At 45.5% G+C, this 72,089-nt stretch overlaps 1 protein-coding gene across 1 annotated transcript; it reads right to left on the reverse strand.

The window, feature by feature from the left end:
* Positions 1-798: 798 nt before the first annotated feature.
* Positions 799-49,353, reverse strand: LOC130294126 (neural cell adhesion molecule 1-like). Its single transcript, XM_056543604.1, has 9 exons — positions 49,275-49,353; positions 40,366-40,449; positions 37,945-38,154; positions 36,233-36,376; positions 36,016-36,153; positions 30,745-30,856; positions 24,097-24,260; positions 23,418-23,601; positions 799-1,089 (listed from the first exon to the last, which is right to left on the reverse strand). Exons 1-9 carry the CDS (start codon positions 49,351-49,353, stop codon positions 1,050-1,052), a joined length of 1,155 nt encoding a protein of 384 aa, XP_056399579.1. The 3' UTR covers positions 799-1,049.
* Positions 49,354-72,089: the final 22,736 nt, after the last annotated feature.

Raw genomic sequence — 72,089 nt, forward strand, 5'->3', positions numbered from 1 at the left:
ATTAGGGTGTTTTTTTTCTTTTATTCAGTATTTCCGGAGACAATAGAATAATCTATATACAGGATAATATAATACACAAGGGAATTCGTTACAATGTATCAGCTCAGGCTGCAGCCACCACCCGTCTCCTGAACTCCGCCTACTCTGATACATTGTAACAGATCATAAGCTGTGAAAAGTTTGGGGTCTCGGGGTCACCAGCAGCAGAGGAAGATTTTCCTTTTTTCCTTTCTTCTCAGATTAATGGGGTCCCCCTCTGTAGAGCAGTGTTCCCAACCAGGGTGCCTCCAGCTGTTGCAAAACGTAAACTCCCAGCATGCCCGGACAGCCTAAAACCTATCTGCCTCCTCCAGAGGATCCACACTGTCCCTGAAAGGTAATTCGAGGCTTCCCTCTCATCTCAGCAGCCCAGACATGCTGGGAGTTGTCTCTAGGTCAGTGTTTCCCAACCAGGGGGCCTCCGGCCATTGCAAAACTATAACTCCCAGCATGCCCAGACAGTATTTTCATAGGTGGGGGGGGGGGGGGGGGAGATCTGGGGGGTGTCAGGGGTATTGTCATAGGTGGGGGGGGGGGGTCAGGGTTATTGTCATAGGTGGGGGGGGGTCAGGGTTATTGTCATAGGTGGGGGGGGGGGGGTCAGGGTTATTGTCATAGGTGGGGGGGGTCAGGGGCATTGTCATAGGTGGGGGGGGTCAGGGGCATTGTCATAGGTGGGGGGGTGTCAGGGGTATTGTCATAGGTGGGGGGGGGTCAGGGGTATTGTCATAGGTGGGGGGGTGATCTGGGTGTCAGGGGTATTGTCATAGTTGGGGGGGGGGGGGTGTGGCCGTAATGCAAGTTCAGGAGCTCCGCAGAGCGTCGCGGCCCCTTGTGTTTTGGAATCAGTAAAGGGTCACATGATCCTAACCAGGGAGGCACCGATGTATCTCCCCCTTTATTACTGATACAGAATGGACGACTGTCGATTGCTGGGACTTGTAGTGCACAGAGCGGCGCCTCGTCCGGCTTCATCCTCATCTGTTCCATCCAGTGTTAGAAGCCGAACGTCAGGCGTCAATCCCGGAAATATTCACCACCGACTCCTTCCTGCAAGAAATGATCATAGAATCATTATATACAGGATATAACTCAGGATCAGTACAGGATCAGTAATGTAATGTATGTACACAGTGACCTCACCAGGAGAATAGTGAGTACAGCTCTGGGGTATAATACAGGATATAACTCAGGATCAGTACAGGATAAGTAATGTAATGTATATACACAGTGACCTCACCAGCAGAATAGTGAGTACAGCTCTGGGTATAATACAGGATATAACTCAGGATCAGTACAGGATAAGTAATGTAATGTATGTACACAGTGACCTCACCAGCAGAATAGTGAGTGCAGCTCTGGAGTATAATACAGGATATAACTCAGGATCAGTACAGGATAAGTAATGTATGTACACAGTGACCTCACCAGCAGAATAGTGAGTACAGCTCTGGAGTATAATACAGGCTATAACTCAGGATCAGTTCAGGATAAATAATGTAATATATGTACACAGTGACCTCACCAGCAGAATAGTGAGTACAGCTCTGGAGTATAATACAGGATATAACTCAGGATCAGTACAGGATAAGTAATGTAATGTATGTACACAGTGACCTCACCAGGAGAATAGTGAGTACAGCTCTGGAGTATAATACAGGATATATCTCAGGATCAGTACAGGATAAGTAATGTAATGTATATACACAGTGACCTCACCAGCAGAATAGTGAGTACAGCTCTGGAGTATAATACAGGATATAACTCAGGATCAGTACAGGATAAGTAATGTAATGTATGTACACAGTGACCTCACCAGCAGAATAGTGAGTACAGCTCTGGAGTATAATACAGGCTATAACTCAGGATCAGTTCAGGATAAATAATGTAATATATGTACACAGTGACCTCACCAGCAGAATAGTGAGTACAGCTCTGGAGTATAATACAGGATATAACTCAGGATCAGTACAGGATAAGTAATGTAATGTATGTACACAGTGACCCCACCAGCAGAATAGTGAGTACAGCTCTGGAGTATAATACAGGATATAACTCAGGATCAGTACAGGATAAGTAATGTAATGTATGTACACAGTGACCTCACCAGGAGAATAGTGAGTACAGCTCTGGAGTATAATACAGGATATATCTCAGGATCAGTACAGGATAAGTAATGTAATGTATGTACACAGTGACCCCACCAGCAGAATAGTGAGTACAGCTCTGGAGGGTGTGGTCGCTAGGTGTGTCTGTTGCTGAGCTCCTGAGACTCCAGACTTCCAGAGGAGAGAGGCTGATTTTTCCACCTGCTTTCCCAGGAAGGTGGCAGATTCCTGGGGGAGCCATCAGCATGAATCCCCTGACCTCCACTCCTCGGTCCAGGCTGGCGAGGGGTGTAGAGGGAAAGCTACCAGCCAGTGCCCCGGCTGGAGGGGTTAGAAGATCTGGCAGGGTCCGCAGCGATGTGGATTCTGTCCCTCCAGCAATGGTTGGAAGCCGCAAGGCTCTCAGCCAGGAAGAAAAGCCTGCAAGCAAGACAGGTTTAAAGAAGGTCTCTGCAGCACAGAAGAGCTCCTCCAAGAGCCAGGTTGTGGAGCAGTGGGGCCAGAGAAGACCCAAGGAGTCTATGGCGACATACAGCTCCAGACTTGCTGCCAAGATTGGTGAGTACGAACTCCTTGGGAAGAAGCTGAGGGAGCTGAGAGAGGAGCTAAAGTTTGCCAAGTATCAGGTGAGCACAACTACCAAGCGCAGGAAACCAGAGTACTCTGCAAGGGTTAAGTCCTTGAGGCTGGAGCTGGAGGAGACTGAGCTGAGGAGAATGGCTGTCCTGGAGGGGAGCGATTTATTTAGGGAGAAACTTCTTAATGAGGATCGCTCCTCCAGGATGAAATCCCCAGTAAAAGAAGAGGAGATTGGGGGTGATTGTTCAGCAGATGAGAGCAGTAGTGAGGATGAGGTCCAAGAAATGGAGGCTGAAGAGGCTAAGGTGCTGGCAAGTGGGGAAGCTGTGGAAGCCAAGCCGCAGCCAATGCAGGGTGTGAACATGTCCCAAGCAAGTCTACCTGCAGGACAAGTGGCATTACCACCTTCATCGGGCGAGAGTGCTGGCGAGGAGGAGGAAGGTTGTGGTGGCGCCCTGCTGGCACAAATTGTAAAGATGGAGTCCCCCATGCATTTGGATAATTTTAGTTTTGGCGACGACCTTGGAGAGGAACAAATAATAAAAAAGAAGAAGAAAAGGCAGAAAAAAACATCTGAGCAAGTAAGCTTGATTTATGTTCCTTTTGTGCACCCTGGGCCGGCTGCAAAGTCAGTTCAGGGTGCAGACCCTGGTAATCTGCCTGTCCCCCCTTCTGCAAATGTGGAGCGGGGCCAGAACACCTGGGATAATAAAGTAAAGATGGGGGAAAGCGCTGACCTCGCTTGTCATAGTAGCGGGGCCAGCACCTGCAAAGATACGGCCAAGGGGACGGACAGTGTTGCGGACAAGGTAGCATGTCCCCAGTTAGGGGATATTGGCGTTGCGGGGCACTCCTCTGCAGGTGAGGGGGGGAGTGTCCAGGTGGCAGAGGTTGGTATGGAGCTCGGGCGGCCGGGCAATTATAAAGACAAGGGAGAGGGCAGCTCCCAGAACAGGTCTGGCACTGCAGGGCACTCCTCTGCAGGCAAAGGGGGGAGTGTCCAGGTGTCTGGAACCGGAGCGCCATTCTCGGCGGCCCAGTCAGCGGTGTCTGGCTCTTTTGAGTTGTGGCGCTGTGGTGGGGCTGCTGTGGGTGGAGCTGGCGGTGAAGGACTGGTACCACAGGAACATGGACATGATACAACCCATGCAATGTTAGTAGCAGTTAAAGAAATTGAAGCCGAGGTATTGGCGGAGGCCGAGGGCAAAGTATGCGACAAAGCAGCTTCTTCCGATATTCCTAAAGGGAAGATTGCTGCAAGGTTGAGTGTGCCCAATGAAGCCAATGATGCAAGTGTAAAGCCCGGCATCATAAAGCCAGCAAGATTATATCCCGGCCAGTCCAGTGCAGCTAGGCAGGAGGGGACAGGCACAAGTGTTATGTGTAATGTTACTGCCTCTACTGTTGTTTCTGGGGGGAGTGGTGTCGGTCCGGCTGCCCCCCCGGTAGCGACTGCTCCAATAAGGAGTTATGCTAATGTCGCTGCTGGGGGTCCCAGGGGATCCTCATCTCTTAATCCAGGGGAAGGTAACTTGCAACAGCGCCTCCTGGAGGCTTTAAGGAGAGGGGATAGAACGCTCCAGGTAGAGGACCGGGAGGTCGACTTGTCTTTTTGGATAGAAAGACATGGACTTGGGGCATTCCGAGAGCATAATGGGGAGGTGGTCTGGTCCCTTCCAACAAGCGGGCAGGAGCGTGGCCGGAGGAATGTGGCCCGTCTGGTATGGAGAGGCGGTGATGCATGCCCTTCTAGGGCAAAAGTTGTGGAGCTTCTTTTCCAGATGGGATTCAGGGCTAATGACATCTTTGCTCTGATCCACCCCTTCGGTACCTCTGAGTTCGACATCAGTTTTGTGAAGCCAGAAGGGCTTGAGCTCTTTTGGTCTAATCACGCACTGGTGAAGGACGAGCCTGTCTGGCAGGATTTCGCTGTGAAGGCGGTATCCCGCCAGAGTTTTGTCAAGAAAGTGACCGTTCTGACACGTAACGAGTCTCTTTCTTGCTATGACATAATGACCTGGCTGAGCAGGTATGGGGAGGTGACGGACGTCCCCAAGAAAAATCTGGATGAACATGGCATTTGGTCTGGAGCCTGGACGTTTTCCGTCCGCCTCCGCCGTTCAGGTAACACTGTCGCACACATTCCATCAGCCGCCTTTCTCGGCCGCGATAGGATCCAAGTCTTTTACCAGGGACAGCCGAAGCTGTGCCACAAGTGTGGTGATCCCACACACTTTAGCGCAAACTGCACTAAGCAGATGTGCGCATTGTGCGGTGCGGAGGGTCATCTGGCTGCCACCTGTGGCCGGATTCGCTGTAACCTGTGTGGTGACCTTGGTCACCCATTTAGCCGGTGTCCCCGCTCATTCTCCAATGCTGTGACCACCCGGGATGGGGAGAGCAGTGAGGTTGCCTCATCTGGGGTGGGGACCAGCAGAGGAGAAGGGGCACTAGAGCCAATGAAGAAAGTTAAGAACAAGAGCCCCTCTAAGCTTAGGAGGGAGGAGAGGCGCAGAAGGAGCAGGGATCTTGAAAGTTCCCTGGTAGAAGGTGTAGTCCGGGATCCTGCTCGCGACGCTGGCTCAGAGAAGACAGCTGAGGCTCTTGGGGACGCCGAGTTAGGTGAAGAGATAAGGAAACTTCGTAAAGAGGAGGCAAATAGGGCCATTTCCTCAAGTTCCTCTCAATATGAAAGTTTGGATGAGGAAGATGGGAAAGGGCAAAAGGAAAAACAAAAGTGCGGCAGAAGGAGGCAGGGCCAGAGGGTACTCAGGGCATCATCTTCCTCCTCCGGTGTTGCAGGCCAAGTGCCTGGGAAAAGCCTGACCAACCCCCCTCTGATCGTTCTATCCAATAGGTATCGGGCCCTTGGCAAGGACTCTTCCCTTTCTTTGGAGGGGGAGGCTGAGAGTCTTTGTTCAGAGGCGGAGGAACCTCCGGGAGGTGCTGAGCCTGTTCCTTCTGAGGTAACTTCCTTGGGAGGGCAGGTGGCCCCTGGGTCAGGAGATGAGGATCGTGGGATGGATATGTCAGCATCCCTAAAGAGGTCTAAAAAGAAGGAAAGGGGGTCTTCTTCTGATGGGGAAGGGGGGAAGAAGAAGGGTAAGAGGTAAAGGGGATAGGCCATCCAACTCGATCACTCAGGATGGCGGCACTCACCCCATTGACGCTGGCATCCATTAACTGTGCCAGCATTAAGTCTGATATGGCTAGATTTGCAGCCTTTGATTTTCTCGGCCGAGTTGAAGCCGACATTTTGTATCTGCAAGAGACCAGGTTGTCAGATCTAGCCTCCCTGGTAAAAGCCAGGAGAGAGTGGAGGCGCGGCCCCTCCCACTGGTCTCTTGCGGCTGAGCCATATAGTGGGGTGGCGGTCCTTTTTACCGCTCCTGTTGAATGCAGACGGGTTATCGAGTTGGAAATGGGGAGGTGCCTGATCTTAGATGTCCTCATGAAGGGGCAAGAGCTCCGGCTCATTAACATCTACGCCCCACAAACAAAGTGGGACCGTAAAAGCCTCTTTATGAGGATCAAGCCCTTCCTTTTTACAAGTCGGCAAGTGATCTTTGGAGGGGACTTCAATACTGTCACGAGGTCCCAAGATAGGAGAGGCTCCAATGGTCCGCTGGCTTATGACAGTACAGCCCTCAATAGCATAGTTAGGGAAGCTCGCCTAGAGGACGCCCACATCCGGAGCCCCTCAGGCCACGCGGGTTTCACCTATCATCGAGGTAGCTGCAGGTCTAGGATAGACAGGTTTTATTTAAAGGAGGAAGCCGTCTCTTCCGCAGTGTCCGTGATTGAGGTGGAGTTCTCCGATCACTGTATGATTTTGTTTTCCTTGAATGTTTCAGAGACCCCCCGGATGGGTAAAGGTTATTGGAAGCTGAATTCGTCCCTCCTGGAGGAAGCGGAGATAAGACAGTCCTTTGAGGATTTTCTTCAGAGTCAGGTACCTTTACTGGGCCTTTGTAGTAGTAAGTCAGAGTGGTGGGAGATATTCAAGAAGCGGGTTGCGGGGTTCTTCCGCCAGCTCTCAAGCCTCAGGTCCCTGAACAGGTATCGCCTGTATCAGGGACTGAGGAGGAAACTCGAGCTTCTCGTCTCGACTGGAGGTAGCCGAGAGGATATCTCCAGAGTGAAATCCTTGCTGATGAGGTGTCAGTACGATAGGCACGCATCTTTGGTTTTTGAGAGGGATTTCGGGAAGTACCGCTCGCCCGACCCTTACAGAAACTGTAAGATGTCAGTGAGTAGTAAAGTAATTTCAGGACTGATCGATAGTACGGGATCTCTGAATCGGTCCAGATCAGGGATCCTGGAGGTTGTCAGATCCTTCTACTCACACCTCTTGGGGAGGAAGGATCTAGATCGGGACAAGATGTCGGCTTTCCTGGCTGAAACCATTCCTGAGCCAGGGGTAGACCCCTCTCTTGATGTTTTGGCAGAAGAAATCAGGGAAGAGGAAGTGAGACTGGCGATCGAGGGGCTTGCCCCTAAGAAGTCTCCAGGTCCGGATGGCTTAACATCCGAGTGGTACAGGACCTTTAAGGAGTCTTTAGCTCCCCTCTTGACTGAGGTATTTAATGAGTGTCTCTCCTCGGGCACTCTGCCAAAGTCAATGAGGAGGTCGGCCCTGATTCTTCTCTCAAAGGGTAAAGATCCTAGCCGGATTGAGAATTGGAGACCCATAGCTCTTCTCAATACGGACAGGAAGCTTCTGGCCAAGATACTGTTTAATCGGTTGGTGAAGTTTGCACCCCGGCTCCTTTCGGGGGCCCAGCACTGCTCTGTTCCGGGCCGAAGCACCTTAAGTGCTGTCCTCAGTGTCAGGGAGGCAGTGGAGCGGAGTAGTGCGGGTCTCTGGAAGGGGTACTTGTTGTCCCTGGATCAGGCCAAAGCATTTGATCGGGTGAACCACGAGTACCTCTGGTCCGTCCTCCTGAGATATGGCTTACCGAGTACTTTTGTGAATTGGCTTGTCACCATATATGCAGGGGCAGAGAGTTTCCCACTGGTGAACGGTTGGTCTGGCCGCTCTTTTGAAGTGGGGTCCGGAGTCCGTCAGGGTTGTCCTTTGAGCCCGCTGTTATACGTGTTCGCAATCGATCCCTTCGTCCGGAGGGTAGATTGTGGGCCGTTAGCGGGAGTCGGGATGAGTCTGGCGGAGCTGGATGTCGCCCAGAGAGTGGTGGCGTACGCTGATGATGTCACCATTTTCGTCTCCTCGAGGGTGGAGGTCGAGGTGGTGATGTCGGAGGTGGATCGTTACTCGGAGGCATCCGGGTCCAAGATCAATCGGGATAAGTGTGAAAGTCTCTGGCTGGGAGGGGGGGATCCCACGTTTGATCTCCCGGACACCCTTCCAGGGCTCCAAGAGTCAGCAAAAGTTTTGGGCATCACATTCGGCCAGGATGATTATCCCACCAAAAACTGGAATGGTAAGCTCCAGGATGCCGCTCAGAAGGTGGACCAGTGGAAGGGTTGGTCTATGACCCTCAGGGAAAGGGTACACCTGATCAAATCGTACCTGCTCCCCTTGTTTATCTATCTGGGCAGCGTATGTATCTTGCCAGAGGCTTACTACACTAGGATCTACAGCCTGTTTTTCCAACTGTTATGGGGGAACAGGATGAACCTAGTCAAGAGGGAGGTTACGTACCGCACGAGGAGACTAGGGGGTTTATCTATGGTAAACCCTGTGGTGTTCTTAACGAACACCTTCTTGAAAGCCAACATCGCAAACCTCTGGAAAGAGAGGGCTCCTCCGTGGGTACTCTCCTGCAGGGAGTGGTTTCGGCCTTTCTTCCAGGAATGGGAGACAGGAGGGCAAGTGAAGGACCTCCGTACACCACATGGATATCTTCCGGCTTACGCTACCCCGACTCTGAAGGCGTTACGTCGGTGGGGTCTGGGAGTGTGGGAGATCAGGACCCAGTCTAGGCGTTCCCTTGACAAACGGGTTCTGTTGACCCACTTCCAGAAGCCTCTGGCGCTCAGGGACTGCCCAGGTCGGGATCTGAGGGTTGGTTTAAGTCTTTTGAACTCGAAACGGATCCCCCAGAAGTTTTGGGACTTGGCCTGGCGCTGCTTTCAGGGGAAGCTATGTGTAAGGGACAACCTGAAGTGTAGGAGCTCTGATGACCGGGACTGTCCCCGAGAAGAGTGCGGGAACACGCTGGAAAGCATGGACCACTTCCTGCTTCATTGTCACTTTAATATAGGGGTCTACAACCGGGTGGGCGCTTCCATCGGCTGGAGTCAACTTGCCGGCCTTGCCTATCCGGAGTGGGCTTATGGAGCATTCAAGATCCTGGGTGGCCGAGATCGGTGCACATTATTTTTAGTTAGCTTAGTGGTTAGGTACCACACGTGGAATGCACGGTGTTTAGTATCTACACAGCAAAGAGTCCTCTCCGAGGTGGAGGTCTGTAGGAATATCACTGGTGACCTCGGGAAGATCAGGTCTTTAGAGTATGGCAGATTGGGTACAAGTAGGGCTTCTCTCCTATGGAGAGGGTTTTCATTTGATGTGCCCTAGATGCTGAACCCTTTGGGGGAGGCACCTTAATTCTGGTTAGGGATAGAGTGGTAGGGTCAGTGTAGGGTCAGTGTGTAGGGACAGCTTAAACTTTAGGGGCAGCGATAGTGTGAGTCTAGGGAAAGTAGGTGAGGGATAGGTTTAAAAATGATTTGGTATCTGGTCTGCCATACCCTGATCCCGGTGGAGGGCTGGCGCATGTCACCTTTAGCTTTTTGTTTTGTTTTAGAGAAATGAGTGTATGAAGGGCTTGCAGGTAACTGAACTTGGGCCTTACAATTGTTATGTTATGTATATAGTAATGTAGTTATATGTATAGTTATGTATATAGTTATGTTTATGTTAATAAGTGTATAGTATGTGTTTAAGTAATTATGTTGTGTGGCAAACCTTTTGGTGGCATGGCTGAATAGGCCTTGCTTTTACTTTCTTGTATATATGTATATAGGGGGCTATAGAATAGGTTGGGTGGGGGAATGGGGGGTAAGAGTTGAGCTGGGTGGAGCCATTGATGAACAATATTGGACTCCATGATGCCCGGCTCCTGGTGTGGATTATGGACTGGACTGGACATTTATACCATCTCATGGCCAGAGGGGCTGGAGGGGCTTTGGGATTAGATAGTGAAAGAGTTGTTATTGTTATTCATTTACCTGTATTTCTGTATTACCGTATATTTATGCTTATTAATGCTTAGTTACCTTTCGTTTTAGTTAAGGCAGCCGGATCTATTTGTTTTGAAATTTTTTTTTTTTTTTTTTCTTATATATTAGGAGAGGATGGGTATGAGTGTGATATCCCCTAATGATGGTGGTGAGGATGGGTGTGAGTGAGTGTGGGATCGGAGGGAGGGAGAGAGAGAGGGAGGGAGAGAGGGAGAGAGAGAGAGAGAGAGAGAGAGAGAGAGGAAAAAAAAAAGTCCATGTATGTTTATATGTATGTTTATATGTATGTTTATATGTATGTTTATATGTATGTTTATGTTTATATGTATGTTTATATGTATGTTTATATGTATGTTTATGTTTATATGTATGTTTATATGTATGTTTATATGTATGTTTATATGTATGTTTATATGTATGTTTATATGTATGTTTATGTTTATATGTATGTTTTGTCTGTAATGTATCTGCTGCCTGTTAGTCAATATTTTCATTATGTCCAGGTTTGGACGGCTTTTATTTCCTATTGCCGGACATGGCAGAGTTTTTGTTTGTGTAATTGGTGTGAGTTTGGTGTCATGTATGGTGTGAGTTTGGTGTGAGTTTGGTGTGATGTATGGTGTTGGGGTACGCATAATATTTCATTAGATTATATATACGTGTACGTAACTAGTTTTAGTTGAAACTGGACTGGCTGGTAAAAGTTTAGTTTTTGTTATAATGACAATTTGTCTTATTTTGTTTCATATTTATGGCGCATGTAAGCTGAGTTTATGTTATGTATTATTGATTATGTCTGTTATGTTTTAGATTTTTATAATAAAAAGATTTACAGGATATAACTCAGGATCAGTACAGGATAAGTAATGTAATGTATGTACACAGTGACCCCACCAGCAGAATAGTGAGTACAGCTCTGGAGTATAATACAGGATATAACTCAGGATCAGTACAGGATAAGTAATGTAATGTATGTACACAGTGATCTCACCAGCAGAATAGTGAGTACAGCTCTGGGGTATAATACAGGATATAAGTCAGGATCAGTACAGGATAAGTAATGTAATGTATGTACACAGTGACCTCACCAGCAGAATAGTGAGTACAGCTCTGGAGTATAATACAGGATATAACTCAGGATCAGTACAGGATAAGTAATGTAATGTATGTACACAGTGACCTCACCAGCAGAATAGTGAGTACAGCTCTGGAGTATAATACAGGACATAACTCCGGATCAGTACAGGATAAGTAATGTAATGTATGTACACAGTGACCTCACCAGCAGAATAGTGAGTACAGCTCTGGAGTATAATACAGGATATAACTCAGGATCAGTACAGGATAAGTAATGTATGTACACAGTGACCTCACCAGCAGAATAGTGAGTACAGCTCTGGAGTATAATACAGGATATAACTCAGGATCAGTACAGGATAAGTAATGTAATGTATGTACACAGTGACCTCACCAGCAGAATAGTGAGTACAGCTCTGGAGTATAATACAGGATATAACTCAGGATCAGTACAGGATAAGTAATGTAATGTATGTACACAGTGACCTCACCAGCAGAATAGTGAGTACAGCTCTGGAGTATAATACAGGATATAACTCAGGATCAGTACAGGATCAGTAATGTAATGTATGTACACAGTGACCTCACCAGCAGAATAGTGAGTACAGCTCTGGAGTATAATACAGGATATAACTCAGGATCAGTACAGGATAAGTAATGTAATGTATGTACACAGTGACCTCCCCAGCAGAATAGTGAGTACAGCTCTGGAGAGAGGTTGGGTGTGTCTGAGCTCCTGTTACTTCCAGACTCTTCCAGTGAAGCAGTGATTTCCATCCGCCCCTCCCCAGGTGTGTGGCAGATACCTGGGTAGAGGGTTTTCCTGCTATGGAGCCCCAGGAGGCTTCATCTTGCACTCCCCGTACCCGGCCGGCGGGGGGTGCAAAGGAAAATGCGACGGCCAGCAGCCAGGATGGGGTGAGACGATCCACCAGGGCCCATCGCCATGTGGGGCCCCCTCCCTCATCCCCAGCTGGGAGCTGCAAGGCTTCCAGCAAAAGTTCCTCTGGGAAAAGAAGCTCATCCAGGCAGAGGAGTGGAGTGAAGGCTTCTACCTCAGGCTCCTCAGAACCCCAGCAATGGGGGGTCAAGGAGCCAAGGGAATCCCTGGAGACTTTCGGATCAAGAATCCAGGCAAAGATGGCCCAATATGAACGTCTTGGGAAACAGCTTCGTGGTCTTAGAGAAGACATAAAGTTTGCAACTTACCAGGCGGATACAGCAGCCAAGGGCAAGAGAGCAGCGTTCACTGCAAAGGTGAGAGCACTAAAGAAAGAGGTGGAGGAGATTGTTCAGCTGAGAGCAGACATTGTGGCTGGAGCCGGCTTCTTCAGTGAGAAGATTCTTAATGAAGAGAGGTTCCCCAAAAAGGGGGTCTCCAGAGGTGCAGAAAAAGATTGTCACCAAGATGAGAGTGAGGAGGAGGAGGAGATGGAGGGAGGTGAGGAGGGGGATATGAGTGAGGGGGATATGGACACGGGTTCTGTTTGTACCACCACCACTGTTACCCCAGACCCCCCACTTACCCTCAGTATGGACTACATAAACCCGGCTCAGGTGGCCTTACCTCCCTCCAGTGAGGACGATGAGGATGGCAGTGACTGTAGTGATTGCAGCGGCTCGGCAGATGGGGGTCTCCTGCGTGCGATTGTTATGCAGGAGTCCCCCACCCGTCTGGAGAACTTCACTTTTGGTGATGATTTGGGCCCAGAAGAGAAGGGGAAGAGGAAGAAAGTGAAGGGCAAGAAGAGGAAGAAGGCACAAGGAGTGAAATTTGTATTTTCTTCTTTCCAGCAACCTGGGTCGGCTGAGAAGTCAGCTCAGGGTGCTGGGTCCCCCAATCTGCCAGACCCCGTTTCTGTAGTGGAGCGGGGCCAGCATGGGGGATACAGTAGTGCACCCAAAATGGCCGCGGGTGCTATAGAAAAAAAAGGGCACCCTCCTGTGAGGGGGGAGGGTGTCCAGGCACCAGAAAATGGCGGCAGTTTCTCCCGTTCAGGGGGCGGTCCCCGGGTTGAAGTGAGCGGTACAAGTCCTGGCGCTGCAGGGCACTCCCCTGTGAGGGGGGGGAGTGTCCGGGCACCAGACCTTGGTGGTTCAGGGGGCGGTCCCCTATGTGCGGTTGGTACCGTTTCTGGCGCTGCGGGGCACTCACCTGTAAAGGGGGAGGTTCCCTGCACGTCAGCTGCAGTAGGCGGGGCAGGAGTGCGTCCGGAGGGACAGCTCCTGCCAAAATCCATGACTTCGTGTGAGGGGGCGGTGCCATCCATATCAGAGGCGGAGCCTGTGTCTGCACCCCAGAAGACTGGAAATGCAACCTTAGTCCTGAAACCAGCGACCCTTATACATAATGCAATAGACCCAGCCAGCCCAGCCTGTAATATACAGAGTGTAAGCAAGAGTGAAAGTGAGAGCAAAAATGTGTGGAAAAATGGTAATGTCCAGAGTGTGAGTTATGGTAGTGCGCATGGGAGGAGTTGTAGTAGCAGTGTGGATGAGGGGTGTGCAAGTGGGGTGCAAGAGAGAGGTGCAAGGGGAGTGCAAGAGAGGGGTGCAAGGGGAGTGCAAGAGAGGGGTGCAAGTGGAGTGCAAGAGAGGGGTGCAAGTGGAGTGCAAGAGAGGGGTGCAAGTGGAGTGCAAGAGAGGGGTGCAAGTGGAGTGCAAGAGAGGGGTGCAAGTGGAGTGCAAGAGAGGGGTACAAGTGGAGTGCAAGAGAGGGGTACAAGTGGAGTGCAAGAGAGGGGTGTAAGTGGAGTGCAAGAGAGGGGTGCAAGTGGAATGCAGGTGAGGAGTGGTAGTGGAATGCCAGAGAGAGGTTTGACTGACACCTCAGCTAAGAACAAGGGTCCTGGTTTGGGATCTGGGTCAGGTCCTGGTTCGACTGCCCCCCCGGTAGTGTCTGCTTCTCCCAGAAGCTATGCCAGAGTCACTGCCGGGGGATCAGGGGGATCCCCATCTCCATCTGGCTCTGGGGGTCACTTGCAACAGCGCCTCCTGGAGGCTCTACGTAGGGGAGACAGGTCAATCCATGTAGAGGGGAGGGGTGAGGTTGACCTGTCTTTTTGGATAGAAAGACACGGCTTAGGCGCCTTCCGAGAACAAAACGGGGAGGTGGTCTGGTCCCTCCCGACATCCGGGCAGGAAAGTGGCCGTAGGAATGTGGTCCGTTTAGTGTGGAGGGGCGAAGATGCATGTCCGCCTCGGGGTAAGGTGGTTGAGCTCCTCCTCCGGATGGAATTCAGGGCAAGTGACATCTTTGCCCTGATCCACCCCTACGGTACTTCCGAATTTGACATCAGCTTCGTTCGGCCGGAGGGTTTGGAACTCTTCTGGTCGAACTATGAGGTGGTGAAGAGTGAGCCCGGCTGGCGGGATTTCGCCGTAAAGGCGATATCCCGTCAGAATCTGGCCAAGAAAGTGACCGTATTGACACGTAACGAGTCACTATCTTGCTATGACATCATGACCTGGCTCAGCAGATATGGTAATGTGACGGACATGCCAAAAAAGAACTATGACGAACATGGGATCTGGTCTGGGGCCTGGACGTTTTCCGTCAAACTGAAGCGTTCGGGGAGCACTGTTGCCCACATCCCATCAGCTGCTTTTCTTGGGAGAGACAGAATCCAAGTTTTCTACCAGGGGCAGCCCAAGGTCTGTCACAGATGTGGCAGCCCCACCCACTTTAGCGCAGCTTGTACCGTGCAGGTCTGTGCACTGTGCGGTGGGGTAGGTCATCTTGCCGCATCCTGTAGGCAGATCCGGTGTCATCTGTGTGGTGTCTTAGGACACCCTTTCAGCCGTTGTCCTAGCGCTTTTGCCCGGGCAACTGTCACCTTGGCTGGGGAGAGCAGTAATGTTGCCTCAGCTGGGGAGGGCACGAGTGCGGGTGAAGGTGCAACAGGGTCAGTGAAGAGGAAAAGTCCCGCCAAGCTGAGGCGGGAGGCTAATCGCAGAAGGAGCAGGGAACTGGAGAGTTCCCATGTGGCAGGGGTAGCTTCTGACCCTGCTCCAGAGGTTAGTCCTGAAACTGCTGAGGCCCTGGAGGAAAATGTGCTGGAGGAGGAAGCGAGGAGAATCTGTGGAGAAGAGGGCAGCAAGGCCGATCTTTCCGATTCCTCCCACTTTGAAAGTGTGGATGAGGAGGGTGAAGAGCGGCCAAAAAAGAAGGGCAATAAAAGGGGAAAGAAGAGGTCGGAGCCCTCTAGTCCCCGTGCTACGGACCAGGTCCCAAGCGGAAGCCTACCTGCCCCCCCTCTGATTGATCTGTCTAACCGGTTCTCTGTCCTTGATGACATCTCCTCCCCCTCTTTGGAGGGGGTGGTCGAGGATGGGGTACCTGAAGTGGGGGAGCCTCCGGGGGGAACTGGGCCCTGTCCTGATGGGGCAATTTCCTCAGGGGATGGGGCCAAACCAGAGCCAGACGGAGATGGGGATTCAAAAATGGACCAATCAGAGTCTAAAAAAAGGCTAAAAGAGAAAGAAGCCTCCTCGTCTGGGGATGAGGGGGTAAAGAAAAGACAGAAGTGAGGGGGTTAGGGCCGTCTAACTCAATCACCCATGATGGCGGCACTCACCCCATTGACGCTGGCATCTATTAACTGTGCCAGTATAAAGTCTGATACGGCTAGATTCGCAGCCTTTGATTTTCTCGGCCGTGTTGAAGCCGATATTTTGTATCTGCAGGAGACCAGGTTGTCAGATCTTGCCTCCCTGGTAAAAGCCAGGAGAGAGTGGAGGTGCGGGCCCTCCCACTGGTCTCTTGCGGCTGAGCCGTATAGTGGGGTGGCGGTCCTTTTTACCGCTCCGGTTGAATGCAGACGGGTTATTGAGTTAGAAATGGGGAGGTGCCTGATCTTAGATGTCCTCATGAAGGGACAGGAGCTCCGGCTCATTAACATCTACGCCCCACAAACCAAGTGGGGCCGCAAAGATCTCTTTATGAGGATCAAGCCCTTCCTTTTTACTAGCCGGCAAGTGATCTTTGGAGGGGACTTCAATACTGTCACAAGGTCCCAAGATAGGAGAGGTTCCAATGGTCCGCTGGCTTACGATAGCATAGCTCTCAATAATATAGTTAGGGAAGCTCGCCTAGAGGACACCCACATCCGGAGCCCCTCAGGCCACGCGGGTTTCACCTATCATCGAGGTAGCTGCAGGTCTAGGATAGACAGGTTTTATTTAAAGGAGGAAGCCGTCTCTTCCGCAGTGTCCGTGGTTGAGGTGGAGTTCTCCGATCACTGTATGATTTTGTTTTCCTTGAATGTTTCAGAGACCCCCCGGATGGGTAAAGGTTATTGGAAGCTGAATTCGTCCCTCCTGGAGGAAGCGGAGGTAAGACAGTCCTTTGAGGATTTTCTTCAGAGTCAGGTACCTTTACTGGACCTTTGTAGTAGTAAGTCAGAGTGGTGGGAGATATTCAAGAAGCGGGTTGCGGGGTTCTTCCGCCAGCTCTCGAGCCTCAGGTCCCTGAACAGGTATCGCCTGTATCAGGGACTGAGGAGGAAACTCGAGCTTCTCGTCTCGACTGGAGGTAGTCGTGATGATATCTCCAGAGTGAAGTCCTTGTTGATGAGGTGTCAGTATGATAGGCACGCATCTTTGGTTTTTGAGAGGGATTTTGGGAAGTACCGCTCGCCCGACCCTTACAGAAACTGCAAGATGTCAGTGAGTAGTAAAATCATCTCAGGACTGATTGATAGTACGGGATCTCTGAATCGGTCCAGATCAGGGATCCTGGAGGTCGTCAGATCCTTCTACTTGCACCTCTTGGGGAGGAAGGATCTAGATCGGGACAAGATGTCGGCTTTCCTGGCTGAAACCATTCCTGAGCCAGGGGTAGACCCCTCTCTTGGCGTTTTGGCAGAAGAGATTAAGGAAGAGGAAGTGAGACTGGCGATCGAGGGGCTTGCCCCCAAGAAGTCGCCAGGTCCGGATGGCTTAACATCCGAGTGGTACAAGACCTTTAAGGAGTCTTTAGCTCCCCTCTTGACTGTGGTATTCAATGAGTGTCTCTCCTCGGGCACTCTGCCTAGGTCAATGAGGAGGTCAGCCCTGATTCTTCTCTCAAAGGGTAAAGATCCTAGCCGGATTGAGAATTGGAGGCCCATAGCTCTTCTCAATACGGACAGGAAGCTTCTGGCCAAGATACTGTTTAATCGGTTGGTGGATTTTGCACCCCGACTCCTTTCGGGGGCCCAGCACTGCTCTGTTCCAGGCCGAAGCACGTTAAGTGCTGTCCTCAGTGTCAGGGAGGCAGTGGAGCGGAGCAGTGCAGGTCTCTGGAAGGGGTACTTACTGTCCTTGGATCAGGCAAAAGCATTTGATCGGGTGAACCATGACTACCTCTGGTCCGTCCTTCTAAGATATGGCTTACCGAGTACTTTTGTTAATTGGCTCAAGATCTTGTATGCAGGGGCAGAGAGTTTCCCGCTGGTGAACGGTTGGTCTGGCCGCTCTTTTGAGGTTGGGTCCGGAGTCCGTCAGGGTTGTCCTTTGAGCCCGCTGTTATACGTGTTCGCAATCGATCCCTTCGTCCGGAGGGTAGATTGTGGACCGTTGGCGGGAGTCGGGATGAGTCTGGCGGAGCCGGATGTCGCCCAGAGAGTTGTGGCGTATGCTGATGATGTCACCATTTTCGTCTCCTCGAGGGGGGAGGTCGATGTGGTGATGTCAGAGGTGGACCGCTACTCGGAGGCTTCCGGGTCTAAGATCAACCGGGATAAGTGTGAAAGTCTCTGGCTGGGAGGGGGGGATCCCACATTTGATCTCCCGGACACCCTTCCGGGGCCCCAAGAATCAGCAAAAGTTTTGGGCATCACATTCGGCCAGGATGATTATCCCACCAAAAACTGGGATGGTAAGCTCCAGGATGCCACTCAGAAGGTGAACCAGTGGAAGGGTTGGTCTATGATCCTCAGGGAAAGGGTACACCTGATCAAATCGTACCTGCTCCCCTTGTTTATCTACCTGGGCAGCGTATGTATCTTGCCAGAGGCTTACTATACTAGGGTCTACAGCCTGTTTTTCCAACTGTTATGGGGGAACAGGATGAACCTAGTCAAGAGGGAGGTTACGTACCGCACGAGGAGACTAGGGGGTTTATCTATGGTAAACCCTGTGGTGTTCTTAACAAACACCTTCTTGAAAGCCAACATCTCAAACCTCTGGTCAGAGAGGGCTTTTCCGTGGGTACTCTCCTGCAGGGAATGGTTTCGGCCTTTCTTCCAGGAATGGGAGACAGGAGGGCAAGTGAAGGACCTCCGTACGCCCCATGGATATCTTCCGGCTTATGCTACCCCGACTCTGAAGGCGATACGTCGGTGGGGTCTGGGAGTGTGGGAGGTCAGGACCCAGTCAAGGCAGTTCCTTGACAAACGGGTTCTGTTGACCCACTTCCAGAAGCCTCTGGCGCTCAGGGACTGCCCAGGTCAGGATCTGAGGGTGGGGTTGTTTCTTTTAAACATGAAAAGGATCCCCCAGAAGTTTTGGGACTTGGCCTGGCGCTGCTTTCAGGGGAAGCTATATGTGAGGGACAATTTGAAGTGTAGGAGATCTGATGACCGGGACTGTCCCCGAGAAGAGTGTGTGGACACGCTGGAAAGCATGGACCATTTCCTCCTTCATTGTCCCTTTAATATAGGGGTTTACAACCGGGTGGGCACTTCCATTGGCTGGAGTCAACTAGCTGGCCTTACCTACCCGGAGTGGGCTTATGGGGCATTCAGGAACCTGGGTGGTCGAGACCGGGGCACTTTATTCTTAGTTAGCTTAGTGATTAGGTACCACACGTGGAACGCACGGTGTTTAGTGTCTACGCAGCGTAAAGTCCTCTCCGAGGTGGAGGTCTGTAGGAATATCACAGGTGACCTCGGGAAGATCAGGTCTTTGGAGTATGGCAATCTTGGTACCAGTAGGGCTTCTCTCCTATGGAGAGGGTTTTCTTTTGATGTGCCCTAGGTACTAGACCTTCTGGGTAGAGTACCCTTGTTTTGGTTAGGGACAGTGATGTAAGGGGACAGGGTTAGGGTGATAGTAGGGTCAGTTTCTATTTTAGGGATAATGGTAGGGTGAGAGGTAGGGAGGTGTTAGGGAAAGTATGTAAATTTTTGTATGTATCAGGATTGCCATCCTTCTTCCTGGTGGTGGGCTAATGCATGTGTACCATAGCTTTTTGTTTTGTTTTCCGATGTTTAGGTTGTGAAGGGCTTACAGGCACCGAACTTGGGCCTAGTGTGGGTTATATTGTTTATGTATGTTATAAAGTTGGTTATGGTTAAGTTGGTTGGGAGGAGTTCTAGGTTGGGTGGGTGTATTTGGTGGGTGGTGGGTTTTTTTTTGGTGGACCTGGCATCGGTCAGTCGTGGCTGGACATTGAGAACTGTGGACTCTGACCCATGTACAGAAGGGCGGGTGGTGTGGGTGAAGGGATAGTTTAGAGTAGGATGTTTTATTGTATATTTAGGTGTGTTTCCTGTATAATAATAGGTGTGTATATAGTGTATATAGTTTATATGTATAAATTGTGTACATTACATGTAATTACTATAAAAATATATATATAATTTTTTTTTTTTTTTTTTTTTTTTTTTTTTTTTTTTTTTATCTTGATTTGTGAATTATATATTGTTTATATTGTGTTTATAGTAGAGATAGATATGGCAGTCGAACCAGATGTTATTTTTGTAGTAATTTTTGTATCCAGTTGTGGTTTAGGTCTTGTGGGATAACGTAGAAAACTAATGTATATATGTGTGTGTGGAAGGGGGGAAAAAAAAGTTTGTGTGTGTGTGTGTATATATATATATATAACATTTGGTGTGCAGTGGGAGTGTTTTCGGTTTGTAATATGTGATTTTTCCCAAGTTTGGGTGTTTTTTGAGTTGTAGATTAATTTATCTTTATGCCTTTGTAAAGTTATGGATCTGTGATGCATGTGTGTGGCATAGTATTATTATTATTATTATTATTATTATTATTATTAGTGTTATTATAAAAAAAAAAAAAAAAAAAAAAAATAATAGTTTACAAAAAAAAATAAAATACAAAAAAAAAAAAAAAGGGGTGTGGTGTGTAGTGGGAGTGCTTGTTGTGTTTTCTGTGTGTTTGTGTTTTTCCCAAGTCTGGGTGTTTTTGAGTTACAGCTAAATAGTGCTATTTTTATGTTTCTTTTTGGTTATGTAAGTTGAGTATGCATGTGAGTGTGTTGTTAGATATTAGGTTATGTAAGGTGTGTTTCTTTTTGTTAGGAAAACTGGGCTGGCCGGTTAGGCAGGATTTATGTTCTTTTATTTTAAATGTAAAGTTTTGGTTTATGTTATTTCATGTTGCTGTTTTCAGTTATGGCCAAGTTGTGCTGGTTTTGTGTTTTTGTTATGATTTATATTTTTCTAATAAAAGATCTACAGGATATAACTCAGGATCAGTACAGGATCAGTAATGTAATGTATGTACACAGTGACCTCACCAGCAGAATAGTGAGTACAGCTCTGGAGTATAATACAGGATATAACTCCGGATCAGTACAGGATAAGTAATGTAATGTATGTACACAGTGACCTCACCAGCAGAATAGTGAGTACAGCTCTGGAGTATAATACAGGATATAACTCCGGATCAGTACAGGATAAGTAATGTAATGTATGTACACAGTGACCTCACCAGCAGAATAGTGAGTACAGCTCTGGAGTATAATACAGGATATAACTCAGGATCAGTACAGGATAAGTAATGTATGTACACAGTGACCTCACCAGCAGAATAGTGAGTACAGCTCTGGAGTATAATACAGGATATAACTCAGGATCAGTACAGGATAAGTAATGTAATGTATGTACACAGTGACCTCACCAGCAGAATAGTGAGTACAGCTCTGGAGTATAATACAGGATATAACTCAGGATCAGTACAGGATAAGTAATGTAATGTATGTACACAGTGACCTCACCAGCAGAATAGTGAGTACAGCTCTGGAGTATAATACAGGACATAACTCCGGATCAGTACAGGATAAGTAATGTAATGTATGTACACAGTGACCTCACCAGCAGAATAGTGAGTACAGCTCTGGAGTATAATACAGGATATAACTCAGGATCAGTACAGGATAAGTAATGTATGTACACAGTGACCTCACCAGCAGAATAGTGAGTACAGCTCTGGAGTATAATACAGGATATAACTCAGGATCAGTACAGGATAAGTAATGTAATGTATGTACACAGTGACCTCACCAGCAGAATAGTGAGTACAGCTCTGGAGTATAATACAGGATATAACTCAGGATCAGTACAGGATAAGTAATGTAATGTATGTACACAGTGACCTCACCAGCAGAATAGTGAGTACAGCTCTGGAGTATAATACAGGATATAACTCAGGATCAGTACAGGATCAGTAATGTAATGTATGTACACAGTGACCTCACCAGCAGAATAGTGAGTACAGCTCTGGAGTATAATACAGGATATAACTCAGGATCAGTACAGGATAAGTAATGTAATGTATGTACACAGTGACCTCCCCAGCAGAATAGTGAGTACAGCTCTGGAGTATAATACAGGATATAACTCAGGATCAGTACAGGATCAGTAATGTAATGTATGTACACAGTGACCTCACCAGCAGAATAGTGAGTACAGCTCTGGAGTATAATACAGGATATAACTCCGGATCAGTACAGGATAAGTAATGTAATGTATGTACACAGTGACCTCACCAGCAGAATAGTGAGTACAGCTCTGGAGTATAATACAGGATATAACTCCGGATCAGTACAGGATAAGTAATGTAATGTATGTACACAGTGACCTCACCAGCAGAATAGTGAGTACAGCTCTGGAGTATAATACAGGATATAACTCAGGATCAGTACAGGATAAGTAATGTATGTACACAGTGACCTCACCAGCAGAATAGTGAGTACAGCTCTGGAGTATAATACAGGATATAACTCAGGATCAGTACAGGATAAGTAATGTAATGTATGTACACAGTGACCTCACCAGCAGAATAGTGAGTACAGCTCTGGAGTATAATACAGGATATAACTCAGGATCAGTACAGGATAAGTAATGTAATGTATGTACACAGTGACCTCACCAGCAGAATAGTGAGTACAGCTCTGGAGTATAATACAGGATATAACTCAGGATCAGTACAGGATAAGTAATGTAATGTATGTACACAGTGACCTCCCCAGCAGAATAGTGAGTACAGCTCTGGAGTATAATACAGGATATAACTCAGGATCAGTACAGGATCAGTAATGTAATGTATGTACACAGTGACCTCACCAGCAGAATAGTGAGTACAGCTCTGGAGTATAATACAGGATATAACTCCGGATCAGTACAGGATAAGTAATGTAATGTATGTACACAGTGACCTCACCAGCAGAATAGTGAGTACAGCTCTGGAGTATAATACAGGATATAACTCCGGATCAGTACAGGATAAGTAATGTAATGTATGTACACAGTGACCTCACCAGCAGAATAGTGAGTACAGCTCTGGAGTATAATACAGGATATAACTCAGGATCAGTACAGGATAAGTAATGTATGTACACAGTGACCTCACCAGCAGAATAGTGAGTACAGCTCTGGAGTATAATACAGGATATAACTCAGGATCAGTACAGGATAAGTAATGTAATGTATGTACACAGTGACCTCACCAGCAGAATAGTGAGTACAGCTCTGGAGTATAATACAGGATATAACTCAGGATCAGTACAGGATAAGTAATGTAATGTATGTACACAGTGACCTCACCAGCAGAATAGTGAGTACAGCTCTGGAGTATAATACAGGATATAACTCAGGATCAGTACAGGATAAGTAATGTAATGTATGTACACACTGATCTCACCAGCAGAATAGTGAGTACAGCTCTGGAGTATAATACAGGATATAACTCAGGATCAGTACAGGATAAGTAATGTAATGTATGTACACAGTGATCTCACCAGCAGAATAGTGAGTACAGCTCTGGAGTATAATACAGGATATAACTCAGGATCAGTACAGGATAAGTAATGTAATGTATGTACACAGTGATCTCACCAGCAGAATAGTGAGTACAGCTCTGGAATATAATACAGGATATAACTCAGGATCAGTACAGGATAAGTAATGTAATGTATGTACACAGTGACCTCACCAGCAGAATAGTGAGTACAGCTCTGGAGTATAATACAGGATATAACTCAGGATCAGTACAGGATAAGTAATGTAATGTATGTATACAGTGACCTCACCAGCAGAATAGTGAGTACAGCTCTGGAGTATAATACAGGATATAACTCAGGATCAGTACAGGATAAGTAATGTAATGTATGTACACAGTGACCTCACCAGCAGAATAGTGAGTACAGCTCTGGAGTATAATACAGGATCGGTCACTCACTTTATATCCGTGTCCTCCAGGACGACTCTTGGTGCCGGTCGGCCCAGTACGTTGGTCGCGATGTACATCAGGAATCCTCGGCGTCGGGTCCTATAACAGGTCAGATCCACGGCCAGAAGAGTCACGAGGAGGAGGAGGAGGAATATTCCGGCGATCATCCCGGCTCCTACACCCCGAGGGGCATCTGAAGAGACGCACAGCGGTCAGTACAGGGTCATGTGATGTGTCCTCCGTTTATGTAACGTGGAGGGAACGTCGCTCATTTATTTCTTACACAATTTACTGTTTTCAGCTGTTACCTGACTGTAATATAAGTGCAGAGCTCCCCCATAATATATACATATATATCTTTACTGGGACATAAGGTGTGGTTACAGAGGAGCAGACAGGGAATGGCTACAGCAGCTACTGCAACCTCACTGTAAAGTGAGATGTTCTGCAGCAGATCTGGGTGGGGAACTGACAGGAGATAAAGAGCCCAGGACAAAGCAATGCATTCTGGGAATTGTAGTACTGAACAACTGCTCAACCAGGAAGTGCAGGACTAAGACTGAGAACAAATCGATTCTTAGTGTTCTGAGATCTGGTCCGACAGGTGAGTAATTCTAGAATCCTCTGCAGCATTTCTGTCTGAGTCCCCCTTTAATGTCCCCTTGGGGGCTCCCGGCGGGGTTCTTACCCAGGACCTGCAGGATCAGCGTGGTGTTGTGCTCCCCGTAGCTGTTGACAGCGTGACACGTGTATTCCCCCTCATCAGACTTCTCCAGCTCAGTGATGGACAGCTCCAGCCCGTCAGTGCTCAGAACGTACTTCTGCCCGTCCAGAGGAACCTCCGCATCCCCCCTGTGAGCACAGGACATCAGTACAATGTACCACAGCTGGGTATCTAAGCCTACCATGTGCGATACTGCCTGCTGAGATGTGTATCTAATCCTATCATGGGCGATACTGTCTGCTGAGATGTGTATCTAATCCTATCATGTGTGATACTGCCTGCTGTGATGTGTATCTAATCCTATCATGGGCGATACTGTCTGCTGAGATGTGTATCTAATCCTATCATGGGCGATACTGTCTGATGAGCTGTGTATCTAATCCTATCATGGGCGATACTGTCTGATGAGCTGTGTATCTAATCCTATCATGGGCGATACTGTCTGCTTAGCTGCTGTATCTAATCCTATCATGTGTGATACTGTCTGATGAGCTGTGTATCTAATCCTATCATGTGTGATACTGTCTGCTGTGATGTGTATCTAATCCTATCATGGGCGATACTGTCTGCTGAGATGTGTATCTAATCCTATCATGTGCGATACTGCCTGCTGTGATGTGTATCTAATCCTATCATGCGTGATACTGCCTGCTGTGATGTGTATCTAATCCTATCATGTGTGATACTGCCTGCTGTGATGTGTATCTAATCCTATCATGGGCGATACTGTCTGATGAGCTGTGTATCTAATCCTATCATGGGCGATACTGTCTGATGAGCTGTGTATCTAATCCTATCATGTGCGATACTGTCTGCTTAGCTGCTGTATCTAATCCTATCATGTGTGATACTGTCTGATGAGCTGTGTATCTAATCCTATCATGGGCGATACTGTCTGCTGAGATGTGTATCTAATCCTATCATGGGCGATACTGTCTGATGAGCTGTGTATCTAATCCTATCATGTGCGATACTGTCTGCTTAGCTGCTGTATCTAATCCTATCATGTGTGATACTGTCTGATGAGCTGTGTATCTAATCCTATCATGGGCGATACTGTCTGCTGAGATGTGTATCTAATCCTATCATGGGTGATACTGTCTGCTGAGATGTGTATCTAATCCTATCATGGGCGATACTGTCTGCTGAGATGTGTATCTAATCCTATCATGGGCGATACTGCCTGCTGAGATGTGTATCTAATCCTATCATGGGCGATACTGTCTGCTGAGATGTGTATCTAATCCTATCATGGGCGATACTGTCTGATGAGATGTGTATCTAATCCTATCATGTGCGATACTGTCTGCTTAGCTGCTGTATCTAATCCTATCATGTGTGATACTGTCTGCTGAGATGTGTATCTAATCCTATCATGTGCGATACTGTCTGATGAGCTGTGTATCTAATCCTATCATGGGCGATACTGTCTGATGAGCTGTGTATCTAATCCTATCATGTGTGATACTGCCTGCTGTGATGTGTATCTAATCCTATCATGTGTGATACTGTCTGCTGAGATGTGTATCTAATCCTATCATGGGCGATACTGTCTGCTGAGATGTGTATCTAATCCTATCATGGGCGATACTGTCTGATGAGCTGTGTATCTAATCCTATCATGGGCGATACTGTCTGATGAGCTGTGTATCTAATCCTATCATGGGCGATACTGCCTGCTGTGATGTGTATCTAATCCTATCATGGGCGATACTGCCTGCTGAGATGTGTATCTAATCCTATCATGGGCGATACTGTCTGCTGAGATGTGTATCTAATCCTATCATGGGCGATACTGTCTGCTGAGATGTGTATCTAATCCTATCATGGGCGATACTGTCTGCTGAGATGTGTATCTAATCCTATCATGGGCGATACTGTCTGCTGAGATGTGTATCTAATCCTATCATGGGCGATACTGCCTGCTGAGATGTGTATCTAATCCTATCATGGGCGATACTGTCTGCTGAGATATGTATCTAATCCTATCAAGGGCGATACTGTCTGATGAGATGTGTATCTAATCCTATCATGTGCGATACTGTCTGCTTAGCTGCTGTATCTAATCCTATCATGTGTGATACTGTCTGCTGAGATGTGTATCTAATCCTATCATGTGCGATACTGCCTGCTGAGATGTGTATCTAATCCTATCATGGGCGATACTGTCTGATGAGCTGTGTATCTAATCCTATCATGGGCGATACTGTCTGATGAGCTGTGTATCTAATCCTATCATGTGCGATACTGTCTGCTTAGCTGCTGTATCTAATCCTATCATGTGTGATACTGTCTGCTGAGATGTGTATCTAATCCTATCATGTGTGATACTGCCTGCTGTGATGTGTATCTAAGCCTACCATGTGCGAAACTGCCTGCTGAGATGTGTATCTAATCCTATCATGTGTGATAATGTCTGCTGAGATGTGTATCTAATCCTATCATGTGTGATACTGCCTGCTGTGATGTGTATCTAATCCTATCATGTGTGATACTGTCTGCTGAGATGTGTATCTAATCCTATCATGTGCGATACTGTCTGCTGAGATGTGTATCTAATCCTATCATGTGTGATACTGCCTGCTGTGATGTGTATCTAATCCTATCATGTGTGATACTGTCTGCTGAGATGTGTATCTAATCCTATCATGTGTGATACTGCCTGCTGTGATGTGTATCTAATCCTATCATGTGTGATACTGCCTGCTGTGATGTGTATCTAATCCTATCATGTGTGATACTGCCTGCTGTGATGTGTATCTAATCCTACAATGTGTGATACTGTCTGCTGTGATGTGTATCTAATCCTATCATGTGCGATACTGTCTGCTGAGATGTGTATCTAATCCTATCATGTGTGATACTGTCTGCTGAGATGTGTATCTAATCCTATCATGTGTGATACTGCCTGCTGTGATGTGTATCTAATCCTATCATGTGTGATACTGCCTGCTGTGATGTGTATCTAATCCTATCATGTGTGATACTGCCTGCTGTGATGTGTATCTAATCCTATCATGTGCGATACTGTCTGCTTAGCTGCTGTATCTAATCCTATCATGTGTGATACTGTCTGCTGAGATGTGTATCTAATCCTACCATGTGGGATACTGCCTGCTGTGATGTGTATCTAATCCTATCATGTGTGATAATGTCTGCTGAGATGTGTATCTAATCCTATCATGTGCGATACTGTCTGCTGAGATGTGTATCTAATCCTATCATGGGCGATACTGCCTGCTGTGATGTGTATCTAATCCTATCATGTGTGATACTGTCTGCTGTGATGTGTATCTAATCCTATCATGTGTGATACTGTCTGCTGAGATGTGTATCTAATCCTACAATGTGTGATACTGTCTGCTGTGATGTGTATCTAATCCTATCATGTGTGATACTGTCTGCTGAGATGTGTATCTAATCCTATCATGTGCGATAATGTCTGCTGAGATGTGTATCTAATCCTATCATGTGCGATACTGTCTGCTGAGATGTGTATCTAATCCTATCATGTGCGATACTGTCTGCTTACCTGCTGTATCTAATCCTATCATGTGTGATACTGTCTGCTGTGATGTGTATCTAATCCTACCATGTGTGATACTGTCTGCTGAGATGTGTATCTAATCCTACCATGTGGGATACTGCCTGCTGTGATGTGTATCTAATCCTATCATGTGCGATACTGTCTGCTGAGATGTGTATATAATCCTATCATGTGTGATAATGTCTGCTGAGATGTGTATCTAATCCTATCATGTGCGATACTGTCTGCTGAGATGTGTATCTAATCCTATCATGTGTGATAATGTCTGCTGAGATGTGTATCTAATCCTATCATGTGCGATACTGTCTGCTTAGCTGCTGTATCTAATCCTATCATGTGTGATACTGTCTGCTGAGATGTGTATCTAATCCTATCATGTGCGATACTGTCTGCTGAGATGTGTGTCTAATCCTATCATGTGTGATACTGTCTGCTGTGATGTGTATCTAATCCTACCATGTGTGATACTGTCTGCTGAGCTGTGTATCTAATCCTATCATGTGTGATACTGTCTGCTGAGATGTGTATCTAATCCTACCATGTGTGATACTGTCTGCTGAGATGTGTATCTAATCCTAACATGTGCGATACTGTCTGCTGAGATGTGTATCTAATCCTACCATGTGTGATACTGTCTGCTGAGATGTGTATCTAATCCTACCATGTGTGATACTGCCTGCTGTGATGTGTATCTAATCCTATCATGGGCGATACTGTCTGCTGAGATGTGTATCTAATCCTATCATGTGCGATACTGTCTGCTGAGATGTGTATCTAATATTATCATGTGCGATACTGTCTGCTTAGCTTCTGTATCTAATCCTATCATGTGTGATACTGTCTGCTGAGATGTGTATCTAAGCCTACCATGTGGGATACTGCCTGCTGTGATGTGTATCTAATCCTACCATGTGTGATACTGTCTGCTGAGATGTGTATCTAATCCTACCATGTGTGATACTGTCTACTGAGATGTGTATCTAATCCTACCATGTGTGATACTGCCTGCTGTGATGTGTATCTAATCCTACCATGTGTGATACTGTCTGCTGAGATGTGTATCTAATCCTATCATGTGTGATACTGTCTGCTGTGATGTGTATCTAATCCTATCATGTGCGATACTGCCTGCTGTGATGTGTATCTAATCCTACCATGTGTGATACTGTCTGCTGAGATGTGTATCTAATTCTATCATGTGTGATACTGTCTGCTGTGATGTGTATCTAATCCTATCATGTGCGATACTGCCTGCTGTGATGTGTATCTAATCCTACCATGTGTGATACTGTCTGCTGAGATGTGTATCTAATCCTACCATGTGTGATACTGTCTGCTGAGATGTGTATCTAATCCTACCATGTGTGATACTGCCTGCTGTGATGTGTATCTAATCCTAATGTGTATCTAATCCTATCATGTGTGATACTGTCTGCTGAGATGTGTATCTAATCCTACCATGTGTGATACTGTCTGCTGTGATGTGTATCTAATCCTATCATGTGTGATACTGCCTGCTGTGATGTGTATCTAATCCTAATGTGTATCTAATCCTATCATGTGTGATACTGTCTGCTGAGATGTGTATCTAATCCTACCATGTGTGATACTGTCTGCTGAGCTGTGTATCTAATCCTATCATGTGCAATACTGCCTGCTGAGCTGTGTATCTAATCCTATCATGTGTGATACTGTCTGCTTAGCTGCTGTATCTAATCCTATCATGTGTGATACTGTCTGCTGTGATGTGTATCTAATCCTATCATGTGTGATACTGTCTGCTGAGCTGCTGTATCTAATCCTATCATGTGTGATACTGCCTGCTGTGATGTGTATCTATTCCTACCATGTGTGATACTGTCTGCTGAGTTGTGTATCTAATCCTACCATGTGCGATACTGCCTGCTGTAATGTGTATCTAATCCTATCATGTGTGATACTGTCTGCTGTGATGTGTATCTAATCCTATCATGTGTGATTCTGTCTGCTGAGTTGTGTATCTAATCCTATCATGTGCGATACTGCCTGCTGTGATGTGTATCTAATCCTACCATGTGTGATACTGTCTGCTGTGATGTGTATCTAATCCTACCATGTGCGATACTGCCTGATGTAATGTGTATCTAATCCTATCATGTGTGATACTGCCTGCTGTGATGTGTATCTAATCCTACCATGTGTGATACTGTCTGCTGAGATGTGTATCTAATCCTATCATGTGTGATACTGTCTGCAGAGATGTGTATCTAATCCTATCATGTGTGATACTGCCTGCTGTGATGTGTATCTAATCCTACCATGTGTGATACTGTCTGCTGTGATGTGTATCTAATCCTACCATGTGTGATACTGTCTGCTGTGATGTGTATCTAATCCTATCATGTGTGTTACTGTCTGCTGAGCTGTGTATCTAATCCTACCATGTGTGATACTGCCTGCTGTGATGTGTATCTAATCCTACCACGTGTGATACTGTCTTCTGCACTGTGTATCTAAGCCTCATGTGTGATACTGTCTGTTGAGCTGTGTATCTAACCTTATCATGTGTTATACTGTCTGTTGAGCTGTGTATCTAATCCTACCATGTGTGATACTGTCTGCTGAGCTGTGTATCTAATCCTATCATGTGTTATACAGTCTGCTGAGATGCAGTATCTAAGCCTCATGTGTGATACTGTCTGTTGAGCTGTGTATCTAATTCTATCATATGTGATACTGTCTGCTGAAATGCTGTATCTAATCTTATCCTGTGTGATACTGTCTGCTGAGCTGTGTATCTAAGCCTACCATGTGTGATACTGTCTGCTGTGCTGTGTATCTAAGCCTCATGTGTGATACTGTCTGCTGAGCTGTGTATTTAAGCCTCATGTGTGATACTGTCTGCTGTGCTGTGTATCTAAGCCTACCATGTGTGATACTGTCTGCTGTGCTGTGTATCTAAGCCTCATGTGTGATACTGTCTGCTGAGCTGTGTATCTAAGCCTCATGTGTGATACTGTCTGCTGTGCTGTGTATCTAAGCCTCTCATGTGTGATACGGTTACAGTACACAGAGGGGTCACTTACTTCTTCCATGTGATGCGGGGTTCGGGGTGCCCGCTCACGAAGCAGGTGAAGGACGTGTTGGATTTGGAGGTGATGTTGGGGTTTGTGGTGTTGAAGTGAACGATCGGAGCGGCTGAAACACAAGAGGTTAATTGTTACATTGTTTCCTTCTGTATCAGCGCTGGGTATAGGAGGAAACGCTTCATAGGTTACGGGACCATTGGATACTGTTATATGGGGTCTATCACTATGGACACTGTTATATGGGGTCTATCTCTATGGACACTGTTATATGGGGTCTATCTCTATGGACACTGTTATATGGGGTCTATCTCTATGGACACTGTTATATGGGGTCTATCTCTATGGACACTGTTATATGGGGTCAATCACTATGGACACTGTTATATGGGGTCTATCTCTATGGACACTGTTATATGGGGTCTATCTCTATGGACACTGTTATATGGGGTCTATCTCTATGGACACTGTTATATGGGGTCTATCACTATGGACACTGTTATATGGGGTCTATCACTATGGACACTGTTATATGGGGTCAATCACTATGGACACTGTTATATGGGGTCTATCTCTATGGACACTGTTATATGGGGTCAATCTCTATGGACACTGTTATATGGGGTCAATCTCTATGGACACTGTTATATGGGGTCTATCTCTATGGACACTGTTATATGGGGTCTATCTCTATGGACACTGTTATATGGGGTCAATCACTATGGATACTGTTATATGGGGTCTATCACTATGGACACTGTTATATGGGGTCTATCACTATGGACACTGTTATATGGGGTCTATCACTATGGACACTGTTATATGGGGTCTATCTCTATGGACACTGTTATATGGGGTCTATCACTATGGATACTGTTATATGGGGTCTCTCTCTATGGATACTGTTATATGGGGTCTATCACTATGGATACTGTTATATGGGGTCTATCTCTATGGATACTGTTATATGGGGTCTCTCTCTATGGATACTGTTATATGGGGTCTATCACTATGGACACTGTTATATGGGGTCTATCTCTATGGACACTGTTATATGGGGTCTATCTCTATGGACACTGTTATATGGGGTCTATCTCTATGGACACTGTTATATGGGGTCTATCTCTATGGACACTGTTATATGGGGTCTATCTCTATGGACACTGTTATATGGGATCTATCTCTATGGACACTGTTATATGGGGTCAATCTCTATGGACACTGTTATATGGGGTCTATCTCTATGGACACTGTTATATGGGGTCTATCACTATGGACACTGTTATATGGGGTCTATCTCTATGGACACTGTTATATGGGGTCTATCTCTATGGACACTGTTATATGGGGTCTATCTCTATGGACACTGTTATATGGGGTCTATCTCTATGGACACTGTTATATGGGGTCAATCTCTATGGACACTGTTATATGGGGTCTATCTCTATGGACACTGTTATATGGGGTCTATCTCTATGGACACTGTTATATGGGGTCTATCTCTATGGACACTGTTATATGGGGTCTATCACTATGGACACTGTTATATGGGGTCTATCTCTATGGACACTGTTATATGGGGTCTATCTCTATGGACACTGTTATATGGGGTCTATCTCTATGGACACTGTTATATGGGGTCTATCTCTATGGACACTGTTATATGGGGTCTATCACTATGGACACTGTTATATTGGGTCTATCTCTATGGACACTGTTATATGGGGTCTATCTCTATGGACACTGTTATATGGGGTCTATCTCTATGGACACTGTTATATGGGGTCTATCTCTATGGACACTGTTATATGGGGTCTATCTCTATGGACACTGTTATATGGGGTCTATCTCTATGGACACTGTTATATGGGGTCTATCACTATGGACACTGTTATATGGGGTCTATCACTATGGATACTGTTATATGGGGTCTATCTCTATGGACACTGTTATATGGGGTCTATCTCTATGGACACTGTTATATGGGGTCTATCTCTATGGACACTGTTATATGGGGTCTATCTCTATGGACACTGTTATATGGGGTCTATCTCTATGGATACAGTTATATGGGGTCTATCACTATGTACACTGTTATATGGGGTCTATCTCTATGGACACTGTTATATGGGGTCTATCTCTATGGACACTGTTATATGGGGTCTATCTCTATGGACACTGTTATATGGGGTCTATCACTATGGACACTGTTATATGGGGTCTATCTCTATGGACACTGTTATATGGGGTCTATCTCTATGGACACTGTTATATGGGGTCAATCTCTATGGACACTGTTATATGGGGTCTATCACTATGGACACTGTTATATTGGGTCTATCTCTATGGACACTGTTATATGGGGTCTATCTCTATGGACACTGTTATATGGGGTCTATCTCTATGGACACTGTTATATGGGGTCTATCACTATGGACACTGTTATATGGGGTCTATCACTATGGACACTGTTATATGGGGTCTATCTCTATGGACACTGTTATATGGGGTCTATCACTATGGACACTGTTATATGGGGTCTATCTCTATGGACACTGTTATATGGGGTCTATCTCTATGGACACTGTTATATGGGGTCTATCTCTATGGACACTGTTATATGGGATCTATCTCTATGGACACTGTTATATGGGGTCAATCTCTATGGACACTGTTATATGGGGTCTATCTCTATGGACACTGTTATATGGGGTCTATCACTATGGACACTGTTATATGGGGTCTATCTCTATGGACACTGTTATATGGGGTCTATCTCTATGGACACTGTTATATGGGGTCTATCTCTATGGACACTGTTATATGGGGTCTATCTCTATGGACACTGTTATATGGGGTCAATCTCTATGGACACTGTTATATGGGGTCTATCTCTATGGACACTGTTATATGGGGTCTATCTCTATGGACACTGTTATATGGGGTCTATCTCTATGGACACTGTTATATGGGGTCTATCACTATGGACACTGTTATATGGGGTCTATCTCTATGGACACTGTTATATGGGGTCTATCTCTATGGACACTGTTATATGGGGTCTATCTCTATGGACACTGTTATATGGGGTCTATCTCTATGGACACTGTTATATGGGGTCTATCACTATGGACACTGTTATATTGGGTCTATCTCTATGGACACTGTTATATGGGGTCTATCTCTATGGACACTGTTATATGGGGTCTATCTCTATGGACACTGTTATATGGGGTCTATCTCTATGGACACTGTTATATGGGGTCTATCTCTATGGACACTGTTATATGGGGTCTATCTCTATGGACACTGTTATATGGGGTCTATCACTATGGACACTGTTATATGGGGTCTATCACTATGGATACTGTTATATGGGGTCTATCTCTATGGACACTGTTATATGGGGTCTATCTCTATGGACACTGTTATATGGGGTCTATCTCTATGGACACTGTTATATGGGGTCTATCTCTATGGACACTGTTATATGGGGTCTATCTCTATGGATACAGTTATATGGGGTCTATCACTATGTACACTGTTATATGGGGTCTATCTCTATGGACACTGTTATATGGGGTCTATCTCTATGGACACTGTTATATGGGGTCTATCTCTATGGACACTGTTATATGGGGTCTATCACTATGGACACTGTTATATGGGGTCTATCTCTATGGACACTGTTATATGGGGTCTATCTCTATGGACACTGTTATATGGGGTCAATCTCTATGGACACTGTTATATGGGGTCTATCACTATGGACACTGTTATATTGGGTCTATCTCTATGGACACTGTTATATGGGGTCTATCTCTATGGACACTGTTATATGGGGTCTATCTCTATGGACACTGTTATATGGGGTCTATCACTATGGACACTGTTATATGGGGTCTATCACTATGGACACTGTTATATGGGGTCTATCTCTATGGACACTGTTATATGGGGTCTATCACTATGGACACTGTTATATGGGGTCTATCTCTATGGACACTGTTATATGGGGTCTATCTCTATGGACACTGTTATATGGGGTCAATCACTATGGACACTGTTATATGGGGTCTATCTCTATGGACACTGTTATATGGGGTCTATCTCTATGGACACTGTTATATGGGGTCTATCTCTATGGACACTGTTATATGGGGTCTATCACTATGGACACTGTTATATGGGGTCTATCTCTATGGACACTGTTATATGGGGTCTATCTCTATGGACACTGTTATATGGGGTCTATCTCTATGGACACTGTTATATGGGGTCTATCACTATGGACACTGTTATATGGGGTCTATCTCTATGGACACTGTTATATGGGGTCTATCTCTATGGACACTGTTATATGGGGTCTATCTCTATGGACACTGTTATATGGGGTCTATCACTATGGACACTGTTATATTGGGTCTATCTCTATGGACACTGTTATATGGGGTCTATCACTATGGACACTGTTATATTGGGTCTATCTCTATGGACACTGTTATATGGGGTCTATCTCTATGGACACTGTTATATGGGGTCTATCTCTATGGACACTGTTATATGGGGTCTATCTCTATGGACACTGTTATATGGGGTCTATCTCTATGGACACTGTTATATGGGGTCTATCACTATGGACACTGTTATATTGGGTCTATCTCTATGGACACTGTTATATGGGGTCTATCTCTATGGACACTGTTATATAGGGTCTATCTCTATGGACACTGTTATATGGGGTCTATCTCTATGGACACTGTTATATAGGGTCTATCTCTATGGACACTGTTATATGGGGTCTATCTCTATGGACACTGTTATATGGGGTCTATCACTATGGACACTGTTATATAGGGTCTATCTCTATGGACACTGTTATATGGGGTCTATCTCTATGGACACTGTTATATGGGGTCAATCACTATGGACACTGTTATATGGGGTCTATCTCTATGGACACTGTTATATGGGGTCTATCTCTATGGACACTGTTATATGGGGTCTATCTCTATGGACACTGTTATATGGGGTCTATCTCTATGGACACTGTTATATGGGGTCTATCACTATGGACACTGTTATATGGGGTCTATCTCTATGGACACTGTTATATGGGGTCTATCACTATGGACACTGTTATATGGGGTCTATCTCTATGGACACTGTTATATGGGGTCTATCTCTATGGACACTGTTATATGGGGTCAATCACTATGGACACTGTTATATGGGGTCTATCTCTATGGACACTGTTATATGGGGTCTCACCGTTGACGATGACGGAGACGTTCTTGTACGCCTTCTCCTCCCTCTCTCTGATATACGCCGTGCAGTAATACATCCCGGCATCAGACAGCTGGATCTTCTCTATGGTCAGGACCCCATCAGGACTGGCAGAGAGGTGACCTGTCAGGGAGTCACAGGACTGTTATGGGGACATCCAGAGGGGGCGATGTCTGCATAGTCTGTAGGTAAAGACACTTACCTGGGAGCGGGGTGATGGGCATTCCATATCGATACCATGTGACCTGGGGCCGCGGGATCCCCTCCACATTACAGGGCAGCTTGGCTGTGGAATCAGCAGAAAATTCCTTCCGGGTCGCAACGTCCTTCACAAATGTTGGTTTTTCTGCATTAGTTACAAAATGTCTTATCATAGGAAATCATCATATGACCCTTCACCCCCCTGACCTCTAGGGGTCCCTGCTGAGCAGTTATATATATAATCATGTGACCTTCACCCCCTGACCTCTAGGGGTCCCTGCTGAGCAGTTATATATATAATCATGTGACCTTCACCCCCTGACCTCTAGGGGTCCCTGCTGAGCAGTTATATATATATAATCATGTGACCTTCACCCTCCTGACCTCTAGGGGTCCCTGCTGAGCAGTTATATATATAATCATGTGACCTTCACCCCCCTGACCTCTAGGGGTCCTTGCTGAGCAGTTATATATAATCATGTGACCTTCACCCTCCTGACCTCTAGGGGTCCCTGCTGAGCAGTTATATATATAATCATGTGACCTTCACCCCCTGACCTCTAGGGGTCCCTGCTGAGCAGTTATATATATAATCATGTGACCTTCACCCTCCTGACCTCTAGGGGTCCCTGCTGAGCAGTTATATATAATCATGTGACCTTCACCCTCCTGACCTCTAGGGGTCCCTGCTGAGCAGTTATATATATAATCATGTGACCTTCACCCTCCTGACCTCTAGGGGTCCCTGCTGAGCAGTTATATATAATCATGTGACCTTCACCCTCCTGACCTCTAGGGGTCCCTGCTGAGCAGTTATATATAATCATGTGACCTTCACCCTCCTGACCTCTAGGGGTCCCTGCTGAGCAGTTATATATAATCATGAGACCTTCACCCCCTGACCTCTAGGGGTCCCTGCTGAGCAGTTATATATAATCATGAGACCTTCACCCCCTGACCTCTAGGGGTCCCTGCTGAGCAGTTATATATATAATCATGTGACCTTCACCCCCCTGACCTCTAGGGGTCCCTGCTGAGCAGTTATATATATAATCATGTGACCTTCACCCTCCTGACCTCTAGGGGTCCCTGCTGAGCAGTTATATATATAATCATGAGACCTTCACCCCCTGACCTCTAGGGGTCCCTGCTGAGCAGTTATATATATAATCATGTGACCTTCACCCCCCTGACCTCTAGGGGTCCCTGCTGAGCAGTTATATATATAATCATGTGACCTTCACCCCCTGACCTCTAGGGGTCCCTGCTGAGCAGTTATATATATAATCATGTGACCTTCACCCCCTGACCTCTAGGGGTCCCTGCTGAGCAGTTATATATATAATCATGTGACCTTCACCCCCTGACCTCTAGGGGTCCCTGCTGAGCAGTTATATATATAATCATGTGACCTTCACCCCCTGACCTCTAGGGGTCCCTGCTGAGCAGTTATATATATAATCATGTGACCTTCACCCCCCTGACCTCTAGGGGTCCCTGCTGAGCAGTTATATATATATAATCATGTGACCTTCACCCTCCTGACCTCTAGGGGTCCCTGCTGAGCAGTTATATATATATAATCATGTGACCTTCACCCTCCTGACCTCTAGGGGTCCCTGCTGAGCAGTTATATATATAATCATGTGACCTTCACCCCCTGACCTCTAGGGGTCCCTGCTGAGCAGTTATATATTTTGCGCTGTGACTTACGGATGACCCTCAGTTTCAGCTCCACAGTGGCGGTCTCCCCGGATTCGGACTCGGCGTGACACTGTATAGTGCGCTCTGGCTCCGCCTTGTTCGCCGTCACGTACACACTCCGTATACTCTCGTCTATATGCTTCTGTCTGTAACGATTGTCTTCATCTTCAATCTCATCTCCGGCAGAATCCAACCATTTTATTGTGGCCTCAACAGTCGCTACGGAGGAACGAAACATTATAGATGTGATCACAGCCCCGCCCCCTGTGACATGTGATCACAGCCCCGCCCCCTGTGACATGTGATCACAGCCCCGCCCCCTGTGACATGTGATCACAGCCCCGCCCCCTGTGACATGTGATCACAGCCCCGCCCCCTGTGACATGTGATCACAGCCCCGCCCCCTGATATAATATAATGACATGTGATTACAGCCCCGCCCCCTGATATAATATAAGGACATGTGATGACAGCCCCGCCCCCTGATATAATATAATGACTTATGATGACAGCCCCGCCCTCTGATATAATATAATGACATGTGATGACAACCCCGCCCCCTGATATAATATAATGACATGTGATCACAGCCCCGCCCCCTGATATAATATAATGACATGTGATGACAGCCCCGCCCCCTGATATAATATAAGGACATGTGATGACAGCCCCGCCCCCTGATATAATATAATGACATGTGATGACAACCCCGCCCCCTGATATAATATAATGACATGTGATCACAGCCCCGCCCCCTGATATAATATAATGACATGTGATGACAGCCCCGCCCCCTGATATAATATAATGACATGTGATCACAGCCCCGCCCCCTGATATAATATAATGACATGTGATGACAGCCCCGCCCCCTGATATAATATAATGACATGTGATTACAGCCCCGCCCCCTGATATAATATAATGACATGTGATGACAGCCCCGCCCCCTGATATAATATAATGACATGTGATGACAGCCCCGCCCCCTGATATAATATAATGACATGTGATGACAGCCCCGCCCCCTGATATAATATAATGACATGTGATGACAGCCCCGACTCCTGATATAATATAATGACATGTGATGACAACCCCGCCCCCTGATATAATATAATGACATGTGATGACAGCCCCGCCCCCTGATATAATATAATGACATGTGATGACAGCCCCGCCCCCTGATATAATATAATGACATGTGATCACAGCCCCGCCCCATGATATAATATAATGACATGTGATGACAGCCCCGCCCCTTGATATAATGACATGTGATCACAGCCCCGCCCCCTGATATAATATAATGACATGTGATGACAGCCCCGCCCCCTGATATAATATAAGGACATGTGATTACAGCCCCGCCCCCTGATATAATATAATGACATGTGATCACAGCCCCACCCCCTGATATAATATAATGACATGTGATTACAGCCCCGCCCCCTGATATAATATAATGACATGTGATTAAAACCCCGCCCCCTGATATAATATAATGACATGTGATCACAGCCCCGCCCCCTGATATAATATAATGACATGTGATGACAACCCCGCCCCCTGATACAAGATAATGACATGTGATGACAGCCCCGCCCCCTGATATAATATAATGACATGTGATCACCGCCTCGCCCCCTGATAATGACATGTGATCACAGCCCCGCCCCCTGATAATGACATGTGATCACAGCCCCGCCCCCTGATAATGACATGTGATCACAGCCTCGCCCCCTGATAATGACATGTGATCACAGCCCCGCCCCCTGATAATGACATGTGATCACAGCCCCGCCCCCTGATAATGACATGTGATCACAGCCCCGCCCCCTGATAATGACATGTGATCAAAGCCCCACCCCCTGATAATGACATGTGATCACAGCCCCGCCCCCTGATAATGACATGTGATCACAGCCCCGCCCCCTGATAATGACATGTGATCACAGCCCCGCCCCCTGATAATGACATGTGATCACAGCCTCGCCCCCTGATAATGACATGTGATCACAGCCCCGCCCCCTGATAATGACATGTGATCACAGCCCCGCCCCCTGATAATGACATGTGATCACAGCCCCGCCCCCTGATAATGACATGTGATCAAAGCCCCACCCCCTGATAATGACATGTGATCACAGCCCCGCCCCCTGATAATGACATGTGATCACAGCCCCACCCCCTGATAATGACATGTGATCACAGCCCCGCCCCCTGATAATGACATGTGATCACAGCCTCGCCCCCTGATAATGACATATGATCACAGCCCCGCCCCCTGATAATGACATGTGATCACAGCCCCGCCCCCTGATAATGACATGTGATCACAGCCCCGCCCCCTGATAATGACATGTGATCACAGCCCCGCCCCCTGATAATGACATGTGATCAGGAGTAGACTATAGGACGGTTTCTTACATTTACATAGAAAGTTCTTTTCTTCTCCCAGATAAATCTCCCCATTGGGCGGAATGATCTCTAGTCCCGGCTTAGAACAGAAAACTAAAAAAAGATACAAATATTTATAAAAACTTTCTTATTAATAATAATATTAATCTACTTGTTATATTAAATGAATACATTTCTATAAACTCCATCTAAGGGTTAAATAAGAAATTCATAAAAAAGAACTCCACCCAAGAATTATAGAACTCCACCCAAGAATTATAGAACTCCACCCAAGAATTATAGAACTCCACCCAATAATTATAGGAGAACTCCACTCAATAATTATAGGAGAACTCCACCCAATAATTATAGGAGAACTCCACCTAATAATTATAGGAGAACTCCACCTAATAATTATAGGAGAACTCCACCTAATAATTATAGGAGAACTCCACCCAATAATTATAGGAGAACTCCACCCAATAATTATAGAACTCCACCCAATAATTATAGGAGAACTCCACCTAATAATTATAGGAGAACTCCACCTAATAATTATAGGAGAACTCCACCTAATAATTATAGGAGAACTCCACCCAATAATTATAGGAGAACTCCACCCAATAATTATAGGAGAACTCCACCCACAAATTATAAGAGAGAACTCCACCCAATAATTATAGGAGAACTCCACCTAATAATTATAGGAGAACTCCACCTAATAATTATAGGAGAACTCCACCTAATAATTATAGGAGAACTCCACCCAATAATTATAGGAGAACTCCACCCACAAATTATAAGAGAGAACTCCACCCAATAATTATAGGAGAACTCCACCCAATAATTATAGGAGAACTCCACCTAATAATTATAGGAGAACTCCACCTAATAATTATAGGAGAACTCCACCCAATAATTATAGGAGAACTCCACCCAATAATTATAGGAGAACTCCACCTAATAATTATAGGAGAACTCCACCCAATAATTATAGAACTCCACCCAATAATTATAGGAGAACTCCACCCAATAGTTATAGGAGAACTCCACCTAATAATTATAGGAGAACTCCACCTAATAATTATAGGAGAACTCCACCCACAAATTATAAGAGAGAACTCCACCCAATAATTATAGGAGAACTCCACCTAATAATTATAGGAGAACTCCACCCAATAATTATAGAACTCCACCCAATAATTATAGGAGAACTCCACCCAATAGTTATAGGAGAACTCCACCTAATAATTATAGGAGAACTCCACCTAATAATTATAGGAGAACTCCACCCACAAATTATAAGAGAGAACTCCACCCAATAATTATAGGAGAACTCCACCCAATAATTATAGGAGAACTCCACCTAATAATTATAGGAGAACTCCACCTAATAATTATAGGAGAACTCCACCTAATAATTATAGGAGAACTCCACCCACAAATTATAAGAGAGAACTCCACCCAATAATTATAGGAGAACTCCACCCAATAATTATAGGAGAACTCCACCCAATAATTATAGGAGAACTCCACCCACAAATTATAAAAGAGAACTCCACCCAATAATTATAGGAGAACTCCACCCAATAATTATAGAACTCCACCCAAGAATTATAGAACTCCACCCAATAATTATAGGAGAACTCCACCCAATAATTATAGGAGAACTCCACCCAATAATTATAGGAGAACTCCTCCCAATAATTATAGGAGAACTCCACCCAATAATTATAGGAGAACTCCGCCTAATAATTATAGGAGAACTCCACCTAATAATTATAGGAGAACTCCACCCACAAATTATAAGAGAGAACTCCACCCAATAATTATAGGAGAACTCCACCCAATAATTATAGAACTCCACCCAAGAATTATAAAACTCCACCCAATAATTATAGGAGAACTCCACCCAATAATTATAGGAGAACTCCACCCAAGAATTATAGAACTCCACCCAATAATTATAGGAGAACTCCACCTAATAATTATAGGAGAACTCCACCCAATAATTATAGGAGAACTCCACCCAAGAATTATAGGAGAACTCCACCCAATGATTATAGGAGAACTCCACCCACAAATTATAAGAGAACTCCACCCAATAATTATAGGAGAACTCCACCCACAAATTATAAGAGAGAACCCAATAATCTCCACCCAATAATTATAGGAGAACTCCACCCAAGAATTATAGGAGAACTCCACCCAAGAATTATAGGAGAACTCCACCCAATAATTATAGGAGAACTCCACCTAATAATTATAGGAGAACTCCACCCAAGAATTATAGGAGAACTCCACCCACAAATTATAGGAGAACTCCACCCAATAATTATAGGAGAACTCCACCCACAAATTATAAGAGAGAACTCAATAATCTCCACCCAATAATTATAGGAGAACTCCACCCAAGAATTATAGGAGAACTCCACCCAAGAATTATAGGAGAACTCCACCCAAGAATTATAGGAGAACTCCACCCAAGAATTATAGGAGAACTCCACCCACAAATTATAAGAGAGAACTCCACCCAATAATTATAGGAGAACTCCACCCAAGAATTATAGGAGAACTCCACCCAAGAATTATAGGAGAACTCCACCCACAAATTATAAGAGAGAACTCCACCCAAGTATTATAGGAGAACTCCACCCAAGAATTATAGGAGAACTCCACCCACGAATTATAGGAGAACTCCACCCACGAATTAAAGGAGAGAACTCCACCCAAGAATTATAGGAGAACTCCACACAAGAATTATAGGAGAACTCCACACAAGAATTATAGGAGAACTCCACACAAGAATTATAGGAGAACTCCAACCACAAATTATAAGAGAGAACTCCACCCAATAATTATAGGAGAACTCCACCCACAAATTGTAAGAGAGAACTCCACCCACAAATTATGAGAGAACTCCACCCAAGAATTATAGGAGAACTCCACCCAAGAATTATAGGAGAACTCCACCCACAAATTATAAGAGAGAACTCCACCCAATAATTATAGGAGAACTCCACCCAAGAATTATAGGAGAACTCCACCCAAGAATTATAGGAGAACTCCACCCACAAATTATAAGAGAGAACTCCACCCAAGTATTATAGGAGAACTCCACCCAAGAATTATAGGAGAACTCCACCCAAGAATTATAGGAGAACTCCACCCACGAATTAAAGGAGAGAACTCCACCCAAGAATTATAGGAGAACTCCACACAAGAATTATAGGAGAACTCCACACAAGAATTATAGGAGAACTCCACACAAGAATTATAGGAGAACTCCAACCACAAATTATAAGAGAGAACTCCACCCAATAATTATAGGAGAACTCCACCCACAAATTGTAAGAGAGAACTCCACCCACAAATTATGAGAGAACTCCACCCAAGAATTATAGGAGAACTCCACCCAAGAATTATAGGAGAACTCCAACCACAAATTATAAGAGAGAACTCCACCCAATAATTATAGGAGAACTCCACCCACAAATTGTAAGAGAGAACTCCACCCACAAATTATGAGAGAACTCCACCCAAGAATTATAGGAGAACTCCACCCAAGAATTATAGGAGAACTCCAACCACAAATTATAAGAGAGAACTCCACCCAATAATTATAGGAGAACTCCACCCACAAATTGTAAGAGAGAACTCCACCCACAAATTATAAGAGAAAACTCCACCCAAGAATTATAGGAGAACTCCACCCAAGAATTATAGGAGAACTCCACCCAAGAATTATAGGAGAACTCCACCCACAAATTATAAGGGAGAACTCCACCCAAGAATTATAGGAGAACTCCACCCACGAATTAAAGGAGAGAACTCCACCCAAGAATTATAGGAGAACTCCAACCACAAATTATAAGAGAGAACTCCACCCAAGAATTATAGGAGAACTCCACCCACAAATTAAAGGAGAGAACTCCACCCAAGACTTATAGGAGAACTTCACCCAAGACTTATAGGAGAACTCCACCCATGAATTATAGGAGAACTCCACCCACAAATTGTAAGAGAGAACTCCACCCACAAATTATAAGAGAGAACTCCACCCAATAATTATAGGAGAACTCCACCCACAAATTATAAGAGAGAACTCCACCCAAGAATTATAGGAGAACTCCACCCAAGAATTATAGGAGAACTTCACACACAAATTATAAGAGAGAACTCCACCCAAGAATTATAGGAGAACTCCACCCCAGAATTATAGGAGAACTCCACCCACAAATTATAAGAGAGAACTCCACCCACAAATTATAAGAGAGAACTCCACCCAAGAATTATAGGAGAACTCCACCCACAAATTATAAGAGAGAACTCCACCCAAGAATTATAGGAGAACTCCACCCACAAATTGTAAGAGAGAACTCCACCCACAAATTATAAGAGAGAACTCCACCCAAGAATTATAGGAGAACTCCACCCAAGAATTATAGGAGAACTCCACCCACAAATTATAAGAGAGAACTCCACCCATGAATTATAGGAGAACTCCACCCACAAATTATAAGAGAGAACTCCACCCAAGAATTATAGGAGAACTCCACCCACAAATTATAAGAGAGAACTCCACCCAAGAGTTAGAGGAGAACTCCACCCAAGAATTATAGGAGAACTCCACCCAAGAATTATAGGAGAACTCCACCCACAAATTAAAGGAGAGAACTCCACCCAAGAATTATAGGAGAACTCCACCCACAAATTAAAGGAGAGAACTCCACCCAAGAATTATAGGAGAACTCCACCCAAGAATTATAGGAGAACTCCACCCAAGAATTATAGGCGAACTCCAACCACAAATTATAAGAGAGAACTCCACCCAATAATTATAGGAGAACTCCACCCACAAATTGTAAGAGAGAACTCCACCCACAAATTATAAGAGAGAACTCCACCCAAGAATTATAGGAGAACTCCACCCAAGAATTATAGGAGAACTCCACCCAAGAATTATAGGAGAACTCCACCCAAGAATTATAGGAGAACTCCACCCACGAACTAAAGGAGAGAACTCCACCCAAGAATTATAGGAGAACTCCAACCACAAATAAGAGAGAACTCCACCCAAGAATTATAGGAGAACTCCACCCACAAATTAAAGGAGAGAACTCCATCAAAGAATTATAGAGAACTCCACCCACAAATTAAAGGAGAGAACTCCACCCAAGACTTATAGGAGAACTCCACCCAAGAATTATAGGAGAACTCCACCCACAAATTATAAGAGAGAACTCCACCCAAGAATTATAGGAGAACTCCACCCACGAATTATAGAACTCCACCCACGAATTATAAGAGAGAACTCCACCCACAAATTATAAGAGAGAACTCCACCGACAAATTATAATAGAGAACTCCACCCAATAATTATGAGAGAACTCCACCCAATAATTATGAGAGAACTCCACCCAAGAATTATAAGAGAGAACTCCACCCAAGAATTATAAGAGAGAACTCCACCCAAGAATTATAGGAGAACTCCACCCACGAATTATAAGAGAGAACTCCACCCAATAATTATAAGAGAGAACTCCACCCAAGAATTATAAGAGAGAACTCCACCCAAGAATTATAGGAGAACTCCACCCACAAATTATAGGAGAACTCCACCCAATAATTATAAGAGAGAATTCCCCCCAAGAATTATAAGAGAGAACTCCACCCACGAATTATAAGAGAGAACTCCACCCAAGAAATTATAAGAGAGAACTCCACCCACAAATTATAAGAGAGAACTCCACCCAAGAATTATAAGAGAGAACTCCACCCACGAATTATAAGAGAGAACTCCACCCACAAATTGTAAGAGAGAACTCCACCCACGAATTATAAGAGAGAACTCCACCCACAAATTGTAAGAGAGAACTCCACCCACAAATTGTAAGAGAGAACTCCACCCACGAATTATAAGAGAGATCTCCACCCAAGAATTATAAGAGAGAATAAGAGAGAACTCCACCCAATAATTATAAGAGAGAATAAGAGAGAACTCCACCCAAGAATTATAAGAGAGAACTCTATCCATGAAACATCCTAAAAGTGAACTTCACCCATAAATTAAAGGAGAACTCCACCTAAAAATCTAAAGATAGCACTGTTTTAAAAGAAATAAAGAAAAACCCCACACAAAAATGAAAGGAAAACTTCTTAACAGTGACCTCCACCCAAGAATCAAAGGAGAACTCTGATTAAGAGTTAAAGGAAAACTCCACCCAAAAATCAAAAGATACCACTAATTTAAAAAACTTAAAGGAAAACTCCACCCAAGACTCAAAGAAAAGCTCCATCAATACAATAAAAGTGAAATCTACCCTAGACTTAAAGGAGAACGCCAATCAAAAACATTTAAAGGAAAACTCCACCCAGAAGTCAATAGATAGCACGAAGTAAAAAAAATTAAATAAAGGAAAACTCCACCCAAGACTCAAAGGAAAACGTCATCCATAAATTAAAAGTGAAATCCACCCTAGACCTAAATGAGAACTCCGATTAAAAAACTTAAAGGACAACTCCACCCAATAATTGTTTCCAGCTGTTACTGTGATTTAGTCCCTAAAGCAGTGTTTTTCAAAGAGTGTGTCTCCAGCTGTTGCAAAACTACAACTCCCAGCATGTCCGGACAGCCGACGACTCCTATCCTGAAATCCTCTGTGCTGCTGGGGACTCTACTCCTTACACACTAACAGCTGGTGCAAAACTACAACTCCCAGCATGTCCGGACAGCCAAAGGCTGTCCGGGCATGCTGGGAGTTGAAGTTTTGCAACAGCTGGAGGCACCCTGGCTAGAAAAGCATTGTGATTTTCTGTGGGTCAGACTGGTGATCACATGACCCAGTGACAGTAATAAAATACATTGATGCAACGGCTGTCCGGGCATGCTGGGAGTTGTAGTTTTGCAACAGCTGGAGACACACTGTTTGGAAACCCTCCCCCCCCCCCCCCCCCCCCCCCCCAGAAGGAGTCAGAGCAGACTTTAAATACTGTATATCCTTCACACATCATTGTACAATTTTATTTATTTATTTAATTTAGATATTGCAACAAAATATTTATGTAAAACAAAACAAAGCAAAACAAATAAAGAGCCAAGAATCCTAATAATGACACATTCCTACCTATAATATTTCCTATTTATCTGATTATCATAACATAAATTCTGGGATCAGACTCGTCACCAAGTGCAGGTCAGGTTCACGACAATCTGCGCGTACGATTAACCCCGCGGGAGCGGTCGCTGCGGCCCAGGACGTCTGCAGATCTTATCCTGCGCACCCTGACTATGACACGCGTGCAGCATCTGGGACAATGCCCTCCGCTATCTCCAGCTGCACAACTACAACTCCCAGCATGCCATGACAGTATTGCTTATAGAACTGGGCAGCGATCTCCAACCTGTGGCTCACGAGCTGCCGCAGAACTACAACTCCCAGCATGTCCTGACTGCATCGCTCATTGTATAGGACAGTGATCTCCAACCTGTGGCTCTATAGCTGTTCCAGAACTACAACTCCCAGCATGTCCTGACTGCATCACTTATTGTCTAGGGAAGTGAATTCCAACCTGAGGCTATCCAGATGTTGCAGAACTACAACTCCCAGCATGCCCTGACAGCATTGCACTTTGTATAGAGTAGTGATCTCCAATCAGTGACCTTTCAGCTATTGGAACACTATAAATCCCATCACAGCTGGAGGCTGTCCGGACATGCTGGAAATTGTAGTTTTGCAACAACTGGAGAGCCAATAGTTGGACATTTTTTCTCTATACCAGTGTTTCCCAACCAGGGTGCCTCCAGCTGTTGCAAAACTACAACTCCCAGCATTGCCCCATAGTAATCTACACATGGTAAAAAAACAAAAATAAACTAAATTGCAACAAATAAAATCTTTCTTTTCATTACATAAATAGGAAACAGCTAAAATAGATAAATATATAACATAAAAAAATCAAATCAAATACAAAAATGAAAAGTTCTCTCCAAAGACTGAAAAAGATAGTTAACACCGTACAAAAATTATAAAAAAAAAACACAAAAGTGACATTGTATCACTTCGTAATAATAGCAATAATAACGTCACAGTATATAATACATTGTATCACTCTGTAATAATAGCAATAATAACGTCACACGAGTAAATACCAGTATATAATACATTGTATCACTCTGTAATAATAGCAATAATAATGTCACAGTATATAATACATTGTATCACTCTGTAATAATAGCAATAATAACGTCACAGTATATAATACATTGTATCACTCTGTAATAATAGCAATAATAACGTCACAGTATATAATACATTGTATCACTCTGTAATAATAGCAATAATAACGTCACAGTATATAATACATTGTATCACTCTGTAATAATAGCAATAATAACGTCACAGTATATAATACATTGTATCACTCTGTAATAATAGCAATAATAACGTCACAGTATATAATACATTGTATCACTCTGTAATAATAGCAATAATAACGTCACAGTATATAATACATTGTATCACTCTGTAATAATAGCAATAATAACGTCACAGTATATAATACATTGTATCACTCTGTAATAATAGCAATAATAACGTCACAGTATATAATACATTGTATCACTCTGTAATAATAGCAATAATAACGTCACAGTATATAATACATTGTATCACTCTGTAATAATAGCAATAATTACTTCACAGTATATAATACATTGTATCACTCTGTAATAATAGCAATAATAACGTCACAGTATATAATACATTGTATCACTCTGTAATAATAGCAATAATAACGTCACAGTATATAATACATTGTATCACTCTGTACTGTGTAAATACATAGTAAATCCCCAAAAGCAAATAATAGAATATAATGTAACAAAATGTAATAGAAGGAGAAAAGGAATGTAACAGAATTGTATCAGGATTTCTCACCTGTTGGGGACAAGAACAGCAACAAGAGGATGGAGAATCCTGGAGGAGGCGTCTTGTGGTCCTTGTGGTGAATGTGCATCTTGTGGTCCTTGTGGTGACTGTGGTCCTGGAGCTGATCCTTAGAGGATTTATACCCTGATGCCCCTGACCCTGCCCTCTGCCCCCTCCTCACCTCACCTCACGTCCCGCTCCTGATCACCTCACAACCCTGTCATCCCAGAGTCTAAGAGGCGCCAGAAGAAAGAACAGAGGGAGGAAAGAGGAGAAGAGACAAGGAAGGAAGGAAGACCGGAGTATATAGGACCACAGCATATATACTATATACCAGCATGGTCCACATCACTATATACAGGAGATATATAACTTATATCAGCTGTACACATATATTATATACAGTATATACCAGGTTATACCAGCATGGTCCATATCACTATATACAGGAGATATATAACTTATACCAGCTGTACATATATATTATATACAGTATATACCAGGTTATACCAGCATGGTCCATATCACTATATACAGGAGATATATAACTTATACCAGCTGTACATATATATTATATACAGTATATACCAGGTTATACCAGCATGGTCCATATCACTATATACAGGAGATATATAACTTATACCAGCTGTACATATATATTATATACAGTATATACCAGGTTATACCAGCATGGCCCATATCACTATATACAGGAGATATATAACTGATACCAGCTGTACATATATATTATATACAGTATATACCCATGTTATACCAGCATGGTCCATATCACTATATACAGGAGATATATAACTTATACCAGCTGTACATATATATTATATACAGTATATACCAGCATGGTCCATATCACTATATACAGGAGATATATAACTTATACCAGCTGTACATATATATTATATACAGTATATACCAGGTTATACCAGCATGGCCCATATCACTATATACAGGAGATATATAACTTATACCAGCTGTACATATATATTATATACAGTATATACCCAGGTTATACCAGCATGGTCCATATCACTATATACAGGAGATATATAACTTATACCAGCTATACATATATAATTATATACAGTATATACCCAGGTTATACCAGCATGGTCCATATCACTATATACAGTATATATAACTTATACCAGCTGTGCATATATATTATATACAGTATATACCAGGTTATACCAGCATGGTCCATATCACTATATACAGGAGATATATAACTTATACCAGCTGTACATATATATTATATACAGTATATACCAGGTTATACCAGCATGGTCCATATCACTATATACAGGAGATATATACCTTATACCAGCTGTACATATATATTATATACAGTATATACCCATGTTATACCAGCATGGTCCATATTACTATATACAGGAGATATATAACTTATACCAGCTGTACATATATATATTATATACAGTATATACCAGGTTATACCAGCATGGTCCATATCACTATATACAGGAGATATATAACTTATACCAGCTGTACATATATATTATATACAGTATATACCCAGGTTATACCAGCATGGTCCATATCACTATATACAGGAGATATATAACTTATACCAGCTGTACATATCTATTATATACAGTATATACCAGGTTATACCAGCATGGTCCATATCACTATATACAGGAGATATATAACTTATACCAGCTGTACATATATATTATATATAGTATATACCCAGGTTATACCAGCATGGTCCATATCACTATATACAGGAGATATATAACTTATACCAGCTATACATATATAATTATATACAGTATATACCCAGGTTATACCAGCATGGTCCATATCACTATATACAGTATATATAACTTATACCAGCTGTGCATATATATTATATACAGTATATACCAGGTTATACCAGCATGGTCCATATCACTATATACAGGAGATATATAACTTATACCAGCTGTACATATATATTATATACAGTATATACCAGGTTATACCAGCATGGTCCATATCACTATATACAGGAGATATATAACTTATACCAGCTGTACATATATATTATATACAGTATATACCAGGTTATACCAGCATGGTCCATATCACTATATACAGGAGATATATAACTTATACCAGCTGTACATATATATTATATACAGTATATACCAGGTTATACCAGCATGGTCCATATCACTATATACAGGAGATATATAACTTATACCAGCTGTACATATATATTATATACAGTATATACCAGGTTATACCAGCATGGTCCATATCACTATATACAGGAGATATATAACTTATACCAGCTGTACATATATATTATATACAGTATATACCAGGTTATACCAGCATGGTCCACATCACTATATACAGGAGATATATAACTTATACCAGCTGTACACATATATTATATACAGTATATACCAGGTTATACCAGCATGGTCCACATCACTATATACAGGAGATATATAACTTATACCAGCTGTACATATATATTATATACAGTATATACCAGGTTATACCAACATGGTCCATATCACTATATACAGGAGATATATAACTTATACCAGCTCTACATATATATTATATACAGTATATACCCAGGTTATACCAGCATTGTCCATATCACTATATACAGGAGATATATACCTTATACCAGCTGTACATATATATTATATACAGTATATACCAGGTTATACCAGCATGGTCCATATCACTATATACAGGAGATATATAACTTATACCAGCTGTACATATATATTATATACAGTATATACCCAGGTTATACCAGCATGGTCCATATCACTATATACAGGAGATATATAACTTATACCAGCTGTACATATATATTATATACAGTATATACCAGGTTATACCAGCATGGTCCATATCACTATATACAGGAGATATATAACTCATACCAGCTGTACATATATATTTTATACAGTATATACCAGGTTATACCAGCATGGTCCATATCACTATATACAGGAGATATATAACTTATACCAGCTGTACATATATATTATATACAATATATACCAGGTTATACCAGCATGGTCCATATCACTATATACAGGAGATATATAACTTATACCAGCTGTACATATATATTATATACAGTATATACCAGGTTATACCAGCATGGTCCATATCACTATATACAACAGATATATAACTTATACCAGCTGTACATATATATTATATACAGTATATACCAGCATGGCCCATATCACTATATACAGGAGATATATACAGTATATACCAGGTTATACCAGCATGGTCCATATCACTATATACAGGAGATATATAACTTATACCAGCTGTACATATATATTATATACAGTATATACCCAGGTTATACCAGCATGGTCCATATCACTATATACAGGAGATATATAACTTATACCAGCTGTACATATATATTATATACAGTATATACCAGCATGGCCCATATCACTATATACAGGAGATATATACAGTATATACTATGTGCTGTGTCTGTCCGTAATGTTTTTCGCTGACATGTCTCTCTTTGATGGTGTTGCAGCTCAGATAATGGTTTCTGTCGCTCTTTTTGTCCTAATTGCCTTTGTCTGGGGTTTCCTGGCCCTGCACCTCTCTGATCTGTCGCTGACTATCACTGATAAGGGTCTTAGTGACGGCACTGAGGGGTCCGGATACAGCTGCACCCGAGGATGACACATTGTGACGATACCAGCTCCTCTATAACGTGCAGGGAAAGTGATGAGGGACAGAATGTGAGTGTAAATGAGGACGAGAGGCGTCCATGGGCTGCGAATCAGAATCCATCCACAGGAGGAGAACCAGAGAGGATTAGATACATCAGGAATAGGATTAGATACAACAGGGATAGGATTAGATACATCAGGAATAGGATTAGATACAACAGGGATAGGATTAGATACATCAGGAATAGGATTAGATACATAAGGAATAGGATTAGATACATCAAGAATAGGATTAGATACATTAGGAATAGGATTAGATACATCAAGAATAGGATTAGATACATCAGGAATAGGATTAGATACAACAGGGATAGGATTAGATACATCAGGAATAGGATTAGATACAACAGGGATAGGATTAGATACATCAGGAATAGGATTAGATACATAAGGAATAGGATTAGATACATCAAGAATAGGATTAGATACATCAGGAATAGGATTAGATACAACAGGGATAGGGTTGGATATATCAGGAATAGGATTAGATACATCAGGAATAGGATTAGATACATCAGGAATAGGATTAGATACAACAGAGATAGGATTAGATACATCAGGAATAGGATTAGATACATCAGGAATAGAATTAGATACATCAGGGATAGGATTAGATTAATCAGGGATAGGAATAGATACATCAGCTCAGAAGACAGTATCACAAATGATACACTTAGATATATAATCTTAGTATCACACATGATAGGATTAGATATATCAGCACAACAGACATTATCACACATCATAGGCTTAGATACATCAGTTCATCAGACAGTATCACACATGACCGGCTTAGATACATCAGCTTAACAGACAGTATAAAGAATGATAGGATTAGATACATTGGCTCAGCAGACAGTATCCCACATGATAGGATTAGATACATTGGCTCAGCAGACGGTATCACACATGATAGGATTTAGATACATCAGCTCAGCAGACAGTATCACATGTTAGGATTAGATACATCAGCTCAGCAGACAGTATCACACGTTAGGATTAGATACATCAGCTCAGTAGACAGTATCACAAGTGTTAGGATTAGATACATCAGCTCAGCAGCAAGTATCACACACATAATGTAATAGGATTTTGATACTGAACTTAGTAGAAAGTTACATTCATGATGGATTAGATACCTAAGACCAGCAGACAGTATCACACATAATAGGATTAGATACAGTAGAAAGTAAAGTAGGTTTATTGGTTTAGATACAGTAATTTACGAGACAGTATCACACAGGATCGGTTTAGAATTTTAGACTCAGCAAAAAGTATCACACATGATGAGCTTAGATACACTTCTTTTTTATGATTTGTTTATTTGCAGAAGAAAGCGAAAACAATGGCATCAATAAAAAGGAAAGAAATCCTGTCTTCCTAAAATAGTTGTTGTTCCTCTTAAAGGGATATTCTTAGCTGATCATCCTAGGGTAAATATTTATGTTACTGCAGAAAGGAAAATCTAAGAATAGAATCTGGTGAAATCATCTGAATCACCAGACGACACATTAATGATCCCACAAGACCCCAGTAAGAAGCCCATGTCCAGATCGTCTCAGGAAGTAAATGGTCTGGTGATCGGGTAGGAGATGATCCGGTAATCGGGTAGGAGATGGTCTGGTGATCGGGTAGGAGATGGTCTGGTGATCGGGTAGGAAATAGTCTGGTGATCAGGTAGGAAATGGTCTGGTGATCAGGTAGGAGATGGTCTGGTGATCGGGTAGGAAATAGTCTGGTGATCAGGTAGGAAATGGTCTGGTGATCAGGTAGGAGATGGTCTGGTGATCAGGTAGGAGATGGTCTGGTGATCGGGTAGGAGATGATCCGGTAATTGGGTAGGAGATGGTCTGGTGATCAGGTAGGAGATGGTCGGGTGATCAGTTAGGAGATGGTCTGGTGATCAGGTAGGAGATGGTCGGGTGATCAGTTAGGAGATGGTCTGGTGATCAGGTAGGAGATGGTCGGGTGATCAGTTAGGAGATGGTCTGGTGATCAGGTAGGAGATGGTCTGGTGATCAGGTAGGAGATGGTCCGGTGATCGGGTAGGAGATGATCCGGTAATCGGGTAGGAGATGATCCGGTAATCGGGTAGGAGATGGTCCAGTGATCGGGTAGGAGATGGTCCGGTGATCAGGTAGGAGATGGTCTGTTGATCAGTTAGGAGATGGTCTGGTGATCGGGTAGGAGATGGTCTGGTGATCTGGTAGGAGATGGTCCGGTGATCGGGTAGGAGATGGTCCGGTGATCGGGTAGGAGATGGTCCGGTGATCGGGTAGGAGATGGTCCGGTGATCGGGTAGGAGATGGTCCGGTGATCGGGTAGGAGATGGTCCGGTGATCGGGTAGGAGATGGTCTGGTGATCAGGTAGGAGATGGTCTGGGGATCAGGTAGGAGATGGTCTGGTGATCAGGTAGGGGATGGTCTGGTGAACAGGTAGGAGATGGTCTGGTGATCAGGTAGGAGATGGTCTGGTGATCAGGTAGGAGATGGTCTGGTGATCTGGTAGGAGATGGTCTGGTGATCAGGTAGAAGATGGTCTGGTGATCAGGTAGGAGATGGTCTGGTGATCAGGTAGGAGATGGTCTGGTGATCAGGTAGGAGATGTCTGGTGATCAGGTAGGAGATGTCTGGTGATCAGATAGGGGATGGTCTGGTAATCAGGTAGGAGATGATCTGGTGATCAGGTAGGAGATGGTCTGGTGATCAGGTAGGAGATGGTCTGGGGATCAGGTAAGAGATGGTCTGGTGATCAGGTAGGGGATGGTCTGGTGAACAGGTAGGAGATGGTCTGGTGAACAGGTAGGAGATGGTCCGGTGATCAGGTAGGAGATGGTCCGGTGATCAGGTAGGAGATGGTCCGGTGATCAGGTAGGAGATGGTCCGGTGATCAGGTAGGAGATGGTGCGGTGATCAGGTAGGAGATGGTCCGGTGATCAGGTAGGAGATGGTCCGGTGATCAAGTAGGAGATGGTCTGGTGAACAGGTAGGAGATGGTCTGGGGATCAGGTAGGAGATGGTCTGGTGATCAGGTAGGAGATGGTCTGGTGATCAGGTGGGAGATGGTCTGGTGATCAGGTAGGAGATGGTCTGGTGATCAGGTAGGAGATGGTCTGGGGATCAGGTAGGAGATGGTCTGGTGATCAGGTAGGGGATGGTCTGGTGAACAGGTAGGAGATGGTCTGGTGATCAGGTAGGAGATGGTCTGGTGATCAGGTAGGAGATGGTCTGGTGATCAGGTAGGAGATGGTCTGGTGATCTGGTAGGAGATGGTCTGGTGATCAGGTAGGAGATGGTCTGGTGATCAGGTAGGAGATGGTCTGGTGATCAGGTAGGAGATGGTCTGGTGATCAGGTAGGAGATGGTCTGGTGATCAGGTAGGAGATGTCTGGTGATCAGGTAGGAGATGTCTGGTGATCAGATAGGGGATGGTCTGGTGATCAGGTAGGAGATGATCTGGTGATCAGGTAGGAGATGGTCTGGTGATCAGGTAGGAGATGTTCTGGGGATCAGGTAGGAGATGGTCTGGTGATCAGGTAGGGGATGGTCTGGTGTACAGGTAGGAGATGGTCTGGGGAACAGGTAGGAGATGGTCCGGTGATCAGGTAGGAGATGGTCCGGTGATCAGGTAGGAGATGGTCCGGTGATCAGGTAGGAGATGGTCCGGTGATCAGGTAGGAGATGGTCCGGTGATCAGGTAGGAGATGGTCCGGTGATCAGGTAGGAGATGGTCCGGTGATCAGATAGGAGATGGTCTGGTGATCAGGTAGGGGATGGTCTGGTGAACAGGTAGGAGATGGTCTGGGGATCAGGTAGGAGATGGTCTGGTGATCAGGTAGGAGATGGTCTGGTGATCAGGAAGAGATGTCTGGTGATCAGGTAGGAGATGTCTGGTGATCAGATAGGAGATGTCTGGTGATCAGAGAGGGGATGGTCTGGTGATTGGGTAGGAGATGGTCTGGTGATCAGAGAGGGGATGGTCTGGTGATCAGGTAGGGGATGGTCTGGTGATCAGGTAGGATATTGTCTGGTGATCGGGTAGGAGATGGTCTGGTGATCGGGTAGGGGATGGTCTGGTGATCAGAGAGGGGATGGTCTAGTGATCAGGTAGGATATGGTCTGGTGATCAGGTAGGAGATGGTCTGGTGATCAGGTAGGGGATGGTCTGGTGATCAGGTAGGGGATGGTCTGGTGATCAGGTAGGAGATGATCTGGTGATCACATAGGAGATGGTATGGTGATCAGGTAGGAGATGGTCTGGTGATCGAGTAGGAGATGTTCTGGTGATCAGGTAGGAGATGGTCTGGGGATCGAGTAGGAGATGTTCTGGTGATCAGGTAGGGGATGGTCTGGTGATCAGATAGTGGATGGTCCGGTGATCAGGTAGGAGATGGTCTGGTGATCAGGTAGGAGATGGTCTGGTGATCAGGTAGGAGATGATCTGGTGATCATGTAGGAGATGGTCTGTTGATCAGGTAGGGGATGGTCTGGTGATCATGTAGGAGATGGTCTGGTGATCATGTAGGAGATGGTCTGTTGATCGGGTAGGAGATGGTCTGTTGATCGGGTAGGAGATGGTCTGGTGATAGGGTTGGTGATGGTCTGTTGATCGGGTAGGAGATGGTCTGGTGATCAGGTAGGGGATGGTCTGGTGATCAGGTAGGGGATGGTCTGGTGAAGAGGTAGGAGATGGTCTGGTGATCAGGTAGGAGATGGTCTGGTGATCAGGTAGGGGATGGTCTGGTGAACAGGTAGGAGATGGTCTGGTGATCAGGTAGGAGATGGTCTGGTGATCAGGTAGGAGATGGTCTGGTGATCAGGTAGGAGATGGTCTGGTGATCTGGTAGGAGATGGTCTGGTGATCAGGTAGGAGATGGTCTGGTGATCAGGTAGGAGATGGTCTGGTGATCAGGTAGGAGATGGTCTGGTGATCAGGTAGGAGATGTCTGGTGATCAGGTAGGAGATGTCTGGTGATCAGATAGGAGATGTCTGGTGATCAGATAGGGGATGGTCTGGTGATCAGGTAGGAGATGATCTGGTGATAACATAGGAGAGGGTCTGGTGATCAGAGAGGGGATGGTCTGGTGATTGGGTAGGAGATGGTCTGATGATCAGGTAGGGGATGGTCTGTTGATCAGGTAGGATATTGTCTGGTGATCGGGTAGAAGATGGTCTGGTGATCGTTTAGGGGATGATCTGGTGATCAGAGAGGGGATGGTCTAGTGATCATGTAGGAGATGGTCTGGTGATCGAGTAGGAGATATTCTGGTGATCAGGTAGGAGATGGTCTGGGGATCAGATAGGGGATGGTCTGGTGATCAGATAGTGGATGGTCTGGTGATCAGGTAGGAGATGGTCTGGTGATCAGGTAGGAGATGGTCTGGTGATCAGGTAGGAGATGATCTGGTGATCATGTAGGAGATGGTCTGTTGATCAGGTAGGGGATGGTCTGGTGATCATGTAGGAGATGGTCTGTTGATCGGGTAGGAGATGGTCTGGTGATAGGGTAGGAGATGATCTGTTGATCGGGTAGGAGATGGTCTGGTGATCAGGTAGGGGGATGGTCTGGTGATCAGGTAGGGGATGGTCTGGTGATCAGGTAGGGTATGGTCTGGTGATCAGGTAGGAGATGGTCCGGTGATCAGGTAGGAGATGGTCCGGTGATCAGGTAGGAGATGGTCCGGTGATCAGGTAGGAGATGGTCCGGTGATCAGGTAGGAGATGGTCCGGTGATCAGGTAGGAGATGGTCTGGTGATCAGGTAGGAGATGGTCCGGTGATCAGGTAGGAGATGGTCCGGTGATCAGGTAGGAGATGGTCCGGTGATCAGGTAGGAGATGGTCCGGTGATCAGGTAGGAGATGGTCTGGTTATCAGGTGGGAGATGGACTGGTGATCAGATAGGAGATGGTCTGGTGATCAGGTAGGAGATGGTCTGGGGATCAGGTAGGAGATGGTCTGGTGATCAGGTAGGATATGGTCTGGTGATCAGGTAGGAGATGGTCTGGTGATCAGGTAGGGGATGGTCTGGTGATCAGGTAGGGGACGGTCTGGTGATCAGGTAGGAGATGATCTGGTGATCACATAGGAGATGGTATGGTGATCAGGTAGGAGATGGTCTGGTGATCGGGTAGGAGATGTTCTGGTGATCAGGTAGGAGATAGTCTGGGGATCAGATAGGGGATGGTCTGGTGATCAGATAGTGGATGGTCTGGTGATCAGGTAGGAGATGGTCTGGTGATCAGGTAGGAGATGGTCTGGTGATCAGGTAGGAGATGATCTGGTGATCATGTAGGAGATGGTCTGTTGATCAGGTAGGAGATGGTCTGGTGATCATGTAGGAGATGGTCTGTTGATCGGGTAGGAGATGGTCTGGTGATCAGGTAGGAGATGGTCTGGTGATCAGGTAGGAGATGATCTGGTGATCATGTAGGAGATGGTCTGTTGATCAGGTAGGGGATGGTCTGGTGATCAGAGAGGGGATGGTCTAGTGATCAGGTAGGATATGGTCTGGTGATCAGGTAGGAGATGGTCTGGTGATCAGGTAGGGGATGGTCTGGTGATCAGGTAGGGGATGGTCTGGTGATCAGGTAGGAGATGATCTGGTGATCACATAGGAGATGGTATGGTGATCAGGTAGGAGATGGTCTGGTGATCAGGTAGGAGATTGTCTGGTGATCAGGTAGGAGATGGTCTGGTGATCAGGTAGGAGATGGTCTGGTGATCAGGTAGGAGATGTCTGGTGATCAGGTAGGAGATGTCTGGTGATCAGGTAGGAGATGTCTGGTGATCAGGTAGGAGATGTCTGGTGATCAGATAGGGGATGGTCTGGTGATCAGGTAGGAGATGATCTGGTGATCAGGTAGGAGATGGTCTGGTGATCAGGTAGGGGATGGTCTGGTGAACAGGTAGGAGATGGTCTGGTGATCAGGTAGGAGATGGTCTGGTGATCAGGTAGGAGATGGTCTGGTGATCAGGTAGGAGATGGTCTGGTGATCAGGTAGGAGATGGTCTGGTGATCAGGTAGGAGATGGTCTGGTGATCAGGTAGGAGATGGTCTGGTGATCAGGTAGGAGATGTCTGGTGATCAGGTAGGAGATGTCTGGTGATCAGATAGGAGATGTCTGGTGATCAGATAGGGGATGGTCTGGTGATCAGGTAGGAGATGATCTGGTGATCACATAGGAGATGGTATGGTGATCAGGTAGGAGATGGTCTGGTGATTGGGTAGGAGATGGTCTGGTGATCAGAGAGGGGATGGTCTGGTGATCAGGTAGGGGATGGTCTGGTGATCAGGTAGGATATTGTCTGGTGATAGGGTAGGAGATGGTCTGGTGATCGGGTAGGGGATGGTCTGGTGATCAGAGAGGGGATGGTCTAGTGATCAGGTAGGATATGGTCTGGTGATCAGGTAGGAGATGGTCTGGTGATCAGGTAGGGGATGGTCTGGTGATCAGGTAGGGGATGGTCTGGTGATCAGGTAGGAGATGATCTGGTGATCACATAGGAGATGGTATGGTGATCAGGTAGGAGATGGTCTGGTGATCGAGTAGGAGATTTTCTGGTGATCAGGTAGGAGATGGTCTGGGGATCAGATAGGGGATGGTCTGGTGATCAGATAGTGGATGGTCTGGTGATCAGGTAGGAGATGGTCTGGTGATCAGGTAGGAGATGGTCTGGTGATCAGGTAGGAGATGATCTGGTGATCATGTAGGAGATGGTCTGTTGATCAGGTAGGGGATGGTCTGGTGATCATGTAGGAGATGGTCTGGTGATCATGTAGGAGATGGTCTGTTGATCGGGTAGGAGATGGTCTGTTGATCGGGTAGGAGATGGTCTGGTGATAGGGTAGGTGATGGTCTGTTGATCGGGTAGGAGATGGTCTGGTGATCACGTAGGGGATGGTCTGGTGATCAGGTAGGGGATGGTCTGGTGAACAGGTAGGAGATGGTCTGGTGATCAGGTAGGAGATGGTCTGGTGATCAGGTAGGGGATGGTCTGGTGAACAGGTAGGAGATGGTCTGGTGATCAGGTAGGAGATGGTCTGGTGATCAGGTAGGAGATGTCTGGTGATCAGGTAGGAGATGTCTGGTGATCAGATAGGAGATGTCTGGTGATCAGATAGGGGATGGTCTGGTGATCAGGTAGGAGATGATCTGGTGATAACATAGGAGAGGGTCTGGTGATCAGAGAGGGGATGGTCTGGTGATCATGTAGGAGATGGTCTGTTGATCAGGTAGGGGATGGTCTGGTGATCAGAGAGTGGATGGTCTAGTGATCAGGTAGGATATGGTCTGGTGATCAGGTAGGAGATGGTCTGGTGATCAGGTAGGGGATGGTCTGGTGATCAGGTAGGGGATGGTCTGGTGATCAGGTAGGAGATGATCTGGTGATCACATAGGAGATGGTATGGTGATCAGGTAGGAGATGGTCTGGTGATCAGGTAGGAGATGGTCTGGTGATCAGGTAGGAGATGGTCTGGTGATCAGGTAGGAGATGGTCTGGTGATCAGGTATGAGATGTCTGGTGATCAGGTAGGAGATGTCTGGTGATCAGGTAGGAGATGTCTGGTGATCAGGTAGGAGATGTCTGGTGATCAGGTAGGAGATGTCTGGTGATCAGATAGGGGATGGTCTGGTGATCAGGTAGGAGATGATCTGGTGATCAGGTAGGAGATGGTCTGGTGATCAGGTAGGAGATGGTCTGGGGATCAGGTAGGAGATGGTCTGGTGATCAGGTAGGGGATGGTCTGGTGAACAGGTAGGAGATGGTCTGGTGATCAGGTAGGAGATGGTCTGGTGATCAGGTAGGAGATGGTCTGGTGATCAGGTAGGAGATGTCTGGTGATCAGGTAGGAGATGTCTGGTGATCAGATAGGAGATGTCTGGTGATCAGATAGGGGATGGTCTGGTGATCAGGTAGGAGATGATCTGGTGATCACATAGGAGATGGTATGGTGATCAGGTAGGAGATGGTCTGGTGATTGGGTAGGAGATGGTCTGGTGATCAGAGAGGGGATGGTCTGGTGATCAGGTAGGGGATGGTCTGGTGATCAGGTAGGATATTGTCTGGTGATAGGGTAGGAGATGGTCTGGTGATCGGGTAGGGGATGGTCTGGTGATCAGAGAGGGGATGGTCTAGTGATCAGGTAGGATATGGTCTGGTGATCAGGTAGGAGATGGTCTGGTGATCAGGTAGGGGATGGTCTGGTGATCAGGTAGGGGATGGTCTGGTGATCAGGTAGGGGATGGTCTGGTGATCAGGTAGGGGATGGTCTGGTGATCAGGTAGGGGATGGTCTGGTGATCAGGTAGGAGATGATCTGGTGATCACATAGGAGATGGTATGGTGATCAGGTAGGAGATGGTCTGGTGATCGAGTAGGAGATGTTCTGGTGATCAGGTAGGAGATGGTCTGGGGATCAGATAGGGGATGGTCTGGTGATCAGATAGTGGATGGTCTGGTGATCAGGTAGGAGATGGTCTGGTGATCAGGTAGGAGATGGTCTGGTGATCAGGTAGGAGATGGTCTGGTGATCAGGTAGGGGATGGTCTGGTGATCATGTAGGAGATGGTCTGGTGATCATGTAGGAGATGGTCTGTTGATCGGGTAGGAGATGGTCTGTTGATCGGGTAGGAGATGGTCTGGTGATAGGGTAGGTGATGGTCTGTTGATCGGGTAGGAGATGGTCTGGTGATCACGTAGGGGATGGTCTGGTGATCAGGTAGGGGATGGTCTGGTGAACAGGTAGGAGATGGTCTGGTGATCAGATAGGAGATGTCTGGTGATCAGATAGGGGATGGTCTGGTGATCAGGTAGGAGATGATCTGGTGATCACATAGGAGATGGTATGGTGATCAGGTAGGAGATGGTCTGGTGATTGGGTAGGAGATGGTCTGGTGATCAGAGAGGGGATGGTCTGGTGATCAGGTAGGGGATGGTCTGGTGATCAGGTAGGATATTGTCTGGTGATAGGGTAGGAGATGGTCTGGTGATCGGGTAGGGGATGGTCTGGTGATCAGAGAGGGGATGGTCTAGTGATCAGGTAGGATATGGTCTGGTGATCAGGTAGGAGATGGTCTGGTGATCAGGTAGGGGATGGTCCGGTGATCAGGTAGGGGATGGTCTGGTGATCAGGTAGGAGATGATCTGGTGATCACATAGGAGATGGTATGGTGATCAGGTAGGAGATGGTCTGGTGATTGAGTAGGAGATGTTCTGGTGATCAGGTAGGAGATGGTCTGGGGATCAGATAGGGGATGGTCTGGTGATCAGATAGTGGATGGTCTGGTGATCAGGTAGGAGATGGTCTGGTGATCAGGTAGGAGATGGTCTGGTGATCAGGTAGGAGATGATCTGGTGATCATGTAGGAGATGGTCTGTTGATCAGGTAGGGGATGGTCTGGTGATCATGTAGGAGATGGTCTGGTGATCATGTAGGAGATGGTCTGTTGATCGGGTAGGAGATGGTCTGTTGATCGGGTAGGAGATGGTCTGGTGATAGGGTAGGTGATGGTCTGTTGATCGGGTAGGAGATGGTCTGGTGATCACGTAGGGGATGGTCTGGTGATCAGGTAGGGGATGGTCTGGTGAACAGGTAGGAGATGGTCTGGTGATCAGGTAGGAGATGGTCTGGTGATCAGGTAGGGGATGGTCTGGTGAACAGGTAGGAGATGGTCTGGTGATCAGGTAGGAGATGGTCTGGTGATCAGGTAGGAGATGGTCTGGTGATCAGGTAGGAGATGGTCTGGTGATCTGGTAGGAGATGGTCTGGTGATCAGGTAGGAGATGGTCTGGTGATCAGGTAGGAGATGGTCTGGTGATCAGGTAGGAGATGGTCTGGTGATCAGGTAGGAGATGTCTGGTGATCAGGTAGGAGATGTCTGGTGATCAGATAGGAGATGTCTGGTGATCAGATAGGGGATGGTCTGGTGATCAGGTAGGAGATGATCTGGTGATAACATAGGAGAGGGTCTGGTGATCAGAGAGGGGATGGTCTGGTGATCATGTAGGAGATGGTCTGTTGATCAGGTAGGGGATGGTCTGGTGATCAGAGAGGGGATGGTCTAGTGATCAGGTAGGATATAGTCTGGTGATCAGGTAGGAGATGGTCTGGTGATCAGGTAGGGGATGGTCTGGTGATCAGGTAGGGGATGGTCTGGTGATCAGGTAGGAGATGATCTGGTGATCACATAGGAGATGGTATGGTGATCAGGTAGGAGATGGTCTGGTGATCAGGTAGGAGATGGTCTGGTGATCAGGTAGGAGATGGTCTGGTGATCAGGTAGGAGATGTCTGGTGATCAGGTAGGAGATGTCTGGTGATCAGGTAGGAGATGTCTGGTGATCAGGTAGGAGATGTCTGGTGATCAGATAGGGGATGGTCTGGTGATCAGGTAGGAGATGATCTGGTGATCAGGTAGGAGATGGTCTGGTGATCAGGTAGGAGATGGTCTGGGGATCAGGTAGGAGATGGTCTGGTGATCAGGTAGGGGATGGTCTGGTGAACAGGTAGGAGATGGTCTGGTGATCAGGTAGGAGATGGTCTGGTGATCAGGTAGGAGATGGTCTGGTGATCAGGTAGGAGATGTCTGGTGATCAGGTAGGAGATGTCTGGTGATCAGATAGGAGATGTCTGGTGATCAGATAGGGGATGGTCTGGTGATCAGGTAGGAGATGATCTGGTGATCACATAGGAGATGGTATGGTGATCAGGTAGGAGATGGTCTGGTGATTGGGTAGGAGATGGTCTGGTGATCAGAGAGGGGATGGTCTGGTGATCAGGTAGGGGATGGTCTGGTGATCAGGTAGGATATTGTCTGGTGATAGGGTAGGAGATGGTCTGGTGATCGGGTAGGGGATGGTCTGGTGATCAGAGAGGGGATGGTCTAGTGATCAGGTAGGATATGGTCTGGTGATCAGGTAGGAGATGGTCTGGTGATCAGGTAGGGGATGGTCTGGTGATCAGGTAGGGGATGGTCTGGTGATCAGGTAGGAGATGATCTGGTGATCACATAGGAGATGGTATGGTGATCAGGTAGGAGATGGTCTGGTGATCGAGTAGGAGATGTTCTGGTGATCAGGTAGGAGATGGTCTGGTGATCAGATAGTGGATGGTCTGGTGATCAGGTAGGAGATGGTCTGGTGATCAGGTAGGAGATGGTCTGGTGATCAGGTAGGAGATGATCTGGTGATCATGTAGGAGATGGTCTGTTGATCGGGTAGGAGATGGTCTGTTGATCGGGTAGGAGATGGTCTGGTGATAGGGTAGGAGATGGTCTGTTGATCGGGTAGGAGATGGTCTGGTGATCAGGTAGGGGATGGTCTGGTGATCAGGTAGGGGATGGTCTGGTGATCAGGTAGGGGATGGTCTGGTGATCAGGTAGGAGATGGTCCGGTGATCAGGTAGGAGATGGTCCGGTGATCAGGTAGGAAATGGTCCGGTGATCAGGTAGGAGATGGTCCGGTGATCAGGTAGGCGATGGTCTGGGGATCAGGTAGGAGATGGTCTGGTGAACAGGTAGGTTATGGTCTGGTGAACAGGTAGGAGATGGTCTGGTGATCAGGTAGGAGATGGTCTGGTGATCAGGTAGGAGATGGTCTGGTGATCTGGTAGGAGATGGTCTGGTGATCAGGTAGGAGATGGTCTGGTGATCAGGTAGGAGATGGTCTGGTGATCAGGTAGGAGATGGTCTGGTGATCAGGTAGGAGATGGTCTGGTGATCGGGTAGGAGATGGTCTGGTGATTGGGTAGGAGATGGTCTGGTGATCAGAGAGGGGATGGTCTGGTGATCAGGTAGGGGATGGTCTGGTGATCAGGTAGGGGATGGTCTGGTGATCAGGTAGGGGATGGTCTGGTGATCAGGTAGGAGATGGTCCGGTGATCAGGTAGGAGATGGTCCGGTGATCAGGTAGGAAATGGTCTGGTGATCAGGTAGGAGATGGTCTGGTGATCAGGTAGGAGATGGTCTGGTGATCAGGTAGGAGATGGTCTGGTGATCTGGTAGGAGATGGTCTGGTGATCAGGTAGGAGATGGTCTGGTGATCAGGTAGAAGATGGTCTGGTGATCACATAGGAGATGGTATGGTGATCAGGTAGGAGATGTTCTGGTGATCGAGTAGGAGATGTTCTGGTGATCAGGTAGGAGATGGTCTGGGGATCAGATAGGGGATGGTCTGGTGATCAGATAGTGGATGGTCTGGTGATCAGGTAGGAGATGGTCTGGTGATCAGGTAGGAGATGTCTGGTGATCAGGTAGGAGATGTCTGGTGATCAGATAGGAGATGTCTGGTGATCAGATAGGGGATGGTCTGGTGATCAGGTAGGAGATGATCTGGTGATAACATAGGAGAGGGTCTGGTGATCAGAGAGGGGATGGTCTGGTGATTGGGTAGGAGATGGTCTGGTGATCAGAGAGGGGATGGTCTGGTGATCAGGTAGGGGATGGTCTGGTGATCAGGTAGGATATTGTCTGGTGATCGGGTAGGAGATGGTCTGGTGATCGGGTAGGGGAGGTCTGGTGATCAGAGAGGGGATGGTCTAGTGATCAGGTAGGATATGGTCTGGTGATCAGGTAGGAGATGGTCTGGTGATCAGGTAGGAGATGGTCTGGTGATCGAGTAGGAGATGTTCTGGTGATCAGGTAGGAGATGGTCTGGGGATCAGATAGGAGATGGTCTGGTGATCAGGTAGGAGATGGTCTGGTGATCAGGTAGGAGATGATCTGGTGATCATGTAGGAGATGGTCTGTTGATCAGGTAGGGGATGGTCTGGTGATCATGTAGGAGATGGTCTGGTGATCATGTAGGAGATGGTCTGTTGATCGGGTAGGAGATGGTCTGTTGATCAGGTAGGAGATGGTCTGGTGATCGGGTAGGAGATGGTCTGTTGATCGGGTAGGAGATGGTCTGGTGATCAGGTAGGGGATGGTCTGGTGATCAGGTAGGGGATGGTCTGGTGATCAGGTAGGGGATTGTCTGGTGATCAGGTAGGAGATGGTCTGTTGATCGGGTAGGAGATGGTCTGGTGATCAGGTAGGGGATGGTCTGGTGATCAGGTAGGGGATGGTCTGGTGATCAGGTAGGGGATGGTCTGGTGATCAGGTAGGAGATGGTCCGGTGATCAGGTAGGAGATGGTCCGGTGATCAGGTAGGAAATGGTCCGGTGATCAGGTAGGAGATGGTCCGGTGATCAGGTAGGCGATGGTCTGGGGATCAGGTAGGAGATGGTCTGGTGAACAGGTAGGTTATGGTCTGGTGAACAGGTAGGAGATGGTCTGGTGATCAGGTAGGAGATGGTCTGGTGATCAGGTAGGAGATGGTCTGGTGATCTGGTAGGAGATGGTCTGGTGATCAGGTAGGAGATGGTCTGGTGATCAGGTAGGAGATGGTCTGGTGATCAGGTAGGAGATGGTCTGGTGATCAGGTAGGAGATGGTCTGGTGATCAGGTAGGAGATGGTCTGGTGATTGGGTAGGAGATGGTCTGGTGATCAGAGAGGGGATGGTCTGGTGATCAGGTAGGGGATGGTCTGGTGATCAGGTAGGGGATGGTCTGGTGATCAGGTAGGGGATGGTCTGGTGATCAGGTAGGAGATGGTCCGGTGATCAGGTAGGAGATGGTCCGGTGATCAGGTAGGAAATGGTCTGGTGATCAGGTAGGAGATGGTCTGGTGATCAGGTAGGAGATGGTCTGGTGATCAGGTAGGAGATGGTCTGGTGATCTGGTAGGAGATGGTCTGGTGATCAGGTAGGAGATGGTCTGGTGATCAGGTAGAAGATGGTCTGGTGATCACATAGGAGATGGTATGGTGATCAGGTAGGAGATGTTCTGGTGATCGAGTAGGAGATGTTCTGGTGATCAGGTAGGAGATGGTCTGGGGATCAGATAGGGGATGGTCTGGTGATCAGATAGTGGATGGTCTGGTGATCAGGTAGGAGATGGTCTGGTGATCAGGTAGGAGATGTCTGGTGATCAGGTAGGAGATGTCTGGTGATCAGATAGGAGATGTCTGGTGATCAGATAGGGGATGGTCTGGTGATCAGGTAGGAGATGATCTGGTGATAACATAGGAGAGGGTCTGGTGATCAGAGAGGGGATGGTCTGGTGATTGGGTAGGAGATGGTCTGGTGATCAGAGAGGGGATGGTCTGGTGATCAGGTAGGGGATGGTCTGGTGATCAGGTAGGATATTGTCTGGTGATCGGGTAGGAGATGGTCTGGTGATCGGGTAGGGGAGGTCTGGTGATCAGAGAGGGGATGGTCTAGTGATCAGGTAGGATATGGTCTGGTGATCAGGTAGGAGATGGTCTGGTGATCAGGTAGGAGATGGTCTGGTGATCGAGTAGGAGATGTTCTGGTGATCAGGTAGGAGATGGTCTGGGGATCAGATAGGAGATGGTCTGGTGATCAGGTAGGAGATGGTCTGGTGATCAGGTAGGAGATGATCTGGTGATCATGTAGGAGATGGTCTGTTGATCAGGTAGGGGATGGTCTGGTGATCATGTAGGAGATGGTCTGGTGATCATGTAGGAGATGGTCTGTTGATCGGGTAGGAGATGGTCTGTTGATCAGGTAGGAGATGGTCTGGTGATCGGGTAGGAGATGGTCTGTTGATCGGGTAGGAGATGGTCTGGTGATCAGGTAGGGGATGGTCTGGTGATCAGGTAGGGGATGGTCTGGTGATCAGGTAGGGGATTGTCTGGTGATCAGGTAGGAGATGGTCTGTTGATCGGGTAGGAGATGGTCTGGTGATCAGGTAGGGGATGGTCTGGTGATCAGGTAGGAGATGGTCTGGTGATCAGGTAGGAGATGGTCTGGTGATCAGGTAGGAGATGGTCTGGTGATCAGGTAGGGGATTGTCTGGTGATCAGGTAGGAGATGGTCTGGTGATCAGGTAGGAGATGGTCTGTTGAGCTCGGACACCATTCTATTACCTCTATTACTCTTTACACTTGGACCGCTCACTCATCTTTCAAAATTGTCCCAACCAAATCCTTTCTATGTACAGACTCTGCTCCTCTTCCCTACAGGAGTATATACAACCTCACAGGAGTATATATAATCTCACAGGAGTATATATAATGCTACAGGAGTATATACAACCTCACAGGAGTATATATAATCTAACAGGAGTATATATAATGTTACAGGAGTATATACAACCTCATAGGAGTATATATATAACCTCACAGGAGTATATACAACCTCACAGGAGTATATACAACCTCACGGGAGTATACATAATCTCACAGGAGTATATACAACCTCATAGGAGTATATACAACCTCACAGGAGTATATATAATCTCACAGAAGTATATATAACCTCACAGGAGTATATATAATCTCACAGGAGTATATACAACCTCACAGGAGTATATATAATCTAACAGGCGTATATATAACCTCACAGGAGTATATACAACCTCACGGGAGTATACATAATCTCACGGGAGTATATATAACCTCACAGGAGTATATATAACCTCACAGGAGTATATACAACCTCACAGGAGTATATATAACCTCACAGGAGTATATATAACCTCACAGGAGTATATATAATGTTACAGGAGTATATACAACCTCATAGGAGTATATATAACCTCACAGGAGTATATATAACCTCACAGGAGTATATACAACCTCACAGGAGTATATATAATCTAACAGGAGTATATATAACCTCACAGGAGTATATATAACCTCACAGGAGTATATATAACCTCACAGGAGTATATATAATGTTACAGCAGTACATTGTACATTACATATACGGGATATATATGATCACATGTCTGCAGTCGGCGCGGTCTCTCGCTGTCTCTTGCGGGCTCTCGCTGTCTCTCGCTGTTTCTCGCTGTCTCTCGCGGTCTCTCGCTGTCTCTCGCGGTCTCTCGCTGTCTCTCGCTGTCTCTCGCTGTCTCTTGCGGGCTCTCGCTGTCTCTCGCTGTTTCTCGCTGTCTCTCGCGGTCTCTCGCGGTCTCTCGCTGTCTCTCGCTGTCTCTCGCGGTCTCTCGCTGTCTCTCGCTGTTTCCCGCTGTCTCTCGCGGTCTCTCGCGGTCTCTCGCTGTCTCTCACTGTTTCTCGCTGTCTCTCGCGGTCTCTCGCTGTCTCTCGCTGTCTCTTCTCCAGGTGATATTTTGTTCTCGGTCTCTGGGGCCGATCCTGGATCCTCTCATTGTTCTGATATGATGAGACCCAGAATAGAATCCACTAAAAATAGACCCTGTTTACTGCGCGAGACCCCCGGAGCCTCCACAACAATACAGAGCGGTGCACACAGGAGCCACATTGTAATCAGAGTCCAAAGATAGATAGATATGAGATAGATAGATAGATAGATATGAGATAGATAGATAGATAGATATGAGATAGATAGATATGATATAGATATGAGATAGATAGATATGAGATAGATAGATAGATATGAGATAGATATGAGATAGATAGATAGATATGAGAAAGATATGAGATAGATAGATAGATATGAGATAGATATGAGATAGATATGAGATAGATAGATATGAGATAGATAGATATGAGATAGATAGATAGATATGAGATAGATAGATATGAGATAGATAGATATGAGATAGATATGAGATAGATAGATATGAGATAGATAGATAGATATGAGATAGATAGATAGATATGAGATAGATATGAGATAGATAGATATGAGATAGATAGATAGATAGATAGATAGATATGAGATAGATAGATAGATATGAGATAGATAGATAGATATGAGATAGATAGATATGAGATAGATATGAGATAGATAGATAGATAGATATGAGATAGATAGATATGAGATAGATAGATAGATATGAGATAGATAGATAGATAGATAGATATGAGATAGATAGATAGATATGAGATAGATAGATAGATATGAGATAGATAGATATGAGATAGATATGAGATAGATAGAGATAGATAGATATGAGATAGATAGATAGATAGATAGATATGAGATAGATAGATATGAGATAGATAGATAGATAGATATGAGATAGATAGATAGATAGATAGATAGAGAGATACAGACAAAGAATAAGTCAGCCAGCACTTTAGTTGATACCAAACTATTATATGGACCTGGCCTACAGGTGCACGCTACTAGGCTAGATATACAGCAACAGGAGAATACAGCAGCACAAGGATATAGGTGAGACATGAACATGCATTTGACCACCGGCGGAGACAAATTTGCGAGCTAAGTGCCTCAGTATTTCATAGTTTCACATTTGCATCTATTCCACCATAGCTGTATAGTCTCCATGTTTTATCTGCATGTTCATGTTTCGCCTATATCCTTGTGCTGGCAGTGTGCTGCTGTATTCTCCTGTTGCTGTATATCTAGCCTAGTAGCGTGCACCTGTAGGCCAGGTCCATATAATAGTTTGGTATCAACTAAAGTGCTGGCTGACTTATTCTTTGTCTGTATTGCACATACGGGGGAGGGGCTACCTCCATGTTGGCTCCTGCACCCCACCCCCCTCTATCAGGTGTATATAGCAGCACTATTATAGTAATACTATATACGGGGGAGTGGCTACCTCCATGTTGGCTCCTGCACCCCACCCCCCTCTATCAGGTGTATATAGCAGCACTATTATAGTAATACTACATACGGGGGAGTGGCTACCTCCATGTTGGCTCCTGCACCCCACCCCCCTCTATCAGGTGTATATAAGGTGTCTTGGATGTTCCAGACCCTGCCATGCTTACTGAACTGTTCACACAGAGGCATATACACAGTGTAGGGTCCGTCCCAATGAGGCCACCTTATCGCGGTGGGACGGTCCAAGCTATTTGACCGCCGGCGGAGACAAATTTGCGAGCTAAGTGCCTCACTACACCATAGCTGTATAGTCTCCATGTTTTATCTGCATGTTCATGTTTCACCTATATCCTTGTGCTGGCAGTGTGCTGCTGTATTCTCCTGTTGCTAGATAGATAGATATGAGATAGATAGATAGATAGATAGATATGAGATAGATAGATAGATATGAGAGAGATAAATATGAGATAGATAGGAGATAGATAGATATGAGATAGA

The sequence above is a fragment of the Hyla sarda genome, chromosome 10 (genome assembly GCF_029499605.1).
Source record: "Hyla sarda isolate aHylSar1 chromosome 10, aHylSar1.hap1, whole genome shotgun sequence".
Lineage (NCBI taxonomy): Eukaryota > Metazoa > Chordata > Amphibia > Anura > Hylidae > Hyla > Hyla sarda.

Coding starts and splice junctions, on each gene's coding strand:
- LOC130294126 (XM_056543604.1), bottom strand. CDS start 49,353: ATGCACATTCACCACAAGGACCACAAGACGCCTCCTCCAGGATTCTCC. Junction 36,154..36,232: donor GCCCATCACCCCGCTCCCAG/GTAAGTGTCTTT, acceptor ACTCCCTGACAG/GTCACCTCTCTGCCAGTCCT. Junction 1,090..23,417: donor CTGGAGGACACGGATATAAA/GTGAGTGACCGA, acceptor CATTTCTTGCAG/GAAGGAGTCGGTGGTGAATA.